The sequence below is a fragment of the Oryctolagus cuniculus genome, chromosome 18 (assembly GCF_051225735.1).
Source record: "Oryctolagus cuniculus isolate XC-2025 breed Fujian yellow rabbit chromosome 18, ASM5122573v1, whole genome shotgun sequence".
In the NCBI taxonomy this organism is placed as follows: Eukaryota; Metazoa; Chordata; class Mammalia; order Lagomorpha; family Leporidae; genus Oryctolagus; species Oryctolagus cuniculus.
In genome coordinates, this window is record NC_142884.1 from 41129972 (window position 1) to 41199952 (window position 69981).

At 50.7% G+C, this 69981-nt stretch overlaps 2 protein-coding genes across 3 annotated transcripts in view; one reads left to right on the top strand and one right to left on the bottom strand.

The window, feature by feature from the left end:
- Positions 1–7330: 7330 nt before the first annotated feature.
- Positions 7331–47642, top strand: GPT2 (glutamic--pyruvic transaminase 2). Of its 2 annotated transcripts, XM_008248377.5 has the most exons (12): positions 7331–7419; positions 7648–7912; positions 16727–16816; positions 18765–18873; positions 25974–26107; positions 28567–28810; positions 34302–34381; positions 37529–37665; positions 41006–41180; positions 42554–42709; positions 43675–43787; positions 45382–47642. In XM_008248377.5, the coding sequence occupies exons 2-12, from the start codon at positions 7670–7672 to the stop codon at positions 45470–45472; spliced, it is 1572 nt and encodes a 523-aa protein (XP_008246599.3). In that variant the 5' UTR covers positions 7331–7419; positions 7648–7669; the 3' UTR covers positions 45473–47642. The 2 variants fall into 2 exon arrangements, 1 of the variants encoding a protein (XP_008246599.3); XR_016224833.1 differs by lacking the exon at positions 34302–34381.
- Positions 47643–66441: 18799 nt separating this feature from the next.
- DNAJA2 (DnaJ heat shock protein family (Hsp40) member A2) overlaps positions 66442–69981 on the bottom strand; it is an 18055-nt gene continuing 14515 nt past the window's right edge. Inside the window, exons 7-9 of the mRNA XM_002721564.6 lie at positions 69083–69227; positions 68817–68944; positions 66442–68227 (exon numbers count right to left, since the gene is read on the bottom strand). Of these exons, the coding sequence (XP_002721610.1) occupies positions 68036–68227; positions 68817–68944; positions 69083–69227 (465 nt within the window). The 3' untranslated portion in view covers positions 66442–68035. The remainder of the gene's footprint in view (positions 68228–68816; positions 68945–69082; positions 69228–69981) is intronic.

Consider the following 69981-nt stretch of genomic DNA (forward strand, 5'->3'; position numbering starts at 1 on the left):
AAAGCTGTGTAACCCGCTGTTGGGGGATGCACTCTGGTAGGGAGTATCGGTCCCGATCAGTTGCCTTGCCTCTCATTTGTCTCCCATTTTCAGTAAAATTCATGTGTGACTGTCACTGGTTTTTGTAATACTCTATTTTAGCTGATGAGCAGATGCAACACTATTCTACATTCCTCATGTAAGTGGAATCATACAAAATGTGTCCTTTTTGTGTCTAACTTACTTTCCTTAACATAGCACCTTTAAATTACATCCATGTTGTAGTTTATGTCAGAATTCCCCTCCTTTTTAAGGCTACTATGCAGGTACTACATTTCATTCATCCATTCAGCTGTCAACAGACACTTGGATCCTTTCCACCTTTTGACTGTTGTGAATAATGCTGTTATGAATGTTGGTGTACAAATAGGTGGAGCCTTCAACAAGTTTATGGAAAATCTGTAAAATCTTTTCATTCCATTTGCCGATGAGCTTTTTAAAGTATCCTTATATCTGAGTCCTGACTTTCACTTCTCTTGAGTATATATCCAGAAATGAAACTGCTGTAACATATGGTAATTCCATGTTTATTTTTTAAATTTATATTTTAAATTTATCATTATTTTAAAATTTTATTAGTTTTTGGAACTTTGAAAATACATTAAGGAAAAAGAAAAATTAGTTACAAGTAATCCCATCACTTAAAAATAACCACCATTGGGCCGGTGCTTGTGGCTTAGTGGGTAAAGCTGCTGCCTGTTCTTTGCCTCGTGTAAAAGAATTATCACGTGGACACAGCATTGAAAGTAAAATAGGGTTTATTCAGGTTGGAAACCTCCTGCCAAAGCGGCAAAGGGGGGGGGGGGGTCCAAGAGAGGGAGCCCAAGGGCTGGTGATAATGAAGTTTTTAAGTACAATCTTGGGTAACAAACTGTCAATCAAGGAGGTAGGAACAAACTCAACAATAGATCTGATTTACAAGTCTCCATCCTTTTTGCCTTGTTTAAGATAAAAATCATCCCTGAAGGGCAGAGGAGGAATCACTACTTCTTGGCTATTTTCATGGTAAATTTGTAAATTTGGAGATTCCTAAGGGAGCTGGACACATTGATCTGCTAAAGATAACGGAGAGATTTGTAAGGAAGCAGGATAATTTGATCTGCCAAAGATAAACTTCTTTTGGGGGGAGCAGGCACCTCGCAATTCAAAATTTCTACCTAGGGACCACTCTGGCTGCCTATTACCCATTTAACTACCACCAGCATCCCACGTGGGCGCCAGTTGGAGACCTGGCTGCTCCACTTCCGATTCAGCTCTCTGCTGTGGCTTGGGGAAGCAATAGAAGATGGCCCAAGTCCTTGGGCCCCTATACCCATGAAGGAGACCCAGAAGAATCTCTTGGCTCCTGGCTCCTGGCTTCAGATCAGCGCAGCTCTGGCTGTTGCAGCCATTTGGGGAGTGAACCAGCAGATGGAAGACCTTTCCCTCTGTCTCTACTTTTCTTAACTCTGCCTTTCAAATAAATAAATAAATATTAAAAAAAATTAGCAAGACAGTATTTACCCTTTCATACTCCCCTCCCCCCTCTTTTTAACAATTTATTTATTTGAAAGTCAAAGTTACAGAGAGGGAGGGAGAGCACAGATGGCTACAATGGCCAGGGCTGGACCAGGCCCAAGCCAGGAGCCTGGAGTTTTTTCTTGGTCTCCCATGTGGTTGGCAGGGGTCCAAGCACTTGGACCATTTTCCACTGCCTTTCCCAGGCCATTAGCAGGGAGTTGGATCAGAAATAGAGCAGCTAGGACATGAACCGGCGCCAATGTGGGATGCCTGTCTTGCAGGTGGTGGCTCACCCTCCCTCTCCCAGTATAGTTTTCAATCTATGCAAATATCCATAAGAAAAATAAAATTTAATCTCTGGGGCCAGCACTGTAGCATAGCAGGTAAAGCCGCTGTCTGCAGTGCCAGCATTCCGTATGAGTGCAGATTCAAGACCCAGCTGCTCCACTTCCGATCCAGCTCTCTGCTATGGCCTGAGAAAGCAGTAGAAGATGGGCCAAGTGCTTGGGTGTCTCTGCCCACATAGGAGACCCAGAAGATGCTCCTGGCTCCTGATCAGCCCTGCTCCAGCCATTGCAGCCATTTGGGAAATGAACCAATGAGGAAAAATCTCTCTCTCTCTGCCTCTGCCTCTCTGTAACTCTGCTTTCCAAACAAATAAATCAATCTTTAAAAAGAAATATTATCTCTAGGGCCATAGTGATTAAGATGTTTGGCATAATGGTTAAGATGCCTGCCTCCCATAGCTGAGTACATAGGTTTGATACCCACCTTCAGCTCCCTGCCAATGCAGACCTTGGGAGGCAGTGGTGATGGTTCAAGTAATTGGGGTCTTTCCACCCATGTGGAAGACTTGGTTGAGCTCCTGGCTACCAGCTTTGGCTTCAGCCCAGTCTTGGCGGCTGTGGATATTTAGTATTTAGGGAATGAAACAGAAGATTGGAGCTGTTACTCTCTCTGTCCCTCAAATAAATGAGAAACTTAATGAATCATTTCTAATCATCTCAGCAACCATCTAAGCAGGCACTGTTGTTCCGCTCACTGCCAGGTGAGGGAATGGAGACTCGCTGAGCCAAGTGTGCACTCTGGTGAATAGGGGAGCCGCCAGGGTTGGAAGGGGAGGTTTAGTGTCCTTAAGCTTCTTAGAAGGGCACATGGTCTGGATTCAGGTAGAAATGCAGGTAGAAGAGGAAGCTAAGGCTGGAGGAGGGGATAGCCCTGGTTCAAGAATGCCAAATGAGATTAATGACATATTTGCTGCTAGAATTCAGACCTCCCTGATTTGACCTTTTCCTACCATGACACGCCCAGCCTGGCCCTGCCCTTATGCTTCTCAAACTTCATTATGAGAAAATTCCTGGGGCAATCTACTCTTGGAATTTCATAACCAGCAAGTTCAGGCCAAGGCTTTGGAAATCTGCATTTCAAGCAAACACTCAGGTGATCCTTGGATAACACTTTAGAATCACTGTCTGGGATCCTTGGACAGTCACCTTAGGATCACATGCTCACGAGAGCATGAGTCAAGGCATTTGATTACTGAGAACACTAACGTCTCCCAGGCATCCTGAATGTCCCTGAGAGCTAGAGACTATGAGTTAGCTCTGAAAGAGTCACTCAAGCACTCAGCCCAACCATGGTTTAGCATCCTAGGAGGTTATTCATCCCTCCCTTGCAGCCCTTTCATGTCCATAGGCTTCTCTTGGAAGACTCACTTTCTGTTCTGGTCTGTGGTTATCTACGAACGGACCTCAAGGAGTCCAAAGACAAGCTGAACTCAATTCCTAGACACTGCTCTTACCACCTACCACCCATCCCGTGCTGGACTGCATGGACCTTGCAGAATCTACTTTCTCACTCAAGCAACAAGAATGTACTGAAAACCTCCGTGCTAGGTGATGTGCCAGGTGCTGGTGATGCAGACAAGCCTGTCCACTTCCCACCACCCAGCCCTCATCCAGCCAGCACTGGACCTTGTTGGTTCTACAATTCATTCTCTAGCACCCTTCGATGCCCCTGATCTACTCCATCCTCCAAGAAACAGAATTTAAATATAGATCTGATTATGTTGTCTCCCCTACTCTCAGCGTTCCAGAAGTTCTCAACAGTTCTTGGATGAGGACAAAAATTCTTTCGTCAATGATTTTAAAATTTAAATTGAAGAGCTTTCCTCCTCCTCATTATTATTATTTTTCTAGTAGCTTCACGGTTTCAAGTCTCACATTTAGGGAAGTCCAAAATGCTTCCCTGGCCTGCCTGTCCTGATGCCACTCATGTCTTGTATTCCAGCCTTGTCCTCCCTCACTGTTTGTCCTGCAGTCACTGTGGAGTCCCTCAGATCGCTAGGCCTTTAGTGGTTCCTGGCCTAGGAAGTTGTCCTCACTGCTGACCCCGAGATGGGGTGTGATATTAGGAGTGAACCCCTGAAAGAGGAAGTGGGAGGAAGCAGCATGGGCAGAGAAAGGAAAACCGTGACACAGGCCTGACAAAGCCTCAGCCAACCTGCTGGGGAGGCCCTGGGGCAGTGGAGGTGACAGGATTTGTGTGTCTTGCCTTGTGTGCTTCAGCAGGGAGGTGTGACTGCCATCTCTGTGTCTACCACACCACCAGTACTGCTATGCCTCATCAACCTCAGGGCGGCTCATGGCTCACTTTATCTGGGAAACCTTCACTCAGACCTCTGAGCTCTCATAAAATGCCGCCCTGTTCCTCCCCAGCACTCATCAGTTTGTAATCATGTTTGAGTATGTGATTATTGGGTGGATGTCTGCCTTTGCTAAGAAACTCTGTTCTGTGCAGACAGGGACGGTCTGACTCATTATAGTCCCAGAACTTAGCCAGTACCTGGCATATAGTCTGTGCCCAATAAAAACTTACCGAAGTTGTTGAAGATGAAGATCGCTACCATGTCTTGCACACCTATGATTCTCCCAAGTTTGTGGGTAGAAAGGAGCTTGGTGTGTATTTGAAGGAAAGACATTCATGATTATTTCAATTAGGTTTTTAGCTTTAATATTAAGGAGGGTGCTTGTCCCTGACCGTCATCTAGGCAGCAAAATAAAAGCAGAGTTCAGGGGCCAGCGCTGTGATACAGCAGGTTAAGCCACTGTCTGCAGTTCGGGCATCCCATATGGGTGCCAGTTCAAGTCCTGGCTGTTCCACTTCTAATCCAGCTCACTGCTATTGGGCTCGGGAAAGCAGCAGAAGATGACCCAAATCCCTGGGCCCCTACCACCCACATGAGAGACCCAGAAGAAGCTCCTGGCTCCTGGTTTCATTGTAGCCATTTGGGGAGTGAATCAGTGAATAGAAGATTCTCTCTCTCTCTCTCTGTCTTTCTTTGTAACTCTTTCAAATAAATTTTTTTTTAAAAAAAGCAAAGTTGAACCTATTGCTGCAATCATAATAGCTACCATCCAAAGAGTTTCTAAAGGCTCAGTGCATTGCAATGAGCAGTTCAAATTTCTCAGTCCAGGGAGCTACACATGCCCAGTCTTTATGCGTGCGTGGGGAGGGGGGGCGAGTGAGGTGCTGTAGACCTGGGTTAAGAATCACAATTCCTGCTCTCTGTTTTACTGAACCACTTGAATGTGCCATCTCTGTGCATCTCTGAGCATCATCTGTAAAGTGGGCATAACATTGTCTGCTCTTTTGGGTGTAGAAGTGCCTTGCTGATTGCCAAGTATGGTTTGCAGGAACACAATGGGATTTCTCAGAGACCGATTGGCAGTGCACATATCAGGAGTACGAAGTCCTTGTTTTTGACAAGGATGACGCAGTAATCCACCTAAAGGGGCTGTGTCCTGGGTGTTGCTTTTCCCAGTGATGCAACTGGATTTGTGCTCACCTTTCTGAGTTCTCCCTCCCAGCTCCTGTGTCCCTACTAATCAGGGGTAGACGAAGAGAGAGGAAACGGTGCACCGACCTATGGTGGACAGCGAGGGACTGCGTTTGCATCATAGGCAGGTCAAGGTTAAGCATGTTTTGGAGGTGGCGGGGTGTGTTTTTCTCCCCAGCTGGGCAGAGTACATGACAACATGACATTGAAGGCAGTGGAGTCCTCCGAGGAGCCAGTTAAGCTCACTGTGGGGCAGTCTTTTACCTGGTAACTGAATACCTGCCATTTAGACAGAGGCTGGGACAAGCTAGTGTAGACACAGGTGCTGAGGGTGGAACCAATAGATTACCTTTCCAGAGCCCTGGGTAGGCCTGTTTGCTAACACAGAAATACTCAGATATCTCTGATTTCTATTGTTTCCCCTGCCCTGTCCCCTTTCCCCTGTTTGCTGGTAACCTAGTTCATCAAAGTGAATGGCATTCTCTTGACAAGGGTGACCAAGCGTGAATCACAGCATTAGCTTCCAAGCTTTGGCTTGTACACAATCCCCTCCTTGAACTTTCTGCTTACCTCCGTGAGGCAGGTGTTGTCATCTCCATTTTACATGAGGAAACTAGGCTTGCGCAGGCTTCGGATAAACAGCAAGCGGCTGGATGCAGCTATGGTAAAGCCTGGGTTTCCTGCCGTCTTTTTCTCATATTAAGCACCTCCTGCCCCTGACTTGAACAAATCTAACACGTATATGTGTTTTTGTTTTTGTTGTGGTGTGCAAGCTGTGGACTTTCTTTCTACTCGAAAACATCTAGACTTACTGAATTTCCAAGACAGGAAGGGATCCGAGAGACCTTTTAATCCAATTTACTTTGCGGATGGAGAATCTGAGGCCAAGAGGAGTGACCACTCCCGATCCTCTCTGCAGATTGTGGTGTCCCAAGTAGCTGAAGCCTCTCCTATTCCTACCTATCCTACACCACACCTAGCCTTGCTCTGCACCGGCTCTGGGTGAGCCAGGAAGGGTTTTGTCTGGAGATACTTTTGCCAAAGGTAATAGTTACTCTATGGTGAGCCCTCATTGCTCAACAAATATTTACTGACTGCCTACAAGGGAACTAGTAGAGGTGCTGCGGATTCCACGAACAAGAAAAACACTGTCCTTTGCCCTTCTGGGGGTTTACATGGTTCATGGGGGCTGGGGGGTGGTGGTGGTGGTGGGGGGGTGATGAGTGAAAAGTACCTCACCAGGACGTCAGATGCTAGAAAAGAAATAAAGTGGAAGTAATGGAGGTGAGGTAGGGCTTCAAATGGGATGGTCAGGAAAAGCCTGCCCAGCTGGTGCATGGTCCCGTAATTCTTGCAACGATCCTTAGAGACTGTGGGCAGATCCCCACTTTGCTATCAAGGCAATTGACGTTCATAAGGGGTCTGAGCGGCACAGTCTAAGGCTAGGCGCCTAACCTCCACTGCCTACCAACCTCGGTGAGCGGCGGTGGCAGCGTGGGGCCCTGGATGATGAAACTCGGGGGGAAGACTGCACCATCCTGCAGCCCGTCCTTGTAGATGTTGGGGGCTGGGAGTGGAGGGAGGCGGGATGCGCCTCCACGGAGAAGCTGCAAGTAGCTCTACACTCTCAAAAGCGGCACAGACCACTACACTAGTCCGGCCCCAGCCAGGACCTCTATCCCCCCACCCCCATCCCCGCCCCCCACCTCCGGCGAGGACAAAGAACCCGCCCAGCCCGGGGCAGAGCCAAACGGCTGCTCCCGCCTCCTGCCCGGCCCCCGTCCGGGCCTGCGCGGGGCACTGTGGGACGTGTAGTTCGACTAGCTCCCTACAGCGACTCTGGCCATAACTAGGAGAACTACAAGGCCCAGGAGCCAGCGCGCAGGTTCGAGGCGGACTCGGCGCCGGTGGGTGTGCGAGCGCAGGGGGCCGGGCGGTGCGGGAGCCGAGCGCAGGGATGCGGCTGAGGGAGCCCCGGCCGGGGAGCAGCTTCAGGCGCGCGCTCTAGCCCCTCGCTGTGAGGGGCGGTCTGGCGGCGACAGGCACGTTGCATGCCCCCCTTGGGCGCAGCCTTTGCAAATCTGACGGTGCATTTGGCTTTGGCGCTGCCGTGGCGCGGCGGAGGGTCCTGGTCGCCGGGAGATGGGCACGCAACCCCAGAGCTGGGCTGGCACCGCTCGCTGAAGAGAGCCCTTGGCTGGGCTGGGGGTGGGGTGAGGGTGCCTGCCTTGGGCTGTAGGCGACGCGTTCTCGTTCTCTTTTTGTGTCAGGATTTCCCTCGGCAGGCGCGCGATGCAGCGGGCGGCGGCGCTGGTCCGGCGGGGCTGCTGCCCCCGGACCCCGGGCCCCTGGGGCCGTAGACAGAGCAGCGCGGCCGCCGAGGCCTCGGCCGTGCTCAAGGTGCGGCCCGAGCGCAGCCGGCGCGAGCGCATCCTCACGCTGGAGTCCATGAACCCGCAGGTGAAAGCGGTGGAGTACGCGGTGCGGGGACCCATCGTGCTCAAGGCTGGCGAGATCGAGCTGGAGCTGCAGCGGGTGAGCGTGGGCGCCGGGGGCCCATGGGGGGCGGAGGGCCCGGGAAGCCCGGCGGCGACCCCTGCCGCCCACCCCGGGGCCGACTCCCCCATCCCCTCACCCTCGAGCGCCGGGCACCTGGCACACAGTAAGGCCTTCAGACACGGTTCACTTGTTGAGCTGAATTCAATAATTGAGCGGCCCGTGCTGCCAGGAGCTGCACACGTTCGTTACGTGTCCTAAGCAGCGTGGAACCCAGATCCGTTGGAGGGAGGGAAGCAGCCCAGGAATAAAGAGACTTTCAGATAGTGAATACGGGCTTTGAAGAAGGCAAACCGGAGGCGGGCTGGAAGGAGGCTGCTGGGCGCAGCGGTGGGAGGGAAGCCGGCGCTCAGGAGAGTTTGTTCCAGACGTCGTTTCTCTCCGTCTTGAGGCCTTTTGGGTCTTTGCCAGTTATGATTCCCTGACAAGAGCAGGGGCGTGGAGGAGGGCCGGGCGGAAAATCTTGTTTTAGGCCCCCCGGGGAACCTTGGCTGGCAGCAGGCTCTCTGCCCTGGGACGGTCGCTGCTGGTGGGGAGGCAGAGGACTGGGCCCTTTGGGGACTTGATAAGGTGACCCTGGGACTGTCTTCATCTTGGGGACTGGCAGGATCTTGGCTTGAGCTCACAGCTGCCTGTAGAGTGACCACATGACCAGGAGTGCCGGGTGGGTGTAAAAGGTGGCCCTGTAGGATACCCGATTCTCACCTGGGTGGAATTCTGGAGGCAGCGTCAAAGAAGGTTGTCTGAAAAAGGAAACACTTCTAAGAACTGTAAAAAGCCGCTGGTTGCATCGCCCAGCTGCTTGCTCAACATAGTTCTGAGCCAGAATGTGTGGCATGGGGGCAGGACTCCGGGAGCTTTTTTCTCAGAGGCACCACGTCCCAGTGCCCAGGGGTGAAGTGGTCACTTGGTGTCCCTTGAGTACTTGGGAGGTAGCCTCAAGGGGACTATGACACTTGGCCCCCATTCCTCTGGGGACTTTGGGAGTTGGATGAACTCAGGGCTTGCTAGGACCTCATGGGGACACCCAGTTCTGCTGACTCAAAACAGTGAGCTGGCCGAGTCAGAGTCCAGTGTCTCCTGCCGACTTCTTGCAGGGCTAAGTTTAAAGGCTGGGCCAGAGAAGGCCCATTTCTGTGTTTCCCACGGAGGTGGGCCCTGGGCTGGCACGTGGGTTTCTCCCGCTGTGCTCCTTATTGATATTTGGCAGGCAGCAGCTGGCCCTCCTGGAGGCAGCAGTTTCTCTGCTAAAACAAAGCTGGGATTAAAGTATTCCAGTTTATCACATTACAGCTGATTCCAGAGTTGGGAGGGGTTCCAGGAATGATCTCCACCTTTTGCTAAATAGCAGCTTCTCTGTTGGCGCTTCCCTGTTGGAGAGAAAGCTGATTGCCATATTGTTTGCTGGGCTCCAGCCTCCCTCCCCCAGTTCATTAAGGATTGGTGGGAGCATTCCAAATGGAAGCAGTGCTGTGAGCAAAGGCAGGTGCTTCGAAAGTTCTGGGTGTTTGGGGAAGGGAGCTAGTGTTAGTAGCCTACCATCCAGCAGAGGGATGTGGGAGAAAAATGAGACAGAAAGGTGGACTGGAGTTTATGTGCTGGGCTCAGGACTTTATGGTGTGTTTTGGAGGGAAGTGGGGAGCCAGGAAGGGTTTCCAGCAGGGGTGTGGCTCGATTGCAGGTGGTCATGTTTCTTGGTCAGTGGGCCAGAGCATTCTCTGATTGCTGGTACAGCTGCTCCTCCCCCCACACCCGTGGAGAAGTTCTGTCTGTGCACCAACATTCTTAGGTGCTTTCCTTCAAGTTCGTTCTCTTCTCACTTAACTGAGTCTCAGTTATGCGGCTGTAGGTGCTGGAGACAGAGCCCCAGCCGAGCCAGCATTGCCTCATTCAAACATTTCTTTCTTGGGAGACAGCTGCTCTTCACGGGGCCAGCTTGAACAACGTCCCCTGAGGCAGCTGTGTTTCCCCCAACTGTTCTTTGTATTTATTTATTTATTAGCTTGCCTTGGCTTTGTACAGCCTTGGTTTTTCTACTTCTGTCTTGAACCACAGTGATTAACATGGGACTGGTGTTGTAAGAGGTCTGATTTGGTTACAGATGGAATGGCAGGGATTTGTAGAGAGTCGGTGACTTGGGGTGAATCCTACATCCTCTCCTGGCCTCTCTGTTTCCCTCATTTATAAAAGGAGAGAAGTGGCCTGGCTGGCCCAGGTTTCCCTCTTGGGCCTCCTTGTCCTGGGGGACCCAAGGATGGCCTCTGGTAGTAGCAGGGCCTTTAAGCTGCCTTATAGAATCATTTTCACCAGGTGCTCTGCAAACTGCAGGCTATTCGACTGGACACTTGGCTCCAGTGGTTGACTGTGGGCTTGCTGGCTGGACTGAGTCTTTGTCTTTCTTGCTTCTCTGACAGTACAGCCCAAGCTTGAAGGTTTGGGGTGGGGGGGGGTGGCTAAGGGGTATAAAAGGGGCCATTCTCCTCCAGGCCCTGCTGTGTACTCTCAGGGAGGCCCTGTTTCTCCTGAACAGCAACTCCAAGGGGGAGAACCTCTATTTGCTTTTCAGGTCCTTGTGTTAACTGGGAGCCGCACTTAAAAGCAAGCCGTAACTAAAAAGAGTACTGAAAAGATCTGACAGTTCTTCTTCAACCTTCTTCTTTAACCTTGCTTTATTGGGACATAGGGGTTAGGAGTTGGAACAGGTGGAGACAGGAATGGCTTCACTTCTGCTTATAAAAGTGCACACATTCGGGGCCTGCGTTATGCCGTGACAGGTTAAGCCACCCCCTGCAATGCCTGCATCTCATGTGGTGTTGGTCCCTGTCCCAGCTGGTCCATTTCCACTCTGGCTCCCTGCTAATGGCCTGGGAAAAGCATGGAGTATTTGAGCCCCTGCCATTTATGTGGGAGACCCAGATGAAGCTCCTGGCTTCAGCCTGGCCATTGCAGCCATTTGGGGAATGAACCAGCAGGTGGAAGGTCAGTCTCTGTCTCTCTCTCTCTCTCTCTCTCCCCTCCTCCTCCTCTCTGTAACTCTACTTTTCAAATAAAAAAATAAATCTTAAAAAAGTGCACACAGTTAAGGCAAAACATTCAGGAAGTGGAGAGTGGTCATGTCTGGGTGTGATATCGAAGCACAGGCAAAAATGGAGGGTACTGTAGTACATGACTGGAGTTAGCTAAGAATGAAGATTGGAGGCCCTGGACGTGCCATGCCAAGCACAGGTGTTGAAACCCCACTCATTTTCCATAGATTTGGGTGCTACTTTTTTTTTTTTTTTTTTTTTCAAGTGACAAAGAACTCTCATCTACTGGTTCTCTCCCCAAGGTGCCAGTTTATAGACTGGGAGGTAGGCTGTCAGTCTCAGGGCAGCAGGTTCAAAGCAGGGGTATAGAATTGTAGAGCTATTCAGGACTGGGGTCAAAGGTGGGAGCTGGGAACTCAATCCAGGTCTTTCACAGAGGGAGCAGGAATCTTATTTGAGCCATTACCTCTGCCTCCCAGGGTCCACATGAACAGGAAGCTGGAGTCAGGAGCCAGAACCAGGAATCACACCCAGGCATGCTGATGTGGGCATCTTAATTCCTAGGCTAAGCACCCACTTGTGCACGCTACTTTAAAATGATTTGTGTAGGCTTCCAATGGGATAGACCCTTCACCTGCCCAGCCTGTCCGAGTCACCGTGGATCTGCGCCCTCTGCCTTTGTGTGCTCTGGGCCTCAGGCTTGTTGCCCTTGGTTTACTCATCTTCAAAATGAGGACAGGTTTATTTCTCCTGGGACTAGTTGGAGCTGTTGGTAAGAATGCTTTGAACAGCAAGGAACTAGTTAGCCAGCTAACGAGAGCTGGCTTGGCGACAGGAGATGTTGAGGGTCCCTCCTTCCTTGCCCTCCTCCTGAACCTGAGAACCTATGCTGTGGGGCTGGCTTTTTCCTGCCTGGGCCCCATTCTTGCTCTTGTGAATGACCCCGTTTGGAACTCATCCAGTTTCCACCCAGCTTCAGCCCTACAGATCTCAGCTTCTGCAGCTGACTGACCCCTAGTCATCCAGAGTTCAGGGGTCTGTACCCAGCTGTGCCGCTTCACCGCCTCGTCTCTCAGTTACTGCTCTGGTTTCTTCCAGCTTGTCTTGTCTTCCCATGTCTTCGGGGTCAGTCCTGGTGCTGAGCCTCAGTTTCCCCTGCTTACACATGCCTGTTTTCAGGGACTCTGGAGTTTAGTTGGGATTCATCTCTAGGGCTCTCTGTAGGACTACCTGCATGCTTCAGTGCCAGTCATTGCCCTTGTTGGGTCAGGAAGGTACCAGCCTTTTTGTAGGAGGTTTCTTCTCCCCCTCTCCTGCCCAAACGCTTCCTTTGCCTACTTTCTATTCGCCAGCAGTCTGGGCTGTGCAAGGTGGGTGATGGCCTCATCTGTATTGCTTACTCCTGTCACCGGGCATGGGTGATCAATAAATATTTGTTGAACAAGAGGGAGGTTCTCTGGAGAGTAACCATCCTACCCAGTCCCCACCTACATGTCAGATAAAATGATAAGAGCCATCCCTTATACAAGGAAACTGTCTTTTACTCCCACCTTTATGAAGGTATCATTGACAAATAAAGAATTATATATTCAAGGTGTACAACCTGATGATTTGACATTGTGAAAAGATTATAACAAGCCATACAGTTGTCTGCTCATTATGTGTGCACTAGGGGGAGGCTAGGATCTACTTCCTTGACAAAGTTCAAGTGAACAATACAGTATTATTAACTACAGTCACCATTTGATCCCCACCACTTAGAACAGGAACTTTTGTATACTTTGGCCAGAATTTCACATTTCCCCCATGCCCCAGCTCCTGGCAACCACTGTCTGTCTATAGGTGAGATCATACAGTATTTGTCTTTCTGTGTCTGACTTATTTCGCTTAGCAAAATATCCTCCGGTTTCATCCAAGTTGTCTCTCAAGTGGCATGGTTTCCCTCCTTTTTTGTGGCTAATTAATGTTCCATTGTGTGTGACACATGCACTCTATTTTCTCTGTAGTTAGATTTTTTTTTTAAAGATTTTTTAAAATTTATTTTCCTTGAAAGAGTTACACAGAGAGAGAAGGAGAGAGAGAGAGGGAGGGAGGGAGGGAGGGATGGCCGTGATGGCCGGAGCTGTGCCGATCCGAAGCCAGGAGCCAGGAGCAGCTTCTGGGTTTCCCACGTGGGTGCAGGACTTGGGCCATCTTCTGCTTTCCCAGGCCATAGCAGAGAGCTGGATCGGAAGAGGAGCAGCCGGGATTTGAACTGGCGCCCATATGGGATTCCGGCGCTTCAGGCCAGAGCGTTAACCCATTGCGCCACAGCGTGGGCCCCTGTAGTTAGATATTTAGGTTGGTTTTTTATCTAGGCAATTGTGAGTACTACTGCAATGAACGTGGAAGTGCAGGTATCTTTTTAAGATCCTGATTTCATTTCTTTGAATAGGTACCTAGAAGTTGGATTGCTGGATCATGAGGTAGTCCTGTTTTTAACTTTTCGAGGAACCTCCACATTGCTTTCCATAATGGCTGTACTAATTTACACTTTCACCAAATTTGTACAAAGGTTGCCTTTTCTCTGTACCCTTATCAATACTTCTCATTTAACTTGTTGATAATAGCCATTCTAACAGGTTAAGGTGGTATCTCATTGTGGTTTGGATTTGCATTTGGTTACTGATATTGAACCCTTTTTTCTTATACCCATTGGCCATTTTGTATTTCCTCTTTGGAAAAATGACACTTTGCCCATTTTTAAATCACGTTATCTTTTTTTTTTTTGGTATTGAGTTGGAGTTCCTTGTGTATTTCGGATAAGTAGCTCCTTATTGGATGATATGGTTTGCAAATATTCCCATTCTGTAGGTTGTCTTTTCATTCTGTTAATGATTTCCTTTGCCATGGCGTACACCTGTTAGAATCATCCATGGCACCTTGATCCATCCCCATCGTGACACTAGGGCTGTGGGCAGGGAAGAACAATGATGACAGCTCTTTCTTTCCCCTGCTAATACCCTCTAAAATATGCTAACCCCTGCTACCTGCCTGAGCCAAAGTGGTGGGAAGGGAGCCTTCGCAGGGTGGGACTGTCCCCAGGTGCTGCACATAGAACAGCTCTGGGGAAACCAGGATGTTCCATGCTTGTTAGTCCCTCTGACCTGGCTCTGGGGGCTGGCCTGGGGCGATGGCACCATTGGGTGTTCTGGCCAGGTCTGGACGAGTCACTGTTTTTAAGAGTTTGCTCCAGGCCCCTTGGTCTTTCCCAATCCCTGTAGACCTTGAGTGCCCAGACGTAGGAATCTGCACGGAACAGTCTCCTCCCATTGGTGGCTCTTGGCTGGGCAGGCTGGGACCCTTGCCCATTCAAAGGAGCCAATTTCCTGTCTCCTAGTTCATCCATCAAAGTAAAGTGTCCAGTGTCCAGGGGCTCTAAGACCCAGGAAAGGAGATGCCCAGTGTTCCCAGGCTGCATGTCAACATGCCCTGTATTGGTTGAGCAACGCCAGGGGAGGGCACAGGAAAGGAGCACCAGGGCTCCATTCTAGGCTTTATTCTCTCCCTGTGTTGGGCTGGCCCAGGGCCTGCAGCTGTGTGTTGGTTCCTGGCCCTCCCAACTATGACAGATTTATTCCCCACCAAAGAATAGGCTGTGCCCATGCCACAGAAATCACCTGTGTTCAGCTAATCAGGCCTGGGGGCTGTGACAGTTCAGTCAGGCTGGACAGAGGGCCTCCTGCCAGGAGCCAGGCTGCTGCCAGGGGCTGAGCTGAGCCTGCCCTTTTGCACAATGTGGCTTGGATCACCCCCCACACATACACCACCTTCTTGGCTGCTGCCTGTGGGACCAGCCCTGAGGCCACAAACCCACGGCCCCAGTCTCCCCAGGCTGTCTGCTCTCAGTACTCCAGAGCAGTGGATGGGTGCAGCTCCTCGCCTTGCACTCCATCGCACTTGCTGCTTCCTGAGGCCCCTAGGCAAGTTCTTCATGTTGGCCACCCCTGAAAAAACTCAGTGGAAGGGGCACAAGAGATGTAAAATGTTCCTCGTCCCCTCAAAACAACTCTTAGAAACATGTGCTTTATTGAAAAACCGCAGGCCATTGCTTGGTCACCTTCCTTGCCCCCTGGGTGTCTCCTCCCCCACCCCATGCCTCATTACTTAGGGCTCGGGCAAAAAGGGTTAGAAAAATTTGTTTTGTCTTTCAAGTCCACTAGTTTTTACTTAAGGTGCTGATTCTAAAAAATCAAAGTTTTCTGAAGCTGTTTTTATTTATGCCTGACATGAAATGGAGAGAAAAAAGCAAGTGGCAGAAACAGAAATGTATCTTTAACACTTGTGTTTGGGGTGCCTTTTGGGCAAGGACAGCTGGAGATAGGAGGGTGGCTGGCCATGCTCAGATTGCCTCCTGGCACTGCCCCCTCTTCCTCCGCCATGACCCTCAGGAGCTCGTTCCTGGGCTGGCTCTGTGAGCGGATGATACTTGTAATCTGCCAAGTGGTCTTGCACTGTTTATCTCAGATCATCCTTTCAGCCACCCTGCAAAGTCCTTGAACCTGTTGTTGATTGCAAGTTTTCCAGGGCTAGTTCTGGGAGCTGTGTAGGATCCTCGTGTATGCAGGTCCCCACCGTCCTCTATATCAAACCGCATTTTCACCTTTGCAGCAGCTGGGGTGTCCCTGTCGCCTCTTCAGTGATGTCACAAGGGTCTCTTGAATTCCTCTCTCTGTGCTAAGCACATTGCTCAGGAGTGGGCTCTACTTTGTTCTTTCTTTCTTTTTTTTTTTTTTTTTTTTTTTTTTTTTTGACAGGCAGACTGGACAGTGAGAGAGAGAGACAGAGAGAAAGGTCTTCCTTTGCCGTTGGTTCACCCTCCAATGGCCGCCGTGGCCGGCGCGCTGCGGCCGGCGCACTGCGCTGATCCGAAGCCAGGAGCCAGGTGCTTCTCCTGGTCTCCCATGGGGTGCAGGGCCCAAGCACTTGGGCCATCCTCCACTGCACTCCCTGGCCACAGCAGAGAGCTGGCCTGGAAGAGGGGCAACCGGGACTAGAACCCGGTGTGCCTGTGCCGCAGGCGGAGGATTAGCCTAGTGAGCCACGGCGCCGGCCTCTACTTTGTTCTTAAATCCTTTTGTCCCTTGGGAAAATATTCATCATTCTACAAAGTCAGGGTTCCAAGAGAATAACCCCAAGAATTCCCTGCTGGTCAGTGTCTTCTGGAAGTGAGGGTGTCCTCAGTGTCCCTGGCTGTTGACTTCACCCTTCGAGGAGGGACTGCACGTGGGGATGGGGTGCGGGGAGTCTGGGGTCCTCTCTCCCTGATGTTTGACATGTCCCATGCTGACACCTGTCTCCTGCCCACCACGTGTGCCCCGGAGACCTCCTGTGAGGTCCTGCAGCTGCCTCAGGATGCTCTGGCTGCCCAGGAAAGCTCCTCCAGCCTTTCCGGAAAGTGGGGGCTTTCTGGCAGTGGAGCATAGTGGTTAGGAAGAGAGATCTTGGAGTCTGGCTTCCTGGGTTCAAATCCCAGTACGTACTTATCAATGACATGACCTTGGATGTCTGCATCTGTGTAATTAGATTAATAGTAGTTCTACCTCATGGGGTGGTTGTGAAGGTTAAATGAGACTGGGCATGTCAAGGGCTTGACACCAAGCCTAACACTCAGTGAGGCTCAAAATAGGGCAACTTATTAATATCCTGTGGGCTCACTGCAAGGCTTCAGGAATCCAGAGTCTGAGTGTCTCTAAGTATAACCACCTGTTGCCTTCTCTCCACTCAGGGTATCAAAAAACCGTTCACTGAGGTCATCCGAGCCAACATCGGGGATGCCCAGGCCATGGGCCAGCAGCCAATCACCTTCCTCCGACAGGTGAGTCAGTCTTCAGGAGCAGAGGCTGTGTGGGACTGGCATGGGCTTCAGGGCCAGCCTCTGCCTCCTTGTACTTCCAAACCCCTAGGCCCAGGCGGCACCAGAATCCCACAGGGAAGTGCTGTTGATGTGGTGGCCCCTTAAGTGCCTGATGTCCCCTGGTGCTCTCCCTTGGCCGTTTCTCCTCCCAAGGTCATCAGGAACACTACACTCATTTGGGGGTTGCTGAGTAGGTAGAAGGTCAGTTGGCATGGACAGTAGTGGGGTGGGCAGCTGGCCAGGGGAGAGGTAGAGACCCAGGGGACTGGGAGGTGATTGATGTACTGGGTCAAGAAAGAACTTCTGAGTGAGACAACCTGGCTTTGAGTGTTGGCTGTGCCCCTTTCCTGTGAGTGGCCTTGGGCATGTGAAGCTCACCAAGGCACTGCCTCAGAGGGTGGCCGGGGTCACGGTGAGATGATGAGTGTGGAGGCCTTCCTCTGGCACAGAGGAGAGCCTGGGGCCTGGCTGCCCCTGTCAGCTGCTGCTTTCCTGGCTGCCTCCAGCGTGGCTCAGCTCACTCTTAAGGGCTCCAGGAGGAGGCATAGTTCAGAGTTTCAGTGGACTCTGCACCAACACTGGGATTTGTGGGCCAGAGAAGGGGAAGCAGGGTGAGGGGCAGCCTGAACAGAGGTGGGAGCCCCAGCTGGGTGAAGGCTTTTCCTGTGTGGTTAAAGTTCACCAGTTGGGGGGTGGGCAGGGAAGTTGAATGCTAGGCGCCTGGTTCCCATTTCCCTCCTCATGTCTCTGACTGCAGGAGTGGCACCAGGGAAGTATGACCCTAGCCTGTGCCCTGGGGTAGAGGGGGGTGGGAGGGGGGTCTCAGCATGAAGCCCCTGAGGGTAATAGGGAAGAGCAAGTGAGGCTGGGCCTGGTCTGAGGAATGCCCACCATGCCTCCGTCCTGTGGCTGCTACTGTTGACCCTCAGAGCATGCCAGCTGCCCCGTGGATATCAGAGTCGCCAGCTGGGCCCCAGATGGGGAAATGGATCGGAGTGGCTGTACCAGGGAAGTGGAGGTGGGAGGAAATCAGCGGCCCTGATTGTCCTAGAAGTATGTTCTTGGGGGGCGGGGGGAGGGGCTGGGTCATGAACAGGCCTCAGCCTTTACTGGCTTGCAGACATGTCCCCAGATCCTGCCCTGCCACTGGCTATGGCAGGCCCAACACCTCCTGCTTATTGCTGGCCTCTTCCAGCCTTCGTGTACTTCCTGTGGGCTTTATTAGGATACCTGGGAAGTGAGCAGGCTGGGTCAATGCCCATCATGCCTGGGCAGAAAACGCAGCTCCAAGAAGCCAGGCACCTGCTGAAGTCGCCTGGCTGGTGTCAGAGCCGGGAGCCCTAATTGCCACCTCCGCCTCCCCAGTGCACCTGGCTCAGCCCCTAAGCTGCCAGCTTAGACTCGCCTGGTGAACTGGGGTTAACCAACACCTTTGCACACCTTTCCTTGCTTAATCCTCTTAATTGGTGAGGTTAGGGTGATTTTCCCTATTACAGAGTTGAGAAAGCTGGCCTAGTTTTCAGATAGCAAGGAAGGGCCCGGGGTGTGGGGGAAGCTCAGGCTGTGAGTAGGGAGGGGGTCTTTGTCACCTTACTCCTGTCAGCTGGGCTTCACCTGCCTGCTCAGCCCTGGCCCTCTGCTCAGGAGACCCCTGGTGGCCTGGCATGTGGGAGGCCGCTGTCTTTGCTGGGCCAGTCAGGGCCAGGGGGGAGCAGGACCCTCACTTGATTGCTCAGCTCCCCTTGTGTATCCCAAAACCCAGGTCAGGGTGCATCCCAGCTCCCAGCAGCACCCCCTTGTCTGCGGAGAGCCTAATGTCTTTCTGGCCCCCGCCCAGCATCCCTTGTGTTCCACCTGGGGCAATGGGGAGGAGAAGCTGGGAGCCCAGCCTGCACTCTTGTTCCCCCAGGTGATGGCACTCTGCACCTACCCAAACCTGTTGGACAGCCCCAGCTTTCCAGAAGATGCTAAGAAACGAGCCCGGCGGATCCTACAGGCCTGTGGCGGGAACAGCCTGGGTGAGGCTCCAACTTGCATGGTCCCCAAGAGCGTGAGATGAGCGTGTGTTCCCAGCATGGCTCTGGGTCTCGGTCCCTCCATGTGAGTGTGATTGCGTGTGGCGTGGCTGGTGCACAGAGTACGTGAAAATAGCACTCCTTGTCCGTGCACTTGGCCGATGGTGCACTGGGGCGCTTTAGGGGCCAGTGCTTGTATTTTGCTGGATTTAGGTCTTACCACCCGGGAGCCAGTTTCGACAGCTGAGCCTCCCCTTCTTCAGAGTAGAAGATTTAGCCCAGGGGTCGGTCTCAGCAAGAGGGGGCTGAGTGGCAGTGCAATGCTCAGCCTTGTTCGGCGGTCCTGCCCTCTGGACACATCCCCGCATGGTCTAGGAGGCGCTGGCAGTTGCTGGGGAGGAGAAATGCCTTGGGAGCCCTGCAGCCCTCTTTCTGCAGCCTCCACGTTGTTGCCAGCTGCTCCCCCTGGTCCCTGTGTCCCTCTCCCCCTGGCCTCTCCTCTCCTTTGTTGGGAGCCCACGCCCAGCTGTCCGCCTCCTTACGGAACACCAGGCACCCGAGGGCTCCGCGTGGGAGGAGGGCCTGGAATTTGGCCCATGTTGTCATGAAAATGATACTTGTTGTCCCTCCCCACTCGGATGGATTTCCAGCCTCTGGCTGTTTGTCCTCTGCCCTCTGTTTATTTTTGCCCCATTCCTTCGCCCAGTGCCTATACGGGGAATCCACTTCCCTCAGCCTGAGGAAACCAGTTCTCAGAGCTGACTTTGGTGGTGGGCACTGATGTCCTGGGATGTGGAGCTGAGAGTGGGACAGGGGTTTCTCTCACTTGCTCAGCAGGGGATGGGCCCCCTTGCTCTCAGTCATCTTCCTGCCTTGCTCTGCTCTGCTCTGTCTCTTTATGGAGAGCCCTGTGCATTGTTTTCTGGCTGTGGTTCCCCATCCCTCACCCCCAGCACACTAATACTCGCACCCCTTCTCTGAGTCTGGGCACCTTCCTGGTCGTGTACCTCTCTGAGTCCCTCGGCTCTCCTGCCTGCCAGCCTGGATAGGGTTTGGGCCAGTGCCCTGTGTTCCCAGACCTACACCACGGGATGGTAAGAGGCCTGGCCATTCGGGCTCCTTGTCCTCTGCACCCTCTGCCTGGTCCAGAGGACAAAGAAGCCTCTCAAAGACCCCCTGGCTGGGGGCCTGAGAATCCTGGAAGCCCAGTAGAGAGGTATTGAGATGAGAGGAAAATCGCCTTGTGTGTGTCTGATAGGAATGAATGGGGGAAAGCATAGGAGATGTTTGTTCCACCATACTAAGCCTCTTTAACAGGTTTTTGCCACTCAGTGTTAGCCGGAGCTGGGCCAGTGAGGTTGGGAGGCTGTGTCTATGTAAGTCCCCTCTCGGAGTATTACAGCAAGAGAGCATTGGTTGGCTGTCACATGAACAGGTGCACTCTGGTCCTTTCTCCTCATCCTCAAACTAGGAAGTACTTTGTACCTACCCTCCTTCCCCCCCAACCCCGCCCCTGTTTGCAAGAAAGATTGACAAGTGTACTGAAGCCCCATCCCTGTAGGGTCACTACCAGGCCCTGGCATAGAAGGAAGAGGGGCAGTTTGGTTTTTCCTTGACAGACCTGGGGGTGCTGCTCTCCCAGCTAAGCCTCGGGCAACCTGAGTACTTTTCTGCTCATAGAAAAGGAAATGAAATATGATACTGTGACCCAGGGCCACCTGACCCAAGTGGGATTTTTAAAAAATTTTTTAAATTGGACCGGCGCCGTGGCTCACTAGGCTAATCCTCCGCCTGCGGCACCGGCACCCCAGGTTCTAGTCCCGGTTGGGGTGCCGGATTCTGTCCTGGTTGCTCCTTTTCCAGTCCAGCTCTCTGCTGTGGCCCAGGAGGGCAGTGGGGGATGGCCCAAGTCTTTGGGCCCTGCACCCGCATGCTAGACCAGGAGAAGCACCTGGTTCCTGGCTTCGGATCGGTGCGGTGCGCCGGCTGCAGTGGCCATTGGGGGGTGAACCAATGGCAAAGGAAGACCTTTCTCTCTCTCTCTCTCTCACTGTCCACTCTGCCTGTCAAAAAAATTTTTTTTTTTAATTTATTTTTTCAAAATTGAGATTTTATTGGTGTTGTAGATCAGTATGCAGACATTTCAATTTGTACACGATTTGTATCATACATACTGAAAAATCTATAAAGCTGTGAACTGTTATCCTTTTTGAAAGTTACTCCAGTACTTTCCAGCTTCAGATTTGGAGGCAGCTCTTCCTTAAGAGGCTGTCAAGTACCAGTATCTTCAGTTGTTGCTATATTGCTTCAGTTGTTCCTATAAATCCCACCAGTTCACAGGTTAATGTCATATGCACCACATACTCAAATCGTCCATCTTTTCAGTACACTGACGAATTATTAGGAAAACTGGAAGACCACAACCAAACAGTGCACACGGTTCTGACAGAGTAACAGGGAGTGGTTTTCCATAGGAAACAATTCAATACACAACTGTGACTCCAAATTGCCATTTAGTATGTGTTGTAGTGTAGGATATAACACCCTCCCCTCCATGAAATGTTAAAACAGACACCCAAGACAGTGAAAGCCTTCCATGGTTGAATATCCAAAAAGCAAACAACCAGCAAATTAAAAAATTAATTTACACTTAAAAAATGGGATAAGGTGGGCCGCCCTCCTTCTTTAAAATGTTTCTATAGCTACTGAAAAATTTGCATTTACAAAATAGTCGGTACATTTCCTCTGGATTGTACAATAAGGGAGACAGACCACTGATAGGACGTTGTGTATGGTGTTAATCAGACTTGGCTTCATCCTCTTCTGCTTCATCAGAGGCTGGATCTCCTATTTTTAGTTTCCCTGTTTTCTGCAGGCAAATCTTTAATTTCTTGGTCAGCCACCTCAGCCTGTTTCCCCTTTGCTCCTCTCTCCCTTTTGTTTGTGCTTTTGTGTCCGAGGACTTATGCTTCCCTGCTGCCTCTCTAGACCTTGCTTCTTCCACTTCCTCAGGAGCAGGTTTAGCCGACAGCCTTGCCCGTCTCCTCCTGGGCCCTTCCCTCAGTGCCCTTGGGCGGAGCTGACTTTCCTCTTGAGCATCTTGGAAGTGGAGAGAGCATGTACCGGGTGCTGCTGGGACACTGCAGGGGTTGTGGGAGAACTGGATGGGACCAGATTTGGAGCCTGCCCCTTCCCCCCAACACTCCTTATCTCCCATCCTGTGTCCCCTGGCTTCCCCCCGCCCCTCTGGTGGCCAGCCCAAATGGGATTTTTTAAAGATTTATTTATTTGAAAGGCAGGGTGACAGAGAGGGAGAGACAGTGAGAGATCTTCCGTCACTGGTTCATTCCCCAAATGGCAGCAACAACTGGGGTTGGGCCAGGCTGAAGCCAAGACTGCAGAGCTGGATCCAGGTCTCTGACATGGGTGGCAGGGGCCCAAGCACTTGGGCCGTCATCCACCACTTTTCCTGGGTGCATTAGCGGGGAGCTGGACTGGAAGTGGAGCAGCTGGGACTCAAACCAGCACTCATATTGGGTGCCAGCATCACAGGTGGCAGCTTAACTCACTGTGCCACAATGCCATCCTCACCGCCCCCAAGTAGGGATTTTAAAAAATATTTATGTATTCATTTGAGGGACAAAGAGAGTGAGTGTGCTCCCATCTGCTGTTTCATTCCCCTGATGTCCACAACAGCCAGGGCTGTGCTGGGGTGGAAGCCCGGAGCCAAAAGCTTAGTCCAGATCTCCTACGTGAGTGGCAGAGACCTGATTACTTAAGGATCTGTCACTGCTGCTTTTCAGGGTCTTGCACTGGCAGGAAGCTGGAGTCAGGAGCCAGAGCCAGGACTCAAACTCAGGCCTTCCAGTAATGTGGGATGCAGATACCTTAACCACCAGGCTAAATATCCGCTCCCCAGAGTGAGATCATTAAGTGTGTATGGAAAGTCTTTTTATTTTATTTTTTTAACATTTATTTATTTGAGGGGCAGAGCTATAGACAGAGGGAAAGACAGAGAGGGAAGTCCTCCATCTGCTGGTTCATTCCCCAAATGGCCACAATGGCTGGAGCTGGGCTGTTCCAAAGCCAGGAGCTTCTTCCAGGTCTCCCACGTGAGTGCAGGGGCCCAAGGACGCGGGCCATCTTCCACTGTTTTTCCAGGCCACCAGCAAGGAGCTGGATCAGAAGTGGAGCAGCTGAGACTTGAACTGGTGCCCATATGGGATGCAGGCTCCATAGGTGGCGACCTAACCTACTACACCACGGTGCTGGCCCTGTACATGAGGACTTTAAGCTCACACAGGACATGCTTTTCGCATGCCCTTTAAAATCATTTCTTACTAGAGCCTCAATTATTGTCAGTTTGACAAGTAATTCAGCTCTGGGGTTGCATCCTGGGTCTTAAATAGAATCAAGGAGAAAACTGGCACCTGCTCGCAGAACTAGGAATTTTATTTACCTTTGTGTGCCTTTGGGAAGCGTGTGTACCTTCGTGCAGCCCCTGCCTGAGCACATGCCGTAGACCAGGCACCATTCCTGACTGTGAGGGACCCTGGAAGAAAGACAAACAGAGCTTCTGGGGGAACAAATGTTATAAAGAATTCAGACGAAAATGTAGTCGCCAGTTTCCATGACTTCTTGGAAGAAGTGCAGAGAGCACTGTAGGATATAAAGGGAGACCAGTGGAGAAGGGGGGCTTACGGAGAAAGTGACATTCAGGTGCATGTGGAGGATGAGTGAGACAGAGCTGCAAATGCATGCTGGACAGAGGGAACAGCATGTGTAAAGGCCCTGGGGCTTGGGAGCTAAGTGTGATTACGTGGAGGGGTGGGTGTGGTTATTCAGTAAGAGAGTTTGGCAGTGGTGATGGTGCCACTCTATTTGTCCGCAGGAGGTAGGTTGGTCCACAATCTTAGGATAGTGGATCCAATGCAGGGTGTAGTGGGAAAGGGTTCAGCAGGGGGCTAAGTGCTCTAGGATAGGTACACTGAAGAAGTAAGTCACAGTCTCTGCCCCAAAGGAACTTGAAGTCAGCAGAAGACAAGGCTTCTTTTGGGTAAAATAACTGGAGAAATTGCCAGCCAGGAGAGAGGCTGGGCATGGGGCAGAATCTTCAGCATTATAGACTGGAAATGAGCCTTGAAGGAGCAGTGTGGTTTGGAGCATAACCCGAGATCTACAGGCAGAAAGGAACCCAGAAGCCTCCTGAGAAGGGTGAAAGGTGTGTTGCCCGCAGAAGCAGAGTTTACCAGTGGATGAAGGCCTGGAAGTTCAAGCATGCCGCTGGGCTTAGAGGCAGGAAGAAGGGGAGGCATGGCCCAGGCCACATAGAGTAGAAGCTGGGGGCATTGGGAGAAGGCAGAGTTCAAGACAAGGGAGCCTGGAAGGTTCCGAGCACTGAAGCTCAGAAATATCAAGTTCCTATGGGAGAGGAGCTCTCTAACCCAGTATTTGTACCCCCCCTTTAATTTACAAAGCAGTTGGAATACATCAGAATGCCCAAAATGTTGTAAAAGCCACTGTGCACCCACTGCTCAGTGAGGACGCATGTTAATGTTGATACTTGGCATCTGGACCTAGCCCCCTTATTCTTACAGCTGGTCAGAGGGAAATGGGAAGGCCCAGTGCTGCCCAGGGAGGCTGAGGCATAGCCGGGGCCAGCGCCCTTCCAGTGGAGAACATTTAACCAAGTCCCTCCTGAGTGCCAAGCCTAGCCTGATACTTGGGAGTCCCCAGAACAGAATCTTTTACCTTCCAGAGCCTGATGCTGCCTCCTGTTGGTGGTTTTGCAGTAATCGTAGAAGGAATAGGCTGGCCCTTTAAAGTGAAAAACTTGAAGAAAAATCAAAAGACATGAAAGGTTATATACTAAAAATCTGACTGCCAACTTCCTGGTTCTCTCCTGAAGAATTTTCCCTGCCTGTCTTTCCTTTCCTCTGTTTTCTTCCAGAGAGATTTTGTGCATGTGGAAGTACATTTTTTAATTTATTCTTTAGAAACACAAGGTTGCCTGACAGTTTAAAATGTCCTGTTGAGGTTAGCAAACATCCTGTGAAACGCACTAATGCTAACTAGCGTACAGCTTGAGTGATTGCTGCACATGTACAGCTTGCATCACAGCCTGTGCAGACCAAGGTGCCAGGCATCTCCAACCCGCGGAAAAGCCCTCTTCGTCCTCCTTTCCAGTCAGTATCCCCACCCTCGATAACCGCACCGCCAGAATAGTCACCGCTGTTCCTCCTTTCAGCACCATGCATCAGTTTGGCCTGGTTTTGACCCTCATATAAATGGGAAAGTGGCAGCCTAAGGATATTGTTGACCTGGGATGGGGTGGGGCGGGGTGGGGTGGGGGCTGTTTGGATCATGCATTCTGACAGATTCTGCAGAACCACATATTGGCAAAGGTGGTAAAACCATGGGAACCCCAGTTCTAATGACTTTTTTTAAAGATGTATTTATTTATTTGAAAGTCAGTTACAAACAAGGGAGGGAGAGATAGAGGTCTTCCATCTGCTGGTTCACTCCCTGAGTGGCTGCAGCAGCCAGGGCTGGGCCAGGCTGAAGCCAGGAGCCAGGAGCTTCTTCTGGGTCTCCTATGTGGGTGCAAGGGCTCAAGGACTTAGGCCATCTTATACTGCTTTCCCCAGTGCATTAACAGGGAGCACGGATGAGAAGCGGAGCAGCCAGGACATGAAGCGGTGCCCATATGGGGTGCTGGCATCGCAGGTGTGGCTTTATCCACTATGGCACAGCGCCGGCCCCTCTAATGACTTCTGTTGTCATAGAACACATATGTGGCTGTGCGGAGTGGGTGTAGGCACCGTGCAACTTGCTGGAAGCCAGGGCCTAGAATAATGCTTAACATTTAGTAGGCACTCATGAAATACTGGGTGGGTAAATGAATGAGTCAATGGATACATGGCTGGGTGGATGGATGTGTGGGTGAAGCCGAGACGGTTAAGTAGCTTGTCACAATTCCGAACCCTGGAGCAGTGGGAGTCGGGCCCCATCCAGGACCCCCAGCCTGCCTCAGTAAATTGATTGGGACCCCTCTGCAGCCTGGCATCCTGCCTCTGTTCATCATCTTGTGTGTTCTCTTACAGGGTCTTACAGTGCTAGCCAGGGTGTCAACTGCATCCGTGAAGATGTGGCTGCCTACATTACCAGGAGAGACGGCGGCGTGCCTGCAGACCCAGACAACATTTACCTGACCACTGGAGCTAGTGATGGCATTTCGGTACATGCGATGGTCCCTCTTTTCCCGCTGTTATGAACAGCCTTGCGTGCAAGGTTCAAGCATTTGAACTGGCTAGCAGGGAGACAGGCCAGCTTCCGGCCCCTGCCCTGGTGGCCTGCAGTCCTTGCGTCTTCATTGCTAGGTTCTCGGAGCTCTATGCCCCAAAAAGGCGAAGAGGCAACTGGTTGTGACGGGAGAGTTTTATTGAAAACAGGATAGCAGAGGAAAGGGAGGAGGAGGGGTAAGAAGTACACTCTAACAGCTAGTGGGGGTCTGAGAAGAGATCCAGCCTTCACCCCCAGCAGTGGGCAGCAGCCTATTGATGCTGTTTGTTGGGAGGGGGACATGCAGATGTGCAGAGACCCACATCCATTGCATTAAGGTGGGTTTCAATAGGCAGAAGACCCTAATTTACAATGTATGAGCTTGTCAGTTTGGTATGTCCACTGCAAGTGGGCAGCTGTAAGAGCCAGAGCTGGCAGAATCTTACGCCATAAAATACCATTGTGACATCTTCAGGGTTGTTCTATTTTTTTTTTTATTTAAAGATTTATTGATTTATTTGAGAGGCAGAGTTACAGAGAGAGGGATAGACAGAAAGAGGTCTTGCATCCACTGCGTCACTCCCCAAATGGCTGCAAGGCTGGAGCTGGGCTGATCCGAAACCAGGAGCCAGGCTCTTCTTCCGGGTCTCCATGTGGGTGCAGGGGCCCAAGCACTTAGGCCATCCTCCACTGCTTTCCCAGGCCATAGCAGAAAGCTGGATCTAAAGAGGAGCAGCCAGGACACGAACCGGCACCCATATGGGATACCAGCAGCTCAGGCAGAGGCCTAACCCACGGCACCACAGGGTTGTTCTTAATTGGGGCTCAGTGTGCCAGGTGTGAGGTTAACTGTTTGTGTCTCAGCAGCCTAGCAAGTCCTAACATTCATGAGCCTGGATACTGCTGTAGCCTCGGTTTCCCTCCAGAGCTCACACCAGCAGGTCCAGCTGGAGAGGAGCCAGGGGCACTCGAGATTGCCCGCTGGCCTGTCACTGGGCGTGTACTGTGCCAGGTGCTGGGGAGGCCTCAGGAGTGAAACCCATCCCTCGGCCTCTCCCACCCCCCAGTGCTGGTGCACGGCAGCATTGGTATCACCTAAATGAATGTCATGGCAGGAGCCTCTGGTTTCTGTTCTGCAGTGAAGGACAGAGCACCAGGGAGCCGCAGGGACTCTGACCTGGTGGGACGGGGGTGGGGGCAGGGGTAGGGGCAGGGGCAGAAGGCTTCTGGAGGAAGTCTGAGCAGAGATGTGAAGCTGTCCTGGAGTGGGCTGGCAGAAGCCTTGAGCCGGAAGCAGCCTGGGTGGGAACCGAGAGTTGGGGTGGAGGGAGAGTCCTGCTGGGCTTAGGAGGCCACATTTGGGTCATTGTCCTAAGAACAATAGGGAGCCATTGAAGGCTGTGAGGGGGAGGGGCACATAATTATGTTCTCAAGTTGAAACTTTGTTGTAGAGTAGGAGTGTAGGGAGGGAACTTCAGGATCTGGGTCAGCCATGGGCCGGAAGGGCAGCCTGCTGTTGGTGGTTACTTGGCCGGAGACCCTGGGTCTGGTGGACCCTTTGGCCACCTTCCGCTTGTGCCAAGCTGCTCCCAGGCCTGGGAGGGCATGCAGTGCTGTCAGCTCTGTTCTGCCTGTTCCTTCCTTTGTCTCCCAACCTTCACATTTGTTGTGCTTCATTTCTTTCCCAGAGCCTTTCTGATGGATTTGCGCTTTCTGGAGCCTGGGAGGAAACAGGCCCAGGCACAATAAGCAGTCTGCCTGCTTGCATTAGGGCTCCAGCTCCCCAGCTCGGTGTCTTCTGTAGGCCTCTGCCCCTCTCCAGTGTCAGAGGAGCCCCGTGTGGGCAGAGGTCCTGGAGCTGGGGAGGGAGGTGCCAAGCAAGCTTCAGTGGAAGGAACCAAATGGTAGCATGTCTCAGTCCAGTGGCATTCTCAGCGCGAGGGACTGAGCCTGCGCAGGCTTACACCGTGTGTAAGGTGGAGACTCCTCCTGCAGAGGGTTTTGGCTTATTAATTAATTATTGCCACCTCCACAAACACCCCACTGGATTCCCACGGCCTGATTTCTTAGCACTCTCCAACCCGTCTCCAGCTCTGCTTTGAAAACAGGTCGAAGCGCCCCCTGGTGGCAGTGTGTGGATATTTAACCCCACTTCTGAGATGAAGGACTCTGCCACCAAGTGCTAAGTCTCAACTCCCTGCCATCCCCCGAGCTAGGAACTTGAAGTTGTGTTTCTCTTATCCTTTCAGCAGCCCTAGGAAATGAGGCTTGGGGCATTGAGGTGACTCGCACAGGGTGCACTGGAAGCGGGCAGTGGGGCGACTGGGGAAAGGCCGGGATGGGGGCTTGTCTGCTCGTCAGCTTCCAGGAGTAGGAAGTGGCAGGGGCCTCCTAGACGTGACTTTTCCATTGCAGACAACCCTGAAGATCCTCGTCTCTGGGGGCGGCAAGTCCCGGACGGGGGTGATGATCCCCATCCCGCAGTATCCCCTCTACTCGGCGGTCATCTCTGAGCTCGACGCCGTCCAGGTGAACTACTACCTGGATGAGGAGAACTGCTGGGCCCTGAACGTGAATGAGCTCCGGCGGGCATTGCGGGAGGCCAAAGACCACTGTGACCCCAAGGTGCTCTGCATCATCAACCCCGGGAACCCCACAGGTCTGTACTTTCCTCCCTCGCTGGTTTCTAGGGGTGGGGGGAGGGCTGGTGCACTGGACATCTGGGCACTGAAGAGTTAAATAATGTGCGGCCCTCTCTGCCCCAGTTTCCCAATCCTGTTGCAGGTTTGCTAACACAAAGCCATAAAATTTGCCTCTGGAGGTGAGCAAATAGAGGCATTTGCTTGGGCAGCGTTGTACGATTATTAACACCAGCTTTGTTTTTTCTTTCCTGTTCTTGCATTGGTAAAGACTCACCTCCTTGAGATTATTTACGGGCAAACTGGCACCATTAATTGGAGGCCTCATTTTACGCTCACTGCCATTTGCTTTTTGAATTGGTTTTCAGAATATGGGTGAGTGCATTTTTAAGGTTTTATTTTTTATTTTTCCTCCCTTTTTGACACAGCACTGCAGTGCACCTTGAGGACTGAGAAGGAAATATCATTTAAGAAAAAAAAAAAGCAAGTCCCCCTCCCCATAAAAGCCTTTTTCCAGAAGTTGAAAAGCTGCCCAATTTTGCCTGTTTTTCTTGAAAAAAAGCACGCAGCCCTGCCCGTGTTGGTCTTCTGGACTGCAGATTTCCTCTGCCTGATGCTGTTCGGATGCAGAGGACAAGGGCTCCTCTCGCCTCCTTTGTTGAGATAATCTGGGTCAGAGCCAAACCGCCTTGGAGCTGATGGTGGAGTCTGCTGCTCGGGCACATCAAATGCCTCAATCAGCCAGAAGCACCGCTTGAATTCCTGAGTGCAGAAATGGGTGCAGCTGGCAGCAGCGCTGCTTTATTTACCCCAGTTCCTCCCCAGGGGAGGCGGGGAAGATTCTAACTGTGATGGAGGCGACAAAGAGCCGGGTTCTCAATCAGGGTGGGAATTACAAAGGGAGCCTTGACGGCTTTCCAAGGCCACCACACCCCTGGCTCTCGGGGGAACGGGGCCAGGCATCAGTATTCTGTGCCACGGTGGCCGAGAACCACTGCCTTAGACAGTGGTCTTCAAATCTTTGTTAGAGTGCCGACTGCCGGGGTCCAGGCCTGGATATTTTGATATAGTTGGGCTGGGGTAGGGCTTGTGAATTTGCATTTCTAGTAAGCTCCCAGTTGCTAATTATGCTGGACCACACTTGGAACAGCAAGTCCAAAGACATTTTAGGAAAGCCTGCATTAGTGTCAGTAGTTTCTTGGCTGGTTGTTTACATAAGTCTCTTCCCTTGGCTGTCTGAGAAGTAGCTGCGCCAGGGGCCTTCCTGTTCTAAGTAAAGGGGTCTTGTGAGTGTCCATTCATACAGGTAGTCTTAATTTTTATTATTTTTGATGAGTGGGCATAATCCAGGGTTCTAGATGTGTGACAGTCAGCCATCTACCAGGAAAGAGGCAATGGAAAATAGAAACCCACCTATGACACGCCTGTATCTTACTGTTCCACATACCCATTCCACAGTTTGGCCAAAAGGTGTCAAAATGGACTGGGGTGTTAAGCCAGGGCTCTTTTGGTTTCAAGATAGAAAACCAACTCAAGACTGAAGGGGTGGGATCACAGAACTGTAAAGCAGAGCAGGACATGTCCATTAAGGTCACTGTCATCCTCTGGGCTGGCTTCCCTCTTTGGAGTGGCCTTGGGCAGCCCTCACTGTTGCCCACCAGTGAGCCAGTAGAAAGGAAAGCCTCTCCCCTACAGTTGCACCTAGGCCAGCATCTGAGTGACACATGCCTGAACCAGTCAGGCATGACTGTGACTCTGAACGGTCAGGTCCCACATCTCCTGCTGGAGCTCCTTATAGGACAGTCCTGAAGGGAAGGGTGTTCAGCAGGCACCAGCACAGATGTTCCCTGCACTTTGTGGGAAATTGCTTTGATCCAGCCTCTGGTGAGAGGCAGTCAGAGACCCCTCTCCAGCCTTTGGGCCATGTCTCATGTCTCCCCAAGCTGGGCACAGCTGCCCCTGGCCCCTCTAAAGCCACGTCTGACTCCCTTCTCCTACATCACTGCCCGTGTGTTCCTTCGTTGGCTCAGCAGGCATGCTCTCTGTGACTTCTGTGTCCCAGGCACTGGGGAGAAATAAGCTCTTTTTTTTTTTTCTCAAGATTTATTTTTATTTTTATTTTATTTTATTTTATTTATTATTATTATTTTTTTTTGACAGGCAGAGTGGACAGTGAGAGAGAGAGACAGAGAGAAAGGTCTTCCTTTGCCGTTGGTTCACCCTCCAATGGCCGCCGCTGCAGCCGGCGCACCGCGCTGATCCGATGGCAGGAGCCAGGATCCAGGTGCTTTTCCTGGTCTCCCATAGGGTGCAGGGCCCAAGCACCTGGGCCATCCTCCACTGCACTCCCTGGCCATAGCAGAGAGCTGGCCTGGAAGAGGGGCAACCGGGACAGAATCCGGCGCCCCGACCGGGACTAGAACCCGGTGTGCCGGCGCCGCAAGGTGGAGGATTAGCCTATTGAGCCACGGCGCCGGCAAGATTTATTTTTATTTTAAAGGCAGAGTTGTAGAGAGAGATGAGGACAGACAAGAGAGAGAAAGGGAGCAGGATCTTCCATGTGCTGGCTCATTGCCCAGCCCAAATGGGGCTGCTAACGGCTAGGCCTGGGCCAGGCCAAAACCAGGAGCCCAGAGCTTCTTCCAGGTCTCCCCTGTGGGTGCAGGGACCCAAGCATTTGGGCCAACTTCTGCTGCTTTCCCCCACACAGTAGCAGGGAGCTGGATTGGAAGTGGAGCAACCGGGTCTTCAACCGGTGCCCATATCAGATGCTGGCATCACAAGCAGAGGCTTAACCTGCTAGGCCACAGCGCCAGCCCCAAGCTCTGTCCTTATCCTAAAGTTTGCATCATATGCATCAGTGGGATTATTTGCTTATGTTAAGTCTCATTTCCTCGACTGGTCTGAAGGCTTTTGAGGCTCTGGTCCTACTCAGTTCCTCTTTGTGGACCCCTAGCATTGAGTGCACATGGTTTTGCATATTTTGGTGCACAAATCCTTGTTCCTAACAGAATGTAATTTGGCATTATTAGCATGAGAAAGCAAGACCAGGAGGATTTGCAGGCAGATTCTGCCCACTGGGGAGCCAGCCCCTATGTGTCTGTGGAAATAGCTGCTGTTTCCCTGTGGAAACCAGCACCTGCCACCTTCCAGGAGTCCCAGAACCCTGAGTGTACTTCACATGAGGCCTGCTTGGTGCTTGCTTGGCAGGTGACAAGTTGATACCTTAGGAAAGGAATTGGTCTGTTGTTCAAGTCCTGGCTGAACCATACTGTGCCCTTATAAGATAGATATGTGAGGGGGCTGTTAAAAGGTTCATGGGAAGTAGAACTAACAATACTATAATACTAATAAATGTATTTTGGTGCAAAAAATTTTAGAAATCCATGCAATTTTTTTTTAAAATTTTTTTACAGGCAGAGTGGACAGTGAGAGAGAGAGACAGAGAGAAAGGTCTTCCATTGCCGTTGGTTCACCCTCCAATGGCCGCCGCGGCCTGCGCGCTGCGGCCGGCGCACCGCGCTGATCCGATGGCAGGAGCCAGGTGCTTCTCCTGGTCTCCCATGGGGTGCAGGGCCCAAGCACTTGGGCCATCCTCCACTGCACTCCCTGGCCACAGCAGAGAGCTGGCCTGGAAGAGGGGCAACTGGGACAGAATCCGGCGCCCCGACTGGGACTAGAACCCGGTGTGCCGGCGCCACAGGCGGAGGATTAGCCTAGTGAGCCACGGTGCCGGCCGCAATTTCTTTTTCTTTTTCTTTTTTTTTTTTAAGATTTATTTATTTTATTTGAAAGTCAGAATTACACAGGGAGAGAAGGAGAAGCAGAGAGAAAGAGAGGTCTTTCATTCGCTGGTTTACTCCCTAAATGGCTACAACAGCCAGAGCTGGGCTGATCTGCAGCCAGGATCCAGGAGCTTCTTCTGGGTCTCCCACAAGGGTTCAGGGGCCCAAGCACTTGGGCCATCTTCCATTGCTTTCCCAGGCCATAGCGGAGAGCTGGATCAGAAGTGGAGCAGCCGGGACTCACTGGAACCCGTATGGGATGCCAGCACTGCTAGGTGGCAGCTTTACCTGCTATGCCACGGTGCCAGCCCCGATGCAGTTTTTTCATAATACACATTTTCCATGAATTGTTTGAAGACCCCTTGAGTATATTTTTTCCAGATATATTTCTTATATTCCTTATGTTCTTTCATAGACAAAAATATAAATATCTTCATTTTTGTTTTTTTTTATTTTTTATTTATTTGAAAGGTAGAGCAAGAAATATCTTCCATCTGATGATTCACCCCTAGGTGATTCATCTCCAGGCTAAAGCCAGGAGCCCAGAACTTAGTCCGCGTTTCCCACATAGGTGTCAGGGAACCGAGTACTTGAGCCATCACCTGCTGCCTCCCAGGGTGTTCATTAGCAGGAAGCCAGACTCGGAAGTGGAGCTGGGACTCAACCCCAGACTCTCTGATAGGGGATTCAGGTATCCTAAGCAACATCTCAACCATTGCACCAAATGCCCACCCTAGTATTCTTAACAAAGAGAGGATATAGTCTCCATACGGCTTTTGCTTCAGGCATATGTGTTTACATTGCAGGTGATATGTGTGTGTGTGTGTACACACACCTCAGCAGGCATGTTATGTACGTAGATAACATGGTAAAGGAAGCTGGCATCGTGGTGATGCTCTCCCAGCTTCGGCAAGCACACCGGGCGGCCCCAGAGCCACACTGACAGTAGGCCTCAGGAAATAGTGCGGAGAGGCCCGCTTCTGCTTTGTCGCCTTTGCCCCTTCCCTCGCTTGTCCTGCAGTGTGTCCAGTGAACTGATGGTTACCGTCTTGATCTTTGCACTCATCTCTTGAGTGTTTCCTCTCAGTGTTGAGTTGAATTCTGAAGGACGACTGGGCCGGGAAGACTCAAATGCCCGTCCTGGGTCTGTAGCGACGCCTGCCTCCCTGCTAGCTGCTGACAGCTGACACCAGAGCTGGCGCCCAGGCTTATGCCTTCAGCTGTCACTCTGCAGGCATTCACTGGGCACCTGCTGAGCCCTGCCCCATGGAGACTATGTGCTTCCCTGGGGAGAAGGCGTAGTAACTCCCTCAGTTACCACACCAGCCAGCGCAGCTCTCTCCACATTTTGCTGCTGGCATGTAGTCAGAAGGGTGCCACTGCACCATAGGTTTAATTCTCTCAGTTTTATTTCCTGTTCCTATTGGCCCTTCTGGGCCTTCCTGCCCTCCAGCACACACACACACCCCTACCTGTCGTGAGATACTAAGAAAGCTGAGTGTGAAATGTTACTCCTGCTACACACCTGGCTTAAATGAGTCCTACAGTTGGAACTCAGCCGGAGTCCTTAGACTGACCCCACTGTCATGCGCAGCAACCAGGGAGGGTGACTCCTGGGGTCTTGAGGGAACACAGGACACCCGTGTGATTCTGTATGGGGTTCTGACCAGGGGACAGTTTAAAAAGCATTACAACGTACATCTTGGTTTTCTTGGGGATTTTATAGGCCAGGTACAAAGCAGAAAGTGCATAGAAGATGTGATTCACTTTGCCTGGGAAGAGAAGCTCTTTCTCCTGGCTGATGAGGTAAGAGCAGTCTCAGCTCCCCCTGCAGAGGGGAGGGGGGAGCGTTGTCTTCTAGGGGGAGGGAACCAGGCCTGCTTTTCTGCAGTCAGAAAGAATTTTCCAGATGGTAGAAGAGCAATTTTGGCCAAGGATGAAGATGTTCAGTGTTGTAGCCTATAAGGCTGTGACCTAAGTTATTCCTATATTGGTTTAAACTCTTATAAATTTAGTTATAATTTAGTTAGAATTTAACCCATATCATTTTAAACTTAGAAATCAAAGAAAATGATACTGGGGTCTCGGGCATGTGACCTGATTGAGAGATTCTAACTGTGTCTTCCAGATTCTCTCCTTTTTCCATCCCTCTGTGTTGGTTTCACGCGCAGGCTTGTTATCTTCCCAGCCTAGAAAGAGGGCTTTTCATCCTGTAGTTCCAGGAAAAGTCTTAGACTTGAGCCTCATTGGTTCAGCTCCAGTCACACCCTTATTGCTGAACCAATCACTATGGTCCAGGAGTTGGACTATGCAAATAGACCAGGTGCAGAGCAAGGCTTCAGATCTCTGCCCTGTCTCCATAGACCTCTGGACACAACAGGTTTCCCAGAGGGCAAATCAAGGGGCTCTTACCCAAGAAGGGGATATGGGTACCCAGTCCTCCTAAAGCTGTGGTTCTTTGCCTCCTGGTGCTTGTGTAACTACCATCTCAGCCCTGAAGATGAGATTTTAATCAACTTTGTAATTTTTTTTAAAGATTTATTTATTTATTTGAAAGTCAGAGTTACACAGAGAGAGGAGAGGCAGAGAGAGAGAGAGAGAAGTCTTCTGTCTGATGGTTCACTCCCCAGATGGCCCCAACGGCCGGAGCTGCGCTGATCCAAAGCCAGGAGCCGGGAGCTTCTTCCATGTCTCCTACACGGGTGCAGGGGCCCAAGGACTTGGGCCATCTTTTACTGCTTTCCCAGGCCATAGCAGAGAGCTGGATTGGAAGAGGAGCAGCTGGGACTCGAACCGGTGCCCATATGGAATGCTGGCGCTTCAGGCCAGGGCATTAATCCGCTGCGCCACAGCACCAGCCCCAAACTTCATAATTTTTGCTTCTTAAACTCCAATTCTTTTTTTTTTTTTTTTTAAGGTGTAATTATTTATTTGAGAGGCAGAGTTAGAGACAGAGAGGTCTTCCATCAGCCTGTTCACTCACCAAATAGCCACAACAGCCAGAGCTGGGCCAATCTGAAGCCAGGAACCAGGAGTTTCTTTGGGGTTTCCTACATGGGATGCAGGGGCCCAAGCACTTGGGCCATCTTCCACTGCTTTCCCAGGCTATTAGCAGAGAGCTGGATCGGAAGAGGAGCAGCCGGGACTCAAACGGGCACTCATATGGGTTGCCGGCATCACAGGCAGAGGCTTAACCTATGACGCCACGGCACTAGCCCCTAAACCCCGGTTCTGAAACCCAGATCTGTCCATTCTTCTCCTCTTTTGCAAGGAAATAATAATTTTTAAAAATATATTTGCTTGGCTGGCGCTGCAGCTCAATAGGCTAATCCTCCGTCTGCAGCACCAGCACTCCGGGTTCTAGTCCCGGTCGGGGCACCGGATTCTGTCCCGGTTGCCCCTCTTCCAGTCCAGCTCTCTGATATGGCCCAGGAGTGCAGTGGAGGATGACCCAAGTGCTTGGGCCCTGCACACACATAGGAGACCAGAAGGAAGCTCCTGCTTCGGATCAGCGCAGTGCACCAGCCGTAGCGCGCCAGCCATAGCGCACCGGCTACAGTGGCCATTGGAGGGTGAACCAACGGTAAAAGGAAGACCTTTCTCTCTGTCTCTCTCTCTCACTGTCTACTCTGCCTGTCAAAAAAAAAAAAATTTGCTTTATTTGAAAGGCAGTGTTACAGAGAGAGAGAGAGAGAGAGAGAGAGAGAGAGAGATTGATCTTCCATCTGCTGGTTCACTTGCTGGACCAAGCCAAAGCCAGGAGAGAGAGAGAGAGATTGATTGATTGATTGATCGATTGATCTATCTTCCATCTGGTGGTTCACTTGCTGGACCAAGCCAAAGCCAGGAACCTGGAACTCCATCCAGGTCTCCCAAATGGGTGGCATTGAACTATATTCCACTGCTTTCCTGGGCTCCGTGGCGGGGAGCTGGATTGGAAGCAGAACAGCCTGGACTGGCTCTCCTATGAGACACCAGCATTGTAGGTGATGGCTTAATCCACTGTACCATGATGCCGGCCCCTGCATGGAAAATGAAGATCCTTCAAATCCTATTTTTTTTTTCAATTTAACCTTAACTTCTGCATGATTTCTGGCTAATTGTTGCTTCTGGCACATTGCTTTCCTCTCTTTACTGTTTAGTGCCCTGCCACCCGCACATGCACACAGCTTACCTACCAGACTGGTGCCATAATTAATAGTTGATGTGCTAGGATTTTCATTCCTAATAAAGAGGAAGGGCAGCAGAGAGACCAGGGTTTTACTAATGACCTGTGTACAAACCTTCCCTCTGGGTCTGGAGGACGGCGCCTGGCTGTCTCTCCGATCTCCATAACTGGGTATGGGCAGCTCATCTCAGGGCGCAGAGTGAGATACTCTGGAGACAAGGGGCAAGAGTGGGTGTGGCTGCTGCTCTGGCAGTGAAAAATGGAGCGGAAAAAAAAAAAAAAACCCACAAAATATTGCCAGACTGGAAAAGTGTGGTAAAGGAAACTGAACTGGGCCAGCTCTGCAAGTCAGCAGGCCAGAGAGCAGGTACATCAACTGCTGTCATCGTCATTGTTGTCAAAGGAAGTGCACATGGTGCTTTAAGGGACAGGTAAGGATGGAAGCCCTTGGCAGAGCACTGGTCAGATGAGATAGAAAGGAAGCCTGGAGACCGGGTTAGGGGAAGCGAGTGAGCTCCTGAGCTGTTAAGTTCAGTGTCCAGCCTGAGGCCTTCCTCCTTGCTTGTTCTGGAAGGTTCCTGCAGGCACACTCTAGCTCATTTCTAGAAGTGGTGGTGAAGGCCAGGCTAGCTGGTGTATTCACGACCAGGCCTCACACACCCTACTGCAGGCTAACCCTAAGCACCTGTGCCCTCCTCTCCCTGGGCTCTGTCCCCTTGGCCGCCCTCGGCAGCAGCCTCTCGAAGGACTTGCAGTGACCGTCCCTGTCGTGTCCTCCCCTGCAGGTGTACCAGGACAATGTGTACTCTCCAGACTGCAGATTTCACTCCTTTAAGAAGGTGCTCTACGAGATGGGACCCGAGTATTCCAACAACGTGGAGCTCGCCTCCTTCCACTCCACCTCCAAGGGCTACATGGGCGAGTATGTAGTCCTCCCTCCGTCCAGGGCCTGCCTGGTGCCAAAGCTGCTGCCTCCTCGGCCGTGCCCTGAGGTCGACCCACTTGGACAGAGAGAAGACAGCCCTTACTTACTGCTTCTGCTAATCTAAGAAGTAGGAAGAGACAGACTGTACCTCCCCAAGGGTGTGGGAATCACCCCCATGCAGGGATTCAAATTCAGTAAGGCTGTGGTGAAAGAAGCCAGACTCTGAAAAACAGGATCTCCCAGCACCTCCTCACACCTGCCAGCCCTCCTACTGTTGCTCCAATACCAGCTGAAGTCCAAGGGGCTAGAGAGGACAGGTTGAAGGGACAAACAAGTGCTATTATGCTGATGGACCAAGCTGTGTATGCAAGGCCGCCTGGCACTGGGTGACCCCAGGGGCCAGAGGGTCAGCTTCAGTCCTGTGTTTGTTCATTCAGCTAATATTTACTGAGCATTTGCTGTGATTTTAGCAGTAACTCCAGCAATCTCTGCTCTTGCAAAGCTCATGTCCTAGTGAGGAGAGAGAAAGGTCGTGTGTCAGGTGGAGAAAAGTAATTAAAGAAGAGATAGGAACCTGGACGTGGGGACAGAGGTCACAAGCTATGCCGATACCTAGTGGGGAGCACTCCAGGCAGAGGGAATACATATGTCAAAGCCCTGAGCTGAAAGTATGATGGGAACAGCAGGGAGGCTGGAAAGGGGTGCGCTGGGGGGTGAGTGGCAGAGACTGAGACCAAAGAAGTCGCAGGAGGCCACAGCACCTGGGTTACTTTGTTCCTCAGTGAGATGGAGGCCATTGGAGGGTGTGGGCAGAGGTGTAACCTCCCCTGAACTGTGTCTTCCTGCACTCCTGGTCGCTGTGGGGTTGGGCAGGGGATGGAAGTGGGGACCCGGCTGGAGGCTGCTCAGTCCTCTGGGGTGCAGGTGAGGAGGAGATCCTGGAGGTGTCTGGAGGTGGAGTTGACAGAGGATGATGATGAGAAGATAGGTATGAGAGAGAGGAGTCCAGGATGAGCCCCAGGTTTCCCATTCAGACAGCAGGAAGGATGGAGCTGCTGTCAGCAGTTGCAGGTGGTTTGGGGAGACAGCAGGAGTTTGGTGTTGGACATGTTACAATTGCAAATGCCTGTTTGAAGTCTGTGTAGAGAGGGTTGTGAGTCTGTAGATGAGGCTGGCAACTGGCTGTAAGTTTGAATGTGGGAGATACTAGTGTAGGGGCTGTTAGGTGGTTAAAGCTGAAGGCCTGGGTGTCTCACACAGCATGAGTGTTCTAGAATTGGGCCAGGCCTCCACTGCTTGGAGGTTGAGGAAGAAGAGGAGGAAGGACCAGCCAGTCCACAGCTGAGGGCCTTCATTCCTGCTTGGCAGGGCTTTTCTGGTGTGCCGGGTGTCGGCGTGGGGGTGTTGGTTCTTGTTTGTTAGGCTGGAAGTCTATAACTGAAGCTGGAAGAAATACACTGTGGCCAGGTCAAGAGAGCTGACCCCTGGGTTGTTGCCTAATGACCTGGCTTTATTTGATCTGATCAACCCAGTAGCAGCGCTGACTCCATGTTGGACTCTGTGCACTGAGTGGCTCTTGTCTGAAACGGATTGGTTCATAATGGCTCGTTTTGGAGCTCCGATGTCTCTTCCGTGCCTGCCCATCTCTGTCTCTGTCCCTGGTTGCTCTTCATGATCAGGCGCCTGGATGCTGGAATGCTGAGTTCTGCTCTGCTCTCAGGCCCTGATTACCTAGGATGACACAGCTCTGCTCAGCATGATTTCCTGCTCATCAGCAGAGCATTGGCTAGGACGCTCTTCCTCTGCACCTGCTTCATGGGGAGCCTTTCTGAGACGCCACCATTTATCTTGCTGCCTCAGAAAGTCCAGGCCAGGGATCAGGTGGGATCTGCTGTCGCCAGTTCGTCTCAGCAGCGTGATCCCAGAAGCCGGTGCCCTGAAGTTGGGGATGAGGCATACAGAGGGAGGTAACCCAGCCTCCGGCCTCAGGGGCCTGCATTTCTGCCATCCTTGATCCAAGCCTTGCGGCCATAGCTCCCGAAGGTGTGGCTGCTGTTGCTGATTTGGTTTAGAAAGAGTTTAAAAACTCACTTCACAATCCCAGCTTGCTTTTTTTTCTTATTCCCATTGTTATATTTTTTACTGAGATCAATTTCAATTGACTTTATACACATGTGATTAACTCTGTTAACAAATAGAAGGAAGAAGAAAAAAAAACAAGACTGTTCCTTGACAGTTGACAAGGGCTGTTCAAGTCATTGCTTCTCAAAGTATCAATTTCATTTCTACAGATTTTCTTTTAGGTGCTCTTATTAGTTATCACAGATCAGGGAGAACATAGGGTATTTGTCCCTTTAGGACTGGCTTATTTCACTTAGTATGATTTCCAGATTCATCTATTTTTTTTTTTTTGCAAATGATTAGATTTCATTATTTTTTTAACCACTGTGTAGTATTCCATAGAGTACATATCCCATAGTTTCTTTATCCGGTCTTCAGCTGACGGACATTTAGGTTGATTCCATGTCTTAGCTATTGTGAATTGAGCTGCAGTAAACATGGGGGTGCAGATAACTCTTAATTGCTGATTTCATTTCCCTTGGGTAAATAAATTCCTAGGAGTAGGATGGCTGAGTCCCAGTTTATTTTTGCGTGATTTGACTCTGATCAGTCAGGAGTCTTGGCAGTAAGTTACAGAACTCAACTTGAACTGGCTTACTCCAAATAGCCTTTTTTTTTTTTTTTTTAATCTATGTCGGCAAAAAAGTGCAGGAGCTTGACAATGTCAGTGGGACCTGTCTCTTGCCCCTGGCTCTGTCTTGTTTTCTTTCTCAGCTGGGCTGTCCTTTGAGCTGACGGCCTTGGTTCAGGCAGCCGAGACAGTTGCAGGCTGGTGCTTGGTGCACGGTGCTGGAGGCTGTTTTGAGCAGAAGCTGGTACAGTAGTGTAGCAGGCTAGGGTACTATGACCCAATGGCCCAAAGCTACAGTGCCTCAAACAGGATGGGAGTGTAGCTCTCAGTGACATAACAACCCAAAAGTGAGCGGCGTCCAGGGCAGGCTCTGCTCCCTGGAGTCATGCGGGCTCTGCTGTGACCAGCTGTGGCGTTGGTCACTAGTTCAGTGTCTCCATTTCCCAGGAGTAGGGAAAGGGAAAGAGGAAGGCGAGTGCTCGCTACTCGCTTAGGAAGTAGTAAATGCGTGCACATCACTTCGTTCCCCTTCCTGGCCCTTTGGTGTTATGGGCTGGGGGTGACTGCAGGTTCTGGCTGTCCAGGTTGCACCTTTGTCCAGGTCCCTGTACCTACTGGGTACTCTCCCTGTCCTCAACCCTCCAGGTGTGGATACAGAGGGGGCTACATGGAGGTGATCAATCTGCACCCCGAGATCAAGGGCCAGCTGGTGAAGCTGCTGTCAGTACGCCTGTGCCCGCCGGTGTCTGGGCAGGCTGCCATGGACATCGTCGTGAACCCCCCGGTGCCAGGAGAGGAGTCCTTTGAACAGTTCATCAGGGTGAGTGTGCGTCATTGCAACCAGGGTCACAGGTGAAATCCTGCTGCGGCCAGTGGCCAGCCTGGCTCCAAACAGCTGCCACGGGTGGCCAGGTGAGTGTGGCCCCCAGGGGGCGCTCATGGGTCCTCTTGGTGCCTGAACCACCCCCAGGAGTTGGTGAAGCCCCAGTATGCAGAGGGCTGTGTCTTAAAGTGGGAGGAGTAGGGCTGCAAGTGGGCAGGTGGACCCTTCCTCCTCCTCCCCGTGAGACACTCAGGAGGAAGGCCCTGTGTCCTGACAGCCCGCTGGGAGATTCTGTTAAGCTGAAGGCAAGAAGTGGATGTTGGTGGGCATGGCGTGGATTGTAGGCCACGGGCCTGCCTCTGGCCTAAGCAGGCTTCTCCCAGCCCTGTGACCCAGCCAGGGCCCTTTGATTGCAGGTGACAAAAGCTTGACTCCCAAAGAAGGAATCTGTGGGTCACATAATCAAGACATCAGAGTCCCACTCTTCTAGCCTGCATCTTTTTTTTGTTGTTGTGATAAAATAGCATGTGACAGAAGCTTGGCTAGTCTGACCCCTTTCGGGCACTCAGTTTCGTGGCAGCATGGACAGTCATGCTTTGTGCGGCATCCCCAGCACTCACCCCACGAGCTCTCCCATCATCCCAAGCTGAAACCCCGTACCTGCTACACACGCACTCTGTTCTCTGTGAACTCACCGATCCCGATTCTCCCTGAAACTGCCCTCTCCTTGTGCCTGGCTTTGTCTCACTCAGAGCTCCGTAGTCCAGTTTCATGGCTGGGGGTTGTGTGCGTTAGAAGTCCCATCACGCCGAAGGCCCAGTCATCCTCCACGTGGATAAACCACACGTGGATAAGCCACACGTGACTTCTGCGTGCACCTGCAGCCTGGCACCTACTCCCCCCCCCCCCCCCAGTACCTGCAGAAGTTCAGGACGACTCCAGTCCAGCTCTGCACCGGGCACTGACCCTGACTGGCTTTCCCTGGGCCATGTGTTTCCTGCACAGCACATGGACTGAGAGTATGGAGGGAGGGTCCCCCAAAGGACGTGGTTCCAGGGCGTTCCATCCAGGGCCACCAAGACGGAGAGGCAGGGACTGGTTTCCCTTATTCTCAGGAATGACATGGTACAAGAACAGAGCCTAGGGCAGGCTCCCCGGGACCTCCCTGGTGTCCTGACTGTCCCCACACCCAGGGCAGCTGGTGGTCTCCTAGGCCCACCTCCCTGACTGGCTGCAATCGTGCACATACAAGCTTGCCTTTTGTCAATCTGCCCAGTTACTCCGGGGTCCTAGGGACAGCCCCCAGTGGCTGGGGCCCATCCGCATCCACCGCGACTGAACTCCTGTGCTCTCTGTCCGTCTCTCACCAGGAGAAGGAGTCCGTCCTGGGAAACCTGGCCAAAAAAGCAAAGCTGACAGAAGACCTGTTTAACCAAGTCCCCGGGATTCACTGCAACCCCTTGCAGGGAGCCATGTATGCCTTCCCTCGGATCTTCATCCCCGCCAAAGCCGTGGAGGAGGCTCAGGTCTGGGACCCGGCCCAGCTGGCGCGCTGTCCCCGGGTTCCCTTGGCGGTGGCTGGGTTGGGGGCTGCTGCCTCGGGGAACAGAGGTGCTGAATCCTGTGTCCCTTTCAGAGGGGGTTCTCCGCCAGCACTACTCATCCTGGGCTCAGCCACAGTGGGGCGCTGTGGTGATGGGATGAACGTGAGGTGGGCCCTGGTGGGAGAAGCCCCCGAGAACATTACTGCTCTGAAGGGAGGGGCCCGGGTGTGACGCAGACAGGGGCAGCACCAGGCACTTCCTGGGTTTGAGTGTGCAAGCCAGTCACCTATTAAAACGCCAGGTCCGGGCCCCTTAACCTGCAAGGGTCTCGAGATGTCACACTTCCCCAGGTGGGACCACACACCCCACTTGGAGGATCGGGGCAGAGCAGAGTTTCTGGAACTGGATCCTCAGCCTATTCCAGAACCTCCTGAATGTGTGCTCACACCTCCCAGTCCAGGCCCGACCCAGCCGACAGCGTCAGAATCGCTGGTGTAGGAGAATGTGTCTCTCATGGGCTCCCGGTGATTGCTGTGCAAACCACGCGTGAGAAGCATCCTTCCACAGTGTCCCCCGAGAAGCCTGTTCCCTGCCAGCCCCCTGGGTGCAGCTCTGGCACTTGGGCACGCAGGAGGCTGCCCTCACGGCTTGCTCAGCAGCTCCCAGGGCATGGGGCAGGGGGCAGGGGGCAGGGGCACGGGCACGGAAGAAACAGACTGACACTCCCCAGTGCACAGCAGAGCCCCACAGCCCCCAGCCGGCCTGCAGCAGCCTTGGGGGGTCTGGTTCCCTGCCCCAGCTACCAGCAGTGGCCTTGTCCTCCAGGAGGGGTCTTGCCATGGGAAAGACTACCTTCTGTTTCCATGGCACTGGCTTTGAGCTTTTGAGGGTGCGTTCATACAGTGTGAGGCCAGGAATGGATCTTAACCCATGCCCTGCTCCTGCAGGCCCATAAGATGGCCCCAGACATGTTCTACTGCATGAAGCTGCTGGAGGAGACCGGCATTTGCGTCGTGCCCGGCAGCGGCTTCGGACAGAGGGAAGGCACCTATCATTTCAGGTACCATGGTGCTGCGCCCGCGCTTATTCAGGGTAACCGGGGCATCTTAACAGAGGGCACAAGGCTAGAGACGGGTATCTGGAGCCACCCCTGCCCTGCCCTGCCCTGCTGTAGAGCCAAACTCAGACCCTCACCCAGAGAGTGAGGAGAACAACCCCAGGGTCATCTGCAAGAGGCCCGCCTGGCTGTTCTCACACTCCCTTTGCCTCCTCTGGCTGTTGAGTTAGCATCAGAAGCTTCCCAAGGGCTGCATTTTCCTCTTTATTTCCACATCCCTTTAAACTCTGTGACAGCATCCAGGTGCCAGGCATGGGGTGTGGCACACGGCAGGTGCTTAACGGCTCCATGGCTACCTCCTGGGCTGTGCACTGACACATGGGGGATTCGCCCCGCCTACTACGATGCCCTCACGGAGCCGGCCCCGGTCCTGCTGCCATGCGGTGGCGTCGCTGACTCGCAGAGCCGAGCTGGCAGCGGCAGCTCTGCAAGGACCTCCCCGCCCGCTCCGTTCAGAACAGCATCTTCTCCACGCAGGTTGCTCTCAGACGTCTCCTGTGGCAGATGCTAGAAAAAGAAATGTCGTGAGCTGGTGGCACCTGGAGCCAAGCCTCGACTTAGTGATGGTTGTAGGTGGTGTCCCCAAGATGGGCAGCCCATGGCTGGTTGACATGTTTGCCCGGTCAGGAACACCTCTGCCATTCCTGCAGGCTGCCTCCAGGATTGGGAACAGAGTGACAGGATGGGGTGGGGGCAGGGTTAGTTACCATGGCAACATGGGAATGCTTCTCCCCCTTTATTTATTTTTTAAAGATTTATTTTTTTATTTGAAAGGCAGTTACAGAGAGGCAGAGAGAGAGAACAAGAGAGAGAGAGGTCTTCCATTCCCTAAATGGCCACAACAGCAGGAGCCGGGCTGATCCGAAGCTAAGAGCTTCTTCTGGGTCTCCCAGGTGGATGCAGGGGTCCAAGCACTTGGGCTATTTTCTACTGCATTCCCAGGCCGTAGCAGAGAGCTGGATCGAAAGTGGAGCAGGCAGGACTTGAATCAATGCCCATATGGGATGCCGGCGCTACAGGTGGTGGCTTTACCCTCTACACCACACACACACACACACACACACACACACACACACCCCGTTTTTACCAGTCCCTCTCCATCATCCCAGTTGCTTCCTGTTGTTCCTCTTCCCCAGTCCCTCCAGGTTGCTGTCGCGTCTCCCCCAGACCCCCTCTGGCCCCCGCCCCCTTTGGAAATGCCCGTGGTGGGGATTTGTCTGAAGACTGTCCCACTGTCAGAAAGTGACCATAGAGATAAAAGACACATCTAGCAGGAGCAAAGTCTCATGTATATGTAGCAAAGACCAAGCGTCATGCTCTAGAAAGTTCTGTACACCTGCCCAGATGTTGTGCAGGCCTTCCGCAGTAACAGTGGGTTTTTCCTATTTGTTGGCTTCCATGCTGTCCCTAGTTCCTTGCTTTTAGGCACACACATTATTTAAGTAGAGAGAGAGTGTGGGAAGTTGGGGGGGGGGGGCGTTCCACTCGTGCGGGGCTGTCTGGGGCAGCTCGCCCACGCCTGCCGCTCTCCTTGCAGGATGACCATCCTGCCCCCCATGGAGAAGCTGAAGACGGTGCTGCAGAAGGTAAAGGACTTCCACATGCAGTTCCTGGAGAAGTACGCGTGAGCTGGCCGCGGGCCCGGGGGACCCGGTCCTGGGCTTCTCCTCCCGGCCTCTCCCAGAGGCTGCTGGCCGCGTCCGTCAGCATCCTGCGCAGGAGACGTCTTTCTCTGTGCCTTGACGTTGGGAGCACTTCTCTTCTGAGCAAATGTGAATTCATGCTGTCCTGGAGGCCCTGTTTTTTTGTTTTTGTTTTTTGTTTTTTTGATGCAACCAAAGTAGAAGGACTTGCTCAGCAGGTGTGGCTAAGGTTCTCCAAATGTGTTACTGTTACTGTTTGGGAGAAGTTCATCTGGGGTTTTCAACAACCAGAGTGTGCTGGGTGCGATGATTCAGATCCGGAGAATCGAGCAGGTGTCAGGAAATGTCTGACTTAGCCACAGGAGGACCGGGAATCTGAGACTCGCCCATGTGATCCGTGAAATAAAGCCCTCAGCGGTGCGAAAATCTAGTCTTTCCAACGGCAGGGGGCCGAGCCCACTCAGCTCAGACAGGAGGCAAAGGCAGGGGCACACGGGTTGGCCCAGGTTGTGGTGGACACTGGGGGAGACGCTGAGGTCAGAGGGTTCTGCAGGGAGGAGTGGGCGCTAGCTGGGCTCCAAGTGGAACCAGGCCTCTGCTGCTGAGCTGCACGACAGGTGGTGAGGACTGTGCCCAGGGACGGCTTTGGGGACGAAGGATGAAGCATGCAGAGGCTGGGACCCCTGCCCGAGAGGTTTCCCCGGACTTCAGGGTTCCTGGTACAGCCCAGCAACGCCCCAGGGAGAGGGATTCTGCCCAGTTATCAACCCCGGGGGCCAGTTCTCTCCCGGGGACTTGATGGCGCCTTCACTCCCGTCGCCCCCTGCTGGTGGCAGCAGGGACAAGGACAGACCGAAAATGTCCTAAGCCAGGACTTGACCCACCTGACAGTCAAACTCTTGTAGTTCCTGGAATTGTTTCAAAGTGAATTCGACCCATTTTCTGGCTCTCCCTGGGTGAAAGTACCTGGTAGCTGGGCGGCTAGAGAGGAGCGAGTTGTGATTGGAAGCGTTTTAGCTGGAGGCAAAGTGCTTCGCCTCCACGTTAGCTGCCAGCTCCCCTCCCAGGCGCTGTGCAGTAGCATCGGTCGTCCCTGTGGGCCTGGAGGGTGTCATCCACCAAGCACGCAGACCCTCGGCCCACACTCCAAGGGAGCAGGTGCTGCGGGCAGCAGCTGGCTCAGCGGTCTCTTCCTCTTCACCAGGAGCTCTCCCCCAGACCTGCCTTCTCCAGTGGGCAGTTAGGGGAACCAAGGGCAGCTCAGGACCCAGCAAGCCTCAGAGTGGAACTGAAGGAGCTGGAGAGGGAAACCTGCAGAGGCTATGAGAGCAGCCCCGACGCTGCAGTGTGCACCCTGGGTGCCGGCAGGGGCACGCGCCGGAGGACTGCAGCAGCCCCTGCTGGCGTTACGGTCCCCGAGAAGAGAGCAGCCACAATCTCCAGTAACAAAAGGGAATATTTTGGAACTTTTCCTTCCTTATAAAATCGAAGAAATTGCACTCGTGCTTGCTGTATGGTACATGAGCCAGGACGGGTCCCAGGGCCGTAAGGTCCCTGGTGGAGAGGTCAGATAGAAGCTAGTATATTTTTTATATTTTTGTAACAGTTGCTTTTTTCATGGGGAGGGGAGGATGGGTTAGTATTTATAGTCTTAACAAGTCCAGTAATTTTTTAATAAATCTCTTCAGATTATAAATAACCCCCTTAAAACTTTGCAACGTTTACATGATTTTTTAAAAGATACCGTCTACCTATGGTTTGCTTTTAAAAATAAACGAGTAATAAAAGGTCAGCTGGTATTAGAGGTTAACCCGAGGCCGGAATGCTGACCACAATAGATGTGATTTTCTACGTGTTTTATTCCGGTGCCTTTCCTGTTTGGGCACCACCCAAGAACACCGTTTGTGACCTGGGGTCGCACTTTGAATCTGCCCCTGTGAAGTTGCTGTTCAGCCAGATGTTGGTGGGGGGGCGTGCCCTGAGCCTCGGGGCCAGGCTGGGTTCCGTCCCCGTGTGTGGAGTGTGCAGGAACCGCAGACACAGGCTGCCCTGTCTGTGGCTGTTTCCCAACCTAGGCTCTCACAGGCATCTCCCAACAAAGGTACCTAATGATAGCTGTGCTGGAAAATTCTAAACAATAAACTATGTGTCCAAAGCGGCGGCTGTGTCTAACTTTCCTTGTAGTTTACATCTCAAAACAGAGTGAGCATCACCAGTTTCATATCCTCACTCATTGCCGTGTACCTTTCTGGCACCATCGTGAGGGTCTTTTCCTCCTAAACATGTAAACCCCAGTAACAGCTTCTCAGCTTCCATTTCTTAGGGTCAGCCCTGAGATTGATTGATTGATTGATTGATTGATTGATTTGTCATTTGAAGTAGAGAAACTGTGCAGTCTTTGAAAGACTTAGAATGTTAAAATGAATGCAGACTGTGGGTTTCTGGAAGAATGGCTTCTGCATGGGGCTTGGGGCAGTGGGCCAGGAAGGGGAGCTGGCAGGAAGCTCTCAGGCAAGTGGGAAAGGGTTCCTTGTCAACAGAAGGAGCTGTGTTCATTTGCCCCAGGCTTAAATATTTGTTTTAAAGATTTATTTATTTGAAAGTCAGAGTTACACACAGAGAGAAGGAGAGGCAGAGAGAGTCTTCCATCTGCTGGTTCACTCCCCAGTTGGCTGCAGCGGGTGGAGATGTGCTTGGATCAGGAGCTTCTTCCGGGTCTCCCACACAGGTGCAGGGGCCCAAGGATTTGGGCATCTCCTACTGGTTTCCCAGGCCATAGCAGAGAGCTGGATCGGAAGTGGAGCAGCTGGGACTTGAACCGGCGCCCATATGGGTTGCTGGCACTGCAGGCGGCAGCTTTACCCACTACGCCACAGCACTGGCCCCTGGAAAATATTTTTTTGCAGATTCATTTATTACTTGGAAGAGTTACAGAGAGAGAGACATAGAGAGGTCTTCTATCTTCTGGTTCACTCCCAAATGACCGCAATAGCTGGAGATGAGCCAGTCTAGCCAGGAGTTTCTTCCAGGTCTCCCACAGCCATAGCAGAGAGCTGGGTTGGAAGTGGAGCAGCCAGGATTCAAATCGGAGCCCATTTGGGATACCACTATCGCAGGTGGTGACTTTACGTGCTATGCCACAGCGCCAGCCCCAGAAAATACATATATTTTTAACTAGGACTCTCCATTGGAAACTAGAAACTCATTTGGTAGCTTGAGCAGAGGAGTGTGCTTCCTCGCGTAACCCTGGGGAAGCTGGCTTTGGTCCTCAGGCCCTCTGTTAAATGTGAAGTTGTCTTATCCCAAGGAAGGACTGTGGCTGCCTCCAACATGTGCCCGTCCCTGAGCCGTTCTCTGTGGTCCCTGGGCACGAGGGGATGGTGGAGCAGGTACTTGGGATCTCAGGAACACTGCCAAGCAGAAGCTGCTCCCCATAGGGAAGGGGGCAGAAGTGGAGTTGGCAGACAAAGCTCATTCACCACAGAGGAGGTGGGAGGGCGTGGCGCCTCCAAGGTGGGTTGATAACCAAGTGGACTGGGGATGCCCTCTGCATTCCCTCACTGGGCACATGCTTGCACACGCATGGACTCGGGCCTCATGAGGGAGAAATTTTTTTTAAAGACACTTTAAATTTTTTTTAAGGTTTACTTATTTATTTGAGAGGCAGAATTAGAAAGAGAGGTCTTCCATCTGCTGGTTCACTTCCCAAATGGCTGCAAAACAGCCAGAGCTGGGCTGATCAGGAGCTTATTCTGGGTCTCCACATGGATCCAGGGGCCCAAGCACTTGGGCCACCCTCCACTGCATTCCCAGGCCATCAGCAGGGAGCTGGATTGGAAGGGGAGCAATGCTGTGACATGGGATACCGGAGTCACAGGTGGCGGCTTAACCTGCTGCACTACAATGCCAGGCCCAGCCACCTCTTTATAAGAAATGGACCCAGAATCCCAGTGATGCTTAGAACGAGGTAAAAGCATATGTGACACAAAAGTGTAACAACTGAAAAAATAGCCTGATTATCCAAGTAAACACATTCATGAGGAAAAGTTAGAAAATGAAAATCAAGGGGATGTGAAATCTAGAATCTTTCATTCAGAGCAAATTAAGCCTAATATTCCGGGGTCATTTCCTTCCTCTCCTTTTCTGGAGAATGTTTTATGTGGTGGAGGGGGGTGTGTGTGTGTGTGTCTAGATTGGGATCCTAACTTTCCCCCCTGAACAATAGAACATGTTAATAAAAACGCCTGGGACTTGGGGGGCTAAGTCGCTGCCTGAGACACCTGCATTCCATGTGAGTGCCGGTTCAAGTCCCAGCTGCTCTGCTTCTGCTCAGCTCCCTGCTAATGTACCTGGGAAAGCCGTGGAAGCTGGTCCATGTATTTGGGCCCCTGCCACCCAGTGGGAGATCCAGATGGAGTTCCAGGCTCCCGACTTCAGCTTGGTCCAGCCTCAGCTCTTGCAGCCATTTGGGGAGTGAATCAGCAAATGGAAGGTACCTCTGTCTCTCCATCTCTCTCTCTCATCACTATAACTCTGCTCTCAAATAAATAAATCTTGTTTAAAAAATAAAAATGCCTGACAAGCAGTTCCATGGCTATCCTAGCCATTCTGTGAGTGACCATTAGGTAATGGCAATCTTAAACATTTGCATTATATACAAAGGTGCTTAACGAAAAAAAAAAAAGATTCAAAAAGCCAGTGACAGATCATCTGCAGGTTCACTCTGCAAATGCATATAACAACCGGTATGGACCAAACAAACCAGGAGCTGGGAACTCCATCTGGGTCTCCCACATGGGTAGCAGCAGTTCAAGTACTTGGGCCGTCACCTGCTTTCTGGGTGTAATAGCAGGAAGCTGGATTGGAGGGAAGCAGAGCAACTGGGACTCAAGCCAGCGCTCTGATATGGGATGCCGGCATTACAGCATGGTTTTACCCCCTGTGCCGCAATGCCAGGTCCTCCACAGCTCCTGTTCAATGTCTGTGGAGGGGCCAGCGCTGTAGCATAGCAGGTAAAGCTGCCGCCTGCAGTACCAGCATCCCATATGGGTGCCGGTTTGAGTCCCAGCTGCTCCACTTCCGATCCAGCTTTTGCTATGGCCTGGGAAAGTAGTACAAGATGGCCCAAGTGCTTGGACCCCTGCACCTGCATGAGAGATCAGGAAGAAGCTCCTGGCTCCTGGCTTCGGATTGGCGCAGCTCCGGCTGTTGCAGCCAACTGGGGAATAAACCAGCAGGTGGAAGACCTCTCTCTGTATATCTGCCTCTGCCTCTCTGTAACTCTGCCTTTCAAATAAAATAAATAAATCTTTTTAAAAGTCTGTGGAAAGATGGAGTTATGAGTTTATTTTGATATCCATTTTTTTGCATAATACATGGATAGTGTGTACTATGAAAAATCATACATGGATTTCAAATGTGTTATGCACCAAAATAAACCCATACATTTAATTCACAAGCTATTTCTCTTTTTTCTTTTTTTAAAGTTTTTTTTTATTCATTTGAGAGGTAGAGTTAACAGAGAGAGGGAGAGACATAGCAGAAAGCTGGATTGGAAAAGGAGCAGCGGGGACACGAACCAGTGCCCATATGGGATGCCAGCGCCGCTGGCAGAGACTTAGCCCACTATGCCACAGCGCCAGCCCCTACAGGTTATTTTTCTTTATATATATATATATATATATATAGACAGATAGACTTAGACAGTGAGAGAGAAAGAGAGAAAGGTCTTCCCTCTGTTGGTTCACCCCCCAAGTGGCCGCTATGGCTGGAGCTACGCCAATCTGAAGCCAAGAGCCAGGAGCCTCCTCCTAGTCTCCCATGCGGGTGCAGGGGCCCAAGCACTTGGGCCATCCTCCACTGCCTTCCTGGGCCAGAGCAGAGAGCTGGACTGAAAGAGGAGCAACTGGGACTAGAACCCAGTGCCCACATGGGATGCCGGGGCCACAGGCGGAGGATTATCCGAGTGAGCCACAGCACCGGCCCCCAGGTTACTTTTTTATCAGTGATAACTTTTGTTTTTAGTCACAGTTTATGAAGTAAAAATCATTTGGGGTCCAGTCCATGCCAGTTGCAGCAGGTGTTTCCTGGGGACCTTTGTTTCTTATTAGCTTATTTGCCCTGGGTTGGGTTCTCTCCCAGGAGACTCTGGTGGGACTCTGGTGAGCTGCTGCTTGCCCTTCTGAATTAAAACTTTAAAACACAATACTCCTAATCTTTTGGATCATAATCATGATGCACATTGGGTGCCAAAACCTCACTTAAGGAAATAGGGTACAAAAGTTAGGGCCGGCGCCGCGGCTCACTAGGCTAATCCTCCGCCTAGCGGCGCCGGCACACCGGGTTCTAGTCCCGGTCGGGGCACCGGATTCTGTCCCGGTTGCCCCTCTTCCAGGCCAGCCCTCTGCTGTGGCCCGGGAGTGCAGTGGAGGATGGCCCAGGTGCTTGGGCCCTGCACCCCATGGGAGACCAGGAAAAGCACCTGGCTCCTGGCTCCTGCCATCGGATCAGCGCGGTGCGCCGGTCGCATTGCGCTGGCCGCGGCGGCCATTGGAGGGTGAACCAACGGCAAAGGAAGACCTTTCTCTCTGTCTCTCTCTCTCTCACTGTCCACTCTGCCTGTTAAAAAAAAAAAAAAAAAAGTTAGGCGTCCAAGACAGCAAATAAAGACCACCATCCTCCCTTGCAGCCATGCGTGGCCATTTAATGGGACATATGTTAGAGTGTCTGGTGGCAGCTGCTAGGAACTTCCTTTAAGAGAAAGCTGCCCCCTTTCTGATCCTTTCCTCCCACTGCTTGGAGTGCAACTATAATTAGTGGCATCTTAACCATGGCAACAGGACCCCAAGTTTGGGGCAGGTGTGTGACTTAGTAGTTCAGTGTCGCTTGGGATGCCAGTATCACATATCAGAGTGCCTGCGTTCAAGTCCCAGTTCCACTCCCGATTCCAACTTCCTGCCGCTGTGTATCCTAGGAGGCAACAGTTGATAGCTCAAATGCTTGGGCCCCTGCCCCCATGTGGGAGGCTTGGATGGAGTTCCTGGTTCTGATTTCAGACTGGCCCAGCACCAGCTGTTGCAGGTATCTGGGGACTGAGCCAGCCAGATCTCTCTGTCTTTCAAATAAATAAAACTAATTATAAAAATAAACTGTGCAAGATGTATCGATTGTTGTAAGGTAATCCTAAAATACAACCTTTGGACTTAGAGAAGCACTTGGTGGAATTAAGTTTCCTTATCTCATCTTTTTTTTTAAGATTTATTTATTTACTTGAAAGTCAGAGTTACACAGCAAGAGAGGGAGAGGCAAAGAGGCAGAGAGAGAGAGGTCTTCCATCCACTGGCTCACTCCCCAATTGACCACAACAGCTGGAGCTGTGCCAGTCCGAAGCCAAGAGTTTCTTCCGGGTCTCCCACGCAGGTCCAGGGGCCCAAGGATTTGGGCCACCCTCTACTGCTTTCCCAGGCCATAGCAGAGAGCTGGATTGGAAGTGCAGCAGCCAGGACTCAAACCGGCTCCCAGATGGGATGCCGGCACTGCAGGCGGCGGCTTTACCCGCTACGCCACAGCACGGGCCCCACGTTGTCTCATATTGGTGACTCAGCACAGCACCTCACTGAGGTTACTCATAGAGTGCTAAAACCTCTTGTCGTTCATTCAGCCTCTTGTTCATTCAGCCCATGCTGGCTGGGCAGCCATGACCAGGCCCGGTGCTGGGTGCTGAGGATCCCGCAGAGAGTAAGGCAGGTCCCACGGCGTGTGAGGCTGCTCCTGCCCCTTGCCCATAAGAGGCGGGAAATGAATTTAGGCAGCCTTTGGAAACAGCATTTTCACGCTGTCAGCATTAAATATACATACGCCCCCTCTAGACCTGCAGTTCTCATGACAGTCGTATTGCTGAAAGGACAGATAGATAATGGAGCAGGATGGAGTCCTGTCTGTGTAGCACTGTGGTGTAAGCAGAACACATGTGCTTTTGCCACTGCGTTGACAAAATTATTTTTGACAAGCATGCCAAAGTAATGCAGCAGGAATGGAAAATATCTTCAATAAATGATGTTGCAATTCCTGGATATTCAGATGGGGGAAAAATGAAGTTCAGTGCCTAACTCTCATAGTTCCAAAATTTCAGACCCAAAATTTGAGATAAAACTCTATAGAGTTTCTGGAAGGAAACAGACCAGCTTTACTATTCATGATTGATAAATATGTCTTAGGACAAACAGGCATAAATCATAAAAGAAAACTGATAAATTGGATTTAATCAAAATTAAGAACCTACAATAGGGGCCAGTGCTGTGGCGTAGCGGGTTAACGCCCTGGCCTGAAGCGCCGGCATTCCACATGGGCGCCGGTTCTAGTCCTGGCTGTTCCACTTCCAGTCCAGCTCTCTGCTATGGCCTGGGAAAGCAGTAGAAGATGGCCCAAGCCCTTAGGCCCCTGCACCCATGTGGGAGACCTGAAAGAAGCTCCTGGCTCCTGGCTTCGGATGGGCACAGCTCCGGCCGTTGCGGCTGTCTGGGGAGTGAACCATTGGATGGAGGACCTCTCTCTCTCTCTCTCTGCCTCTCCTCTCTCTGTGTAACTCTGACTTTCAAATAAATAAATAAATAAATAATTACAATTGTTAAAGAACACGAAAAGACAAGCCACAGATGGGGAAAACATATTCAGAACAGAAATATGGGCAAGGACTCGTATCCAGAATATTGAAGGCACATCAATGACTCAGTAATGCAAATCTCAGAAAAAGAAAAGTGGAGAAAAGACTCAAACAGATACTTCACAAAAGACACACAAATGGGGGCCGGTGTTGTGGCTCAGCAGGTTATGTCCGAGTGCTTATTTGATTCCCTGCTGCTCTGCTTCTGATCCAGCTCCCTGCTAATGCACCTGGGAAGGCAAGAGAGGATGGCCCCAGTGCTTGGGCCCCGGCCATTCCTGTGGGAGATCAGGATATATATATACATGGGGCAGGCGTTGTAGCTAAGCAGGTTAAGCCTCCACTTGGGATGCCCACATTCCATACTGGAATAGATAGATAGATAGATAGATAGATAGATAGATAGATAAAGATATGCAAATAGCTAATAGGTACAGGGAGAGACACTCAACGTAATTAGTCATTTGAAAGGAATTAAAATTTTAAGCACTAAGAAATAACGAGTGACTGAAATGAAAAAAAAATGGACAATGTTAAATGTCAAGGGTGTGTCTCAAATAAGATCTTGGCGGTGGGAATAAATAAAATCATACAATCACTTTGGAAAACTGGTGGCTTCTTACAAAGGGAGTCACCCATCTGCTCTATGACCCCATAGTTCCACTCCTAGTTACATTTACCCCCAAAGGAACAGATGCCCTAAGAAGGCCTCGCCTAAGGAGACTCTAGTGGGATCCGTGTCTCCAGGCCATGGCCTGGAAACTCTCTAGGCAGAAAGCTGGGGCAGCCCAAGGTGCCCTTCATTTGTTTCCCATCTCCCACGGACACTGCCTTGTGCCACCTGTTGTCTAATAGCTAAAAATGATTGTTTCATGTTTTTCCCAGTTTCTTTTTTTTACTTATTTAAAGTGGTCAGTAAGGCCAGTGTCTCCCTGTTATTCCATCATGTCCTGGAACGAAAGTCTTCTATTCTTAAGATTTTTTTAGGGGGGCTAGTACCGTGGTGTCAAAGCCCCAGCCTGCAGTGCCAGCATCCCATATGGGTGCCAGTTTGAGTCTTGACAGCTCCACTTCCGATCCAGCTCTCTGCTATGGCCTGGGAAAGCAGAGGAGGATGGCCCAAGTGCTCGGGCCCCTGCACCCATGTGGGAGACCCAGAAGAAGCTCCTGGCTCCTGGCTCAGATCTCTATATATGTATATGTGTATTTTAAAACAGTGTCATATTGCATGCATTTTCAACTACTGTATGATTAGCCTGTTTTACAACATTGTTCTGAGCAGATGTAACAAAGTTTAATGGAAGGTGCTGAAGGTATTTCCTTTCCTTTCAGAAGCAATCTTTCAATGTACCTTGTTGCACTGTGGGGACTTCCCCTAAGATAAAGATCTACAGGGTTTCAAGATGAAAAAAAAAAAAAACCTTTCGACACCAGGGGGAGCTGGTCACCCATGGGATTCCCCTGGGCAGTGTATGTGTTTTGTTTTTACTTTAATGGACCCTCTGCCCCGTCTTGGCAGTTTCAGCTTTGTAGGGTGCAAGAGCAAAGCACTTGGGGCACACGGCTCCTACACAATACCTGGCACCCCAGAATCCCTAACAGGGACCCTCGTCTTGGAAAAACCCTGCCCCCAGCCTCCTGCCTTTTTTTTTTTTTTTTAAAGATTTATTTATTTATTTGAAAGTCAGAGTTACACAGATAGAGAAGGAGAGGCAGAGAGAGAGAGGTGTTCCATCCACTGGCTCACTCCCAATTGGCCACAATAGCCGGAGCTGGGCCGATCTGAAGCCAGGAGCCAGGAGCTTCTTCCAGGTCTCCCACACAGGTCCAGGGGCCCAAAGACTTGGGCCATCCTCTACTGCTTTCCCAGGCCATAACAGAGAGCTGGATTGGAAGTGGAGCAGCTGAGACTTGAACCGCCACCCATATGGGATGCTGGCATTGCAGGCAGCGTCTTTACCTGCTATGCCACAGTGTCAGCCCCTCCTTTTTTTTAAAGATTTATTTTTATTTATTTGGAGGGCAGAGCTAGAGAAAGAGAGAGAGAGGTCTTCCATCTACTGGTTCACTCCCCAGATGGCTGCAACAGCCAGGGCTGGGCTAGGCTGAAGCCAGGAGCCAGAAACTCCATCCAGGTCTCCAAAATACTTGGGCCATCATTCGCTGCTCTTCTAGGAGCATTAACAAGGAGCTGAATTGGAAGAGGAGCAGCCAGGACTTGAACCAGCACTCCAACATTGCAAGCACTGGCTTAAATTGCTGCACCACAATGCCAGTCCCTCCCCTGCAATCTTTAATGTGGACACTGGTAAAACATCGTCTCCTTTAATCCCAAAGCCTTTGACAGGTTGTGTTATTTAGGTGAGAGCAGCCCCACCTCAGGCTCCTTGTTATGCGTGGGGCTCTGAGATGGCCAGTCAATGCACCATCTGCACCCTGGTCCCAGCAATTGGCTCCAGATGGCAAACAACCCACCACAGTCAGGGACAGCTCCACCTAGGACTTCCGCTGGAAGTGTGGGGATGGAGTTGTTGCTCTTGCTGTAGAACCTGATGTTAGAGTGCATGGGCCTTGTGGTTTGGGCTTGGACTGGAATCCCCTGTCCATCAGTTGGTGGCCATGTGAACTTCCTGAAATTCCTCCATACCTCTGAGAATTGGCTTCCTCATCTATAAAATGGGTACAATTCTACCAGATAGGGTTGGCATGGGTTTCGTATGATGTAATGCATGTAAAACGGCAGGCGCTGAGCCTGGTACACATGAACATTCCGTGATGTTGCCTGGCTGCCACAATGTGGTCCACTCCTGAGGACTGGAGGAGGGAAGCTTCCGTCTTGCCAAGCCTGTTGCCCCACAGCACTGCTGCTGTCTTCCTCAGTATCTGTGTCTCTGTCCTTTGTCAGTGGCGTGTTGATGGTGACCAGAACCTGCGATGGGCTGGGAAACTGTATTTTAGAGATGCTAGCCTTAGATTTCTCTGGGAATCTTTCTATAACAAGCATTTGAACTTGTTGTCAAAACAAATTGCATTTCAGGCCCAGGGAATGTAATTCCTGCCCACCTACGATGGGAGTTGTCCCGAGCCGTAGCTGTGGGCATATGTTTTGAGCCATGCCAGGAGAAAGAGTCATTTGTGCTTGGCCAGCTTTGTGTCAGGAAGGACTCAACTGTTTGCCAAGTGACAGAACACCTGACTCAAACAGAAGAGGAGTTTACAGCTGATGACATACTGGGCAGTCTGATTCACAAGGACTAGGAGTCACTATAAGGTGTGGTGCCCAAGAGCAGAAGCGGGAAAACCTCTGCCAAGAGCCAGACAGTAAGTCTTTCAGCCACTGCCGCAGCCGCTCCACCAAGCTGCTACAGCACGAGCGCACGATGGAAGTGTGTAGAAGCCAGGAGCATGGGGCAGGCGCTGTGGCCAAGCAGGTTAAGCCGCCACATGGGATGCCCACATTCCATGCTGGAGTTCAGATTCAAGTCCCAGCTATTCCGCTTCTGATCCAGCTCCCTGCTAATGCACTTGGGAAGGCAGTGGATGAGGGCCCAGGTGCTTGGGTTTCTGATCCCCACGTGGGAGACCAAGACGGAGTTCCTGCTTTCCGGCTTCAGCCTGGCTCAGCCATGGCTGTTGTGGGCATTTGGGCAGTGAACCAATAGATGAAAGATTTATCTCTCTCTCCTCCTCTTTGTCACTATGCTTTCCAAATAAATAAATAAATAGTAACAACAACAACAACAACAAAAAGAATGCAGTATTCTGGTACAACTTTATTTACAAAAGCGGGTAGTAGACTGGATTTGGCCCATGCACTATGGTTTGCTGACTTGTGAATTTAGAAGAAAACCATGGTACAATCACCCAGAAAAATGGGATTGAATAAAGATGTAAAACAAAACAAAAAACACCCCCAAAATGCCCCTTGTAAGCCCCAAACTCTCTGGCATCATCTGCCTTTTCGGTCCTCTTCCAGCAAATGGGGCAGAGAGGGGAGCGGCCTGGGCCAGGTATCCCGTCTACGTGGATGGAGCAGGAAGAGGTCTTTGTCTCTGTGGCTCTGCCTCGTATCTAAGAGAGTCAAACCCAGGACCCACAGAAAGGGGTGCTTCCTGCTGGCCTGCTGAGGCTTTGCTTTCACAAGCTGATTTCCTGTGCGCCCACTCAAGTGTCTTAGGCAGCTCTCTGAGTCCATCTGTGATTATCCATGGGTTAAGAGCCTCGGACTTTCCCTTCTTCTTCTTTTTAATTTATTCATTTATTTGAAAGACAGAGTTACAGAGAGAGAGGGAGAGACAGTGAGAGAGGTCTTCCATCCTCTTCACTCCCCAAATGACCACAACCACCACTGCCGAAGCTGGGCTGGTCCGAAACCAGGAGCCAGGAGCTTCTTCCAGGTCTCCCAAGCATTTGGGCCATCATCGGCTGCTTTCCCAGGTGTATTACAGGGAGCTGGATCAGAAGTGGAGCAGCTGGGACATAAACAGGCACCCATCTGGGATGCCGGCACTGCAGGCGGTGGCTTTACCTACTATGCCACGGTGCTGGGCCAGACCCTTGGATTTTCAATGATACAAAATAATGTATGGGGAGCTAGTGTTGTGATGCAGCAGGTTAAGCCACCACTTGCAATACCTGCATCCCATATCAGAGGGCTGGTTCAAATTCTGTTTGCTCTACGTCTGATCCAGCTCTTGCTAATGCTCCTGGGAAAACAGTAGAGGATTCCCTAGGTGCTTGGAGACGAGGGTGGAGTTTCTGGTTCCAGGATATGGCCTGGCCCAGACCTGACACTTGCAGGCATTTGGGGGAGTGAACCAGCAGTTGAAAGCATATTCTCTCTCTGTGTCTCTGTCTCTCTGTCTGTTTCTCTTTCCCCGCCTCCCGTCTGTCTCTCTCTGGTGCTCTTTCAAATAAGCAAATAGTTTTAAAAAGATAATATATAGAACTCATCCTCTAGTCACTGCTGTTATGATTGGTGTCTATTCATTGGATCACAAGATGTCTTAGGTGTGACGTAGGTAGTGATCAATGGCAGCAGAATGCTAATCAGCCTAACGTGATATTGGCAAAGGCCTTCTGAAGGCTGCATGCTTGGCAAATATTAAATATTTTAGGAATCTTGTGTTAAGCAAATGCAGTCAGCAGATAGGAGCCTGGGTAAGGAAACTGGGCAAAGCCTTTCAGCTGGCAGCCAGTCCCCAGGGAAGGAGCCATGGGAGAGGCAGCCAGCGGCTCCCGCTTCTGTCTGCCTGCAGTCTGGCGATGATTCCACCTCTGCAGCACCAGCTATGTCCAGTAGTTGAATCTTCTATTTTTTTTTAAAGTTTCCCCATTCATTTATTTATTTTTTATTAGACAGGCAGAATTAGACACACAGAGAGAGATAGAGAGAAAGGTCTTCCTTCCATTGGTTCACCCCCAGAATGGCCGCTACGGCCAGCGCACTGCACCGATCTGAAGCCAGGAGCCAGGTGCTTCCTCCTGGTCTCCCATGCGGGTACAGGGCCCAAGCATCTGGGCCATCCTCCACTGCCTTCCCGGGCCACAGCAGAGAGCTGGACTGGAAGAGGGGCAACCGGGACTAGAACCCGGCGCCCATATGGGATGCTGGTGCCGCAGGCGGAGGATTAACCAAATGAGCCACAGTGCTGGCCCCGAATCTTCTATTTTTGATAGCAAGAAATGGAGCATTCAGAGCACGTATTCTTCGCCACAGGAGTGGACATCTCTAGACAACTGGGATACCCAGGACATCTCCAACATTGTTTGTCAACCATTCCTGGGTTAAGGATTCTGGGTATCTTGCTGATGTCCAGGATCAAGCCAGAGAGGACCCAGAACCTAGGGGTTTCAGCTGTTAAGACGTCACCACATTGTCCTGTCACACCACTGCTACCTACAAGAGCAAGTTTGTTTGCAGAGCCTGGGAATGTAAGTGACCAGCAGTGTGTAGTTCAGCCCTTGATGAGCGCTGTAGAATTGGCCTTTAGATGCCTGAGCAAGGCCAAAACCGTGGCAAGTCAGGTCAGCTGCCATCAGTTACCCACAGAGGAAACCCAATTTCAGTGTCATCAGGGATAGTACATAGGACTTGGTACTGGCGTCATGGCACAGTGGGTTAAGTTTCTGCTTGTGGTGCCAGCATCCTGTATAAGCACCTGTTCAGGGCCATTGCAGCAGTCTGCAGAGTGAACCAGCAGGTGGGAGAGCTCGATCTCTCTCTCTCTCTCTGACTCTCCTTCTCTCTCTGTAACTCTGCCTTTCAAATAAATAATTTTTTTTTTTTTTGACAGGCAGAGTGGACCATGAGAGAGAGAGTCAGAGAGAAAGGTCTTCCTTTTCCATTGGTTCACCCCCACAATGGCCGCTGCAGGCGGCTGGTGCACCACGCTGATCTGAAGCCAGGAGCCAGGTGCTTCTCCTGGTCTCCCATGGGGTGCAGGGCCCAAGCACTTGGGCCATCCTCCACTGCACTCCCGGGCCACAGCAGAGAGCTGGACAGGAAGAGGAGCGACCGGGACAGAATCTGGCACCCCGACCGGGACTAGAACCCAGTGTGCCGGTGCTGCAGGTGGAGGATTAGCCTATTGAGCCATGGCGCAGGCTAAATAAATACATCTTAAAAAAATAAAATGTCAGTGATTGAAGATTCTCAACTTCTTGTTGCTACTAAAACCTTCTCTGGCCCTTTTCTTCCTGTGATGTGAAATTGGGTCTTGTACTGTCTTTTTTTTTTTTTTTTATTTCACAGATAGAGTTATAGACAATGAGAGAGACAGAGAGAAAGGTCTTCCTTCCATTGGCTCACTCCCCAAATGGCCGCTATGGCTGGCGCTGCGCCGATCAGAAGCCAGGAGCCAGGTGCTTCCTCCTGGTCTCCCATGAGGGCGCAGGGGCCCAAGCATTTGGGCCATCCTCCACTGGCCTCCTGGGCCACAGCAGAGAACTGGTCTGGAAGAGGAGCAACAGGGACTAGAACCCGGAGCCCATATGGGATGCTTATGCCACAGGCAGAGGATTAACCAAGTGAGCCACGGCACTGGCCCCCTTGTACTGTGTTTAGGCCAATTGGTGGTGGTTGGTATGGTTTGAACAAGATTTGGCTCCCAAACTCATGCAGAAATTTGTTTAAATCCCAAAGTCATAGGTGGGCGGTTCTAGGGGAGTTGAGCCTTGATTGACAATGGTGTGTTGGAGGTGGCCTGGTGGGAGGTCGTTAGGCCATTAGGGGCCTGTTGTTGGAAGGGGTTTCTTGGGAGAGAGTTTGTTATCAGTGCTGAGTTGGGCCCAGCCACTCTCTTGCTTTCTGGTTTTCCATGTGGTCTGTCCTGTGCAGGTGCTCTGCCACCGGCATCCACCGCCCTTTCATCAGGTGCTGAACCTGATCTTGGGCTGTGAACCTCCAAAACCGTGACTCAGAATAAACCTCCTTCCTTCCTGAGACACAACAAGCTTGGTGCAGTAATGAAAAGGTGATGAGTAGGCTAATCCTCCGCCTAGCGGCGCCGGCACACCGGGTTCTAGTCCCGGTCGGGGTACCGGATTCTGTCCCGGTTGCCCCTCTTCCAGGCCAGCTCTCTGCTGTGGCCAGGGAGTGCAGTGGAGGATGGCCCAGGTGCTTGGGCCCTGCACCCCATGGGAGACCAGGAAAAGCACCTGGCTCCTGGCTCCTGCCATCGGATCAGCGCGGTGAGCCGGCCGCAGCGCGCCGGCCGCGGCGGCCATTGGAGGGTGAACCAACGGCAAAGGAAGACCTTTCTCTCTGTCTCTCTCTCTCTCTCACTGTCCACTCTGCCTGTCAAAAAAAAAAAAAAAAAAAAAAAAAAAAAAAAAAAAAAAAGGTGATGAGTACAGCAGAGCAGGTGCACTGTGACCACAGACTTAACTGACCTTTCAGAAATGAAAAACAAACGGGGTGGCATTCGGAACATCAGTTAAAACGCTACTTCCAATGCCTGCATCTCAAATTGGAGTGCCAGCTCCACTTTTTTTTTTTTTTTTTTTTTTTAAGATTTATTTATTTATTTGAAAGGCAGAGTTACAGAGAGGCAGAGCAGAGAGAGTGGTCTTTCACCCGCTGGTTCATTCCCCATTTGCCACAATGTCCAGAGCAGTGCCAATCCAAAGCCAGGAGCCAGGAGCTTCTTCCGGGTCTTCCACGTGGGTAGGGGCCCAAGGACTTGAGCCATCTTCCACTGCTTTCCCAGGCTACAGCAGAGAGCTGGATTGGAAATGGAGCAGCCAAGACTTGAACCAGCGCCCATAAGGGATGCAGACACTGCAGGTGGCAGCTTTACCTTCTACACCACAGCGCCGGCTCCCAGCTCCACTTTCAACTCCAGCTTCCTGCTAATGTGCACCCTGCGAGGCAGCAGGTGATGGCTCAGGTACTTGGGTTCCTGCCAGCTCAAATCGAGTTCCAGACTCCTGGCTTCTGCCTGGCCCAGCTCTGGCTATTGCAGGCATTTGGGAAGCGAACCAGTGTGTAGATCTCTGTCTTGCCTCTGTTTTTCTGCCTTTCAGATACAAAAAAAGACATTAAAAAAAAAAGTATCACAGTAACAATGTTCTCTAGAAGTCTGTGCCAGATTATGCAGGCTTCAGACTTTTACCAAATCTCTTGCAGGGTGATTTAATCAAAAGACTTCGGGAATACATGCTGGGTTACAGGTGCCTCTTTATAAGTAAAACATCAGCAGTTTACATTCATATAAGAATATGTTTACTTTAAAACACTGAAAGAACATAAAAAGGTAGCAAGCCAAGAAGTAGAGGTTTATGGATCTAATTTTCTGAGGCATAAGCGGGTTGACAAGGAGACCCAAGAAAACTTGACAGGGGCATGATCAGTTCTTGATAAGGTGAAAAACCAGGGGCCTGATCGCTTCAGTTGCTGAACAATAATGATACGTGCAACTCTCGAGTAAAGTGTCCCATCCCCCGAGAGGCTCTCCGGCGCCCTGCCTCCTTCCCGGAGCCAGAGGACTGCTTTGTGTGAAGGAGCAGCTACTGTGTCACAGTGAACACTGAAGGTCATCTCCCTGTTGTTTATTTTGGTTAAAATTCTTTGTTTGGGGGCCGGCATTGTGGCCTAGTGGGTTAAGCCACTACCTGTGATGCCAGTGTCCCATATGGGTGCCAGTTCATGTGCCGGCTGCACCTTTCTGATCCAGCTTCCTGCTAATGGCCTGGCAAAAGCAGCAGAAGATGGCCCAAGTGTTTGGGATGCTGCCACCCATGTGGGGGACCCGGATGAAGCTCCTGGCTCCTGGCTTTTGCCTGGCACAGCCCTGGTTGTTGTGGCCATCTGGGGAGTGAACCAGATGAAAGATCTCTCTTTGTCTTTCCCTCTCTCTCTGTAACTCTGCCTTTCAAATAAATAAATAAATTTAAAACAAAATTCTTTGTATGACACCAAAGGCACAAATGACAAAATTTTAAAAATTGATAAATGGGTCTTAATAAAGGATATTATCAAGAAAGTGAAAAACAATCATGGAATGAGAAAAATGTTTGCAAATCAAATCAAGTATAGGAGATAAACTATGGGGGCCAGTGTTGTGGCGCAGTGGGTTAAGCCACCACTGGGGACACCTCCATCCCATATCAGAATCCTGGTGCAAATCCCAGCTGCTTTCCTTCCAATTTGGCTTCCTAAGTGCTTGGATCCCTGCCACCCATGTGGGAGACCAGGATGGAGTTCCTGGATCCTGACTTTGTCCTGGCCTAGCCCTTGCTGATGTAGGTATTTGAGGAGTGAACCAGCAGAATGAATCTCTCTGTTATCGTGCCTTTCAAATAAATGAGTAGATGTTTAAAGGCGGGAGGAGTGGGGGGTGGAGAGAGTGGAATTGTGGGACATCCATATAATGGGAATCTTACTTAGCAATTACAAGAAACAGGCTACTAAGCCAAGCAAAGACCTGGGTGACTTGTAAATGCATATTGTCAAGTGAAAAGGACATATACTTCATGGCTCCAATTATACAAAATTCTGGAAAAGGCAAAACACTCATGCATTCAGGAGGAGGGAATAAAATGCACAAAGTACAAGGAATTTTTTAGGGTGGTGAAACTGATATTGCAATAACAGATACAGAAAACTGTGTTTGGGGCTGGTGCTGTGGTTAAGCCTCTGCCTGCAGTGCTGGCAGTGGCCATATAGGCACTGGTTCAAGTCCCAGCTGCTCCACTTGTGACCCAGCTTCCTGCCAATGTGTCTGGGAGAGCAGAAGATGGCCCAAGTACCTGGGCCCCTGCACCCACATGGGAGACCTGGAAGAAGCTCCTGGCTCCTGGCTTCCGATTGGCCCAGCTCCAGCCATTGCAGCCATCTGGCGAGTGAACCAGTGGGTGAAGATCTCTCTCTTGCTGTCTCTCCCTCTGTTTGTAACTCTGCCTCTCAAATCTTTTATTTTTATAAAAAGAAAACTATGCATTTGTCAAGACCCATTAAACACAGAGTGAATCTTTATTTTGTAGATTAAAAAAAATAATTTAGGGGGCCAGCGCTGTGGCTTAGTGGGTTAGGCTGCCACCTGCAGTGCTGGCATCCCACATGGGTGCCAGTTTGAGTCCCGGTGCCTCCACTTTCGATCCAGCTCTCTGCTATGGCCTGGGAAACAGTGGAAGATGGCCCAGTTCCTTGGGCCCCTGTGCCCTCATGGGAGACCCAGAGGAAGCTCCTGGCTCCTGGTTTCAGATCAGCACAGCTCTGGCCATGGAGGCCAATTGGGGAGCGAACCAGTGGATGGAAGACCTCTCTCTCTGCCTCTCCTGGGTAACTCTTTCAAAATAAATAAATCTTTAAAAAATTATTAAAAAATCATTTAGGAAGCAGGGGGAGAGGAGAATCCCAAGATGGAAGGCTGAATCTTACAGCAGTATCTTATATACCACACACACACACACACACGATCTCACTGAAGGGAGTGGAGGTGATTGGCGCTGACCTCAGTAACTTTGGAACTGTGTACAACTTAAGGGAGAAGAAACCACACGCATCATGTACACTAGTTTACTGTTGCTTCCCAAGTGGGTATGGGCTAGTAATTCGGGACTGCTATACACGCATGGTCTCCAGCTTACGATGGTTTCATCTAGATCTATTATTTTTTCACCTTTCCAATAGTCTGAAAGTATATTCAGTAGAAACTGTACTTCAAATTTTGCATTTTGATTTTTGCCTGAGCTAGCAATTCTAGGTATTCTCGGATGCTGGGGAGCAGCAGTGAGCCGCGCCTCCGCCGTCAGCCGCGCCATCACAGGGTACACAACCAGCACTCTGTGGTGTACTGTGCTGCCAGATTGTTTTGCATTATAGGTGTTCCATGAATTACCTGAGATTACTAAGTAATTTTGCCTATAGGCTAATGAAAAGTGTTCTGAGCATGTTTAAGTTAAGCTAGGATAACATGCTGAATGTTTGCTAGGTTAGCTGAATTAAATCCATTTTCAACTCAAGATAGTTCCAAAATTCAATGTGTCTGTTGGGCTGGAACCCCAGCCTAAGTCAGGAGCATCTGTACACCGAGAGTGAACAATGCGGAAAGTGCACAGCAGATGGTGAGTCAGGCTTCTGGTTCAGGGTACTAACAGGATACGGATCCATTTGCATGAGCAGCACTGTTGGACATCCTACAGAACACTGAACACTGTCCAGGTCATGAGAAGCAGGGAAAGCCAGAACTGCCTCTGGCAACAGTCTATGCACACGTGAGCACTAAGTGTATGGCATCCTGGAACAGAAAAATGGGCCTTAGGGAAAACACTTCAAGGATGGGGAAGCCGGCACCCTCCCACATTGCCAGGCCTGTAAATGGCTGCAACCACTTTGGCAAAGTGGAGTTCTCAAAAGATGAAATGTAGTAAGTGACTCAATCTGTCCTCCAAATTGAATACATTATAACCACACAAAAATTAGTAACATTCACAGCAGCCTCCAAATGGGAGGAGGGGAGGAGCAAGTGCCCACTAACCACCACTGGGCACTAACAATGCAGTACTGAGGCAAGCTACTGAACAAGGGGAAGCCTGAAGGCCATAGAGTATCATTCCACTTACACAAAATGTCCAAGTAGACAAATATTTAGAAGCCAAATTAGTCATTTATTAGAGCTTTGCACAGTGGCTGGGGGAAGTGAGATACTGGGAGCAGGGACCTGTGAAACACTGCTTGTGCTGGTGATACTATGCTGATTCTCTAACACTTTGATAGGATGCCCCTCCCCAATAATTTCCTTTGCTACAAACACTTGGGTAGAGAAAGGCAAAGAAACACTACACTGAACAGTTTTATAAACCTTTATTGGAAAGGCTACAAACTTCATATTGCAACTGCATTTCTTAAGCTTAAAGTGGCTGTGGGGAAGGAACCTTGAATACAAAACTACTCTGCTGTTGTATCTTGCCCAGGCTTGTTGTAAAATATTTTTTGTACAATGGAGGTAGAGTGGATTGGGCAGTAATTTAAACCTCACATGTCTTGATTAGTGGCAGGACACCTTTTTTCATTCAGGTTCTAACAGACCTAGGATTAAACTACATACCGTATTTAGGCTCAGGGATGGCATTAACACATATTAAAAATTTTAATTTTCGGTTTTCCCCCATTTGTTCCTTTACGAATGTAAAATGTGCACCTGGATGTCTCCTCTTCCTCAAATAAATGTGTTCTAAAAATCTTTGCCCTGGGAGTGAGAAGGTAATAATCAGATGGAAAGAGGAACACAACATCCTTTTCAAACTTTCACCTGATTTTTTTCATTACAACCTCAGTCTTACTTTTCTATAAAAAATTAAACAGAAGATCAAACTAATAATCAGTGCTTTCCCCCAATTTCAAATATTCAAGTTAATGGAGACAGAGCAACTTTTAACTTAACATTTAATGAAAACAGAGCATTTTAACAGGTTGTATGCAGACATGGTTCTACTAATGATTTGCTGTTACCTTATTTTTAAAAATGGGAGTACGAGGGAGATACAGAGGCCTGGGCGAGCCCCAATATTCAGGATCATTAACTTAGGAGTTACATTAACTTAGATGTCCTGGACTCTACGAGCATCAATTAAAGCCAATAAAGCCTGTTTCTACCAACTTTGTCTTTAAAACTAAAAAATGGGCAGGTGCCTGAAGTATAAGCCTCAGGCCAATGGGTTAAGGGCTGTATAAGAACCAGAACTAAGGATACATTCTCCAGTTTAAGGATACACTTTACAGTTTAACATGTTCTTCCTTCTAAAAATGTGACACAAAGAATAATTTACACCAACTGCTTTTTATTATCAAGTTTCAGAAACCTTTCACAAGATGGTAAAAAAAAAAAAAAAGAAAAAAGAAAAAACAAAACAAAATTTTACAACCACAGCTAATTTAATTTTTCCATTGTTCCCAGTCAGCTCCAAACCCATTGTGTGCAAAGCCCATTTTCCATGCATCTAATGATAGATACAGGCTATGAAATTCTTTATTCTATTTGTAGCAGCTTATGCAGGTGCAGCCAAACACAAAGCTTCAGGACAAATTGTACAACTTTACAATGTGGGATTTGAATTTAAAATATGAAACATAAAATCTACACAAAACTGATAAAAATCAAGCACAGATACCAGGACTGAAACTTATAACCCATGTGTGAAAGGGAGTCTTGTTTCCTTTCAAGTGCTTTATTCTGCTACAGAACAGTCGAAATGAAGATGTAAAGCTTTGTGTTAGTTTAAATTATACACTCTGTAGATACTATACCAATTTTAAAAGTTACACATAGACCAACAGATGTCCATCAGTTCATCTGGATTGATCCGACACTCCAGCTGGATCGCTGAGAACAAATCAGGCACACGTGGAAAGAGAATCCACCTGCGCATTCTGTTCGCTGAGTTTACTGATGGGCACACTGCACTCCAGGTCCATGATGGCTGCTGCTTTCCTCATCAGAGCTATCATTGTAGGCCTCGCGCCTCTGACCACCTCCTGAGCCTCGTGTGCTATCAAATTCCTGAAGCTCTACCTCCTCCGTTTCTCCAATTATGTTAGGAACTTCTGGTCTAGATGGCAGAAGATCTTCTAGTTCCTTCATTAAAACAAACAACAATCAAGTGAATGCAGGCGTATCAGCTTCTGTTTGACTCAGACAAGGTGTATGCTTGAGAGCTGAAACAGGAAAGTGACTGGTCTCTGCACTTTTAAGTCAGAAACCACAAACTGATGACCCACAGGCCAAATCTGCAGACATCTTTTGTGCAATTCATCTATCACTTAAAAAAACAAACAAAAACACCCCAGAAGGAGCTAACATTTAAGCATTACAGAATTTCACACCAGACATGCCTCTGCTTGCTTGCTGCATGGAACAATGGCAAAGCAGGGGGTGGAAAATGTCCTGTCCTCTTCAGGTGAGTGACAGGCTCTCCAGGAAGTCCTAGGACAACCACGACGACGACCACGACCACCACCACCACCACCACCACCACCACTCCAGTCTGCTTACTCTTTTCATATCCCCTGCTCAGTCCGGTAGCAATTCTACACCAGCAATTCTAACTGTCATAACCAGGAAAACCCAATAATTATGCAAATATTAAAAAAGTAAACTTTTGTGATCTAAGTGCCAACACGAAATTAAAGGTGACAAAGTGCCATGACCATTAAAGAACACTTACAGAAAGCTTGTCTGGGTTGATCCAGTTGTTTTCAGGAAACTGCACATCAAACTTTATGTAAAGATCCCCCTTTTCAAAGGGATTACGATACTGTGGCATTCCTTCACCTCGAACCACACGAACACATCCTATTATTTAAGTAAACATGAAACTAAGAATTTTATTCAAGAAAGGTGCTCAAAAACATTTTTGACAGTTACTCATTATAAAAAGTTACAGATTATAAGAATACTTGGAATCCTTGATCAGAGAAAATCAAGACTTACCTGGTTCAATTACTTTGCCAGGGGGGTATTTCACCACAATCTGACGGGCATCAAGGTGCTTAAATGTGAACTGAAATCCACACAGGGCTTCAACAAGTCCTATCTTATATGTCATATGTAAATCATTTCCATCTCTCTGGAACACCTGTAGATAAAGCACACAAGAAAGATCACTTTTTAAAAGTTAAGGATCCATACTCCACTGTACTATGTTCCTTGAATCAAATCTCAAAACCTTTATTCCAGCATTAGTTTAAAAGCCAAAGGGACACTGTCCCTACTGCCTAAATTTGTATTAGGAAAGCTAGCTACTCTCCAGCAACACACTGGAAACCTCTATCAGGAAGACACTGGAACTCAGAAAACAGCAGCATATAAAAAAACAACAGAGCTAAGGCTCCAAAACAGCACTAGGATGTTTTTGTTATTAGTCCACTTTCTGTCTCTGGGCAAAGAGGTATAGAAAGCTCAGTGGGGCTTCTGTAGAACATACAAGTCCTGGAAGGCTCCCCAGGTAACAGGGGATGCAGGGTTCAAGTCTGACATAAAAAGGCCACTGAAGTCAAAGGGCTCAATTTTGTGCTTTACACATGTATGAACAAGTTCTATCTCACTTAAAACTCAAAACTTGAGGCCAGCGCTGTGGTGTAAAATGTTAAGCATTTGCCTGAGGTGCCAGCATCCCATCTGGGTGCTGGTTCAAGTCCCAGCTGCTCCACTTCCAATCCAGTTCCCTGCTAATGTGCCTGGGAAAGCAGAAGATTGCCCAAGTACTTGGGCCCTTGCACCCACGTGGGAGACCTGAAACAAGTTCCTGGCTCCTGGCTCTGGACTGGCCCAGCCCTGGCTGTTGCAGCCACTGGGGGAGTGAACAAGTGAATGGAAGATCTCTCTCTCCT

Excerpts from the sequence above, each read along its gene's own strand:
- GPT2 (XM_008248377.5), top strand. The coding sequence starts at position 7,670 with ATGCAGCGGGCGGCGGCGCTGGTCCGGCGGGGCTGCTGCCCCCGGACC. Across the intron at positions 7,913-16,726 it reads TCGAGCTGGAGCTGCAGCGG|GGTATCAAAAAACCGTTCAC; the intron begins GTGAGCGTGGGC and ends CTCTCCACTCAG. Across the intron at positions 28,811-34,301 it reads CAACCCCGGGAACCCCACAG|GCCAGGTACAAAGCAGAAAG; the intron begins GTCTGTACTTTC and ends GGGATTTTATAG.